This window comes from Onychostoma macrolepis, chromosome 10 (genome assembly GCF_012432095.1).
Source record: "Onychostoma macrolepis isolate SWU-2019 chromosome 10, ASM1243209v1, whole genome shotgun sequence".
NCBI lineage: Eukaryota > Metazoa > Chordata > Actinopteri > Cypriniformes > Cyprinidae > Onychostoma > Onychostoma macrolepis.
Window position 1 is genome coordinate 1,260,042 of NC_081164.1, and position 72,089 is coordinate 1,332,130.

Here is a 72,089-nt window from a genome sequence, read left to right on the forward strand (position 1 = left end):
GCTACTTTATTACAAGATTACCCTACTGGTCCAGGGATGTAGTTTAAAATAATAATAATTGAAAAGTTAATTGAAAAATAATATAATAATGTTGTGTAGTCTATAATACTGTATAGACACTGTATAGTATTTATTAGTGATGAAATAATTAGTTTATAATTGTATTGGAGGCTTACACACATGCTGTACAGTGAATCTGAGTCGTGCATTAATTTGAGTGATGGCAGATATTGTGGGAGGGGCTTGATGGAGCAGGAGATGCAGATAACTGGATCTCTAAGAAACTTTAATTGATGCTGTCACGTAACAAATCTGCTTAAAAGGTAAAAATTAAATGAATTGCTAATTACAACATTGAAATAAAATGTAAAGTCTGCACAAATTCTAGAAATCGTGAATCTAAATAATTGGAAATCATGCAAAAATAAATAAAATAAAATAAAAACCGTGCACATTTCATTTATCTATTATAACATTGATGTAGTTTTGTTCGCTCGGCTGTTTCCTTATAAAGCTCCAGAAATTTGTCAGTTTTTTCGTGAGGTGTCTTTTCTAATGATATGATGTCATCACGTTGCTGTCTTGCCGCAGCCAATCACTGCACTGCTGATCGCGGTTGCGAGGAACACGAGAACACGCAGTAATCCTAGACCACTTAATCCAGATATTTTAATCTAATACGCAAATTCGTTTGAAGAACCAAATTAGCCAGAGATCAGTTATCAGGATTAGAAGCGAGGTACGAAGAACGGATCCCATCACCAAAAATAGAAGCAAGATTAGCAAAAAAGCACAAAGGTGAGCATGTAGGTGAGTTTTGAAACCGAGTTTTATGGAGATGAGACAAAGATGAACCTTTATCTAAGTCAGGGGTGTCTAACTCAGTTCCTGGAGGGCCGCAGCCCGGCAGAGTTTAGTTCCAACCCTTCTCCAACACACACACCATGCAGCTCTCAATAGAGCCTGAAGGACTTGATTAGCTGGATCAGGTGTTTAATTAGGGTTGGAGCTAAACTCGGCAGGGCTCCGGCCCTCCAGGAGCTGAGTCTGACTCCCCTGATCGAAGTGATGGGAAAGGAAAAGTGTGCAGAAAAAGGGAACTGCAATGATCCCAAGCATACAGCCTCATCTGTAAAGCATGGTGGAGGCGCTGTCACAGCTGCCTCTGGAACAGGCCTCTCAACTTTACTGATGATTTAATGTATGATTACAGCAGCAGAATGAATTTGGAAGAGTACAAAACCAATATTCAAGAAAATGCCACCAGATTCATTGAACTGGCCCTGATGCAATATGAAGCACTTCCCAGTCAAGGAGTTTATCAGGGCAAAGAAATGGAAAGTCTTAGATTGCCCGAGTCAATCTCCAGATTTAAATCCGATCGAACATGAACTTCAGCAGCTGAAGAGGAGAGTAAAGACAGAAACTCCTCAAAACAAGCAACAATTGGAATTGGCTGCATTAAAGGCTGGGAAAAGTATTTCAAAGGATGAGAGCAAGAGTCTGGTGATGTCTAGGGGTCACAGCTCTGGTTGCAAGCAAGGGATCTGCAACTAAATAATAGCTTTTAATCTTTTACGTCTTCCTTAAATTCAACCATCCCAATACTTATGCTCTCATCAAATAGTGGGATGAACACTAAAAGTGCTGTCCTTTTTATTTGGTAAAACATGTTTAAACAGCTAATAATAAAATGTGACATTCTGTAGTTTTGTCTCATATTCATATTTGCAGATGTCTTGACTAATGACTACACAGCAAACAAAGCAATTTTGTCATTACTGTCCCAATACTTATGAAGGGCAGTGTATATATTCAGACCAACACAAAATACTGTAACAGTTGTTGAAGCTACTTTTTCCAAGTCACGAAAAAAAAAGCTTTAAAATGCATTTTCAACTTTTTATTCCATCCAGTCACATTATATGCATCTATAGAACATCCAATTTACATTTTAAGAAATCACTTCTCAACTCTCCTTAAAAATGTGATGACAAAAACATCCTACATCAGTCATAATGTTTATAGGAGTCAATCTTAAATTTTCAGAATATCATAGCTAAAATTTTGCCTTATTTTGAAAAGCAAATGTACTTTTATCTACTATCTGTGAATATTTCTGCATAAGCAAGTAACATTTCAAGCTAGTGTTTTTATAGCTGTGCTTTTTGGCACACAAACATAAAGTACCCTCATGGCATTTCATTGAAAAAAGGACATTTTCTTTGCTACCATTTCTTGATGTGATGCAGAATATTTACATGTACATGAATGCTTATTCTCCAATAAAGGTTTTCTAGAGTGTTACCAACGGCACTGCATTTTAAGCATCACATTACATTATCTAGACCTACACACAAAGTATTAGAGTAAACAGGGCCAAGATGAAGCATTCCGATACACGAGACGGATAAAAAAAAAAAAAAAAAGAGCGCATTCAAAAATTGCCTTTAACGACAGGTGTAATTAGATGTGAAAATGGGTCAGAAAAATTAAGCTGTCTTGCATTATTAGTGTATTAAATTCAGTATGTACATTAACTGGAATAATCAAAGAACATGATATTTATGAATTTGACATTCTTAAAAGTTTAAGACATGGCAATATGTTACAATGTTGTATTTGAAAGAAAGAAGAAAAAAAATAAAATCTATATACAGCAAGACATCCATCGTTGCAAAGAATTTAAGATACATTTCCCCCCCCAATGTGTAAATATGTGCAGATAATCAGTTGACTTCAATGTACAATTTAAAAGAGGGACCAAAAAAACAAAAACAAACATTTTTAGTGACAGCAGTATGTACAAACTGGACAGGAACAAACGCAGAGCACCCTCTAGAATCAGCGTATGCCACATTCTTTGTTAAACACACTATGCTGATGTTAAGTTTGTGTTTTTGATCATAATCAAAAATCTTTTTTTTCATCAAGATAAAGCCATCCAGCATATCAAACACGCACAAAAATGTAAAAGAAATAAAAATAATAATAATTAAAAGAAATGCTCATTTAAAGCGGGGCTTTCTTAATGAGCAAATACACTTTGGAAGACTAGGATATGTTAATGCTATTTTACAAATGAATAAAATTGTCTAATTAAGTTCACAAACTGGCAGAGTGGGTAAATGTACAGTGATGTATAATGTAAGTTTATCAAACATCAAAATCAACTATAATGGAAGAAATGAAAAGGCTTTGTGACTTGCAGTAAGCAAGGCAAGTCGAATATATGTGGAACTGCACCTTTTTTCATAAAGTCAAAGAGTTTTGGAATGTATGCAGGTCTGGAACATGAGAGTGAGTGAATGAGGAGTTGATGTTTTGGGGTAAACAGCATACAGATGTTACTAACTCTGGGTTTGCTACTGATTTCAGTCACGGTTCGCATCTATGCTGAGTTTGGGGAAGAGCAATCAATTCTTCAAAAGAAAAGAAAAGCAGTCAAAGCTAGCACAGTATGTGTCACAATGCAAAGCCAGAGGAAGAACAACAAATAAAAAAGAAAAAAAGCACATTGCATAGTATATAAGCTCATTTTAGTGTTTTTTGATAGCATGCGTAATGTTTAGTGTCATTAGAGAGTGTAGTCCACATAACATCGAGTACACTGAAAATCCAATCCAGGTAAATCACCCGGTAGTGCTAAACCACTTCTACAGTACATCTGCTAATGTAAACAAACACAGAAAAAGCAACTGAAAATGTAATGCGTAACGATGGAATATCTGGCAATGTGTCCTCTGGTTCCTGCTGCACGCTAACCGCAGGAGGACAGTCGCAGTGGCGGGAACGACCCTCTAATAGTAGGCCCATAAAACACACAAACACACACACAGAACAAAACATATTTGTGGAAGTGTTTTCCTTTTTAGGGAGTCTGAGATCCAGATCTCTTGAAGCTACCCAGCAGACTCTGAACACCCTTCTTCACGCTGGATCCGACCCTGCGGGCGACCGAGTCAGCAGGCGGGCCGGGCAGACAAGAGCTGCCACTGCTGGGAGGCCGAGCGTCCAAACACTTCTGATACCTCAGCTGTGAATGATGGAATACATCGACAAATTTCAGCTTGAACTTTTCTTGTCAGACTATACTCTGTAATCTAATCTCCCCAAACACCCCGGTCAGTCGAACAGTCCCCAAACACTAGCAAAACAGAAATGTTCTACGTTTGGGAGTTTACTGCAAATTAATTCTTCACTAGCCATGAACTCCCCAATCTCTTCCACATGTGCAGTGTTGCACACTTTTTTATGTTTATTATTGGTGTTCTTTGCTTTTAGTATATAGTACAGTAGAGAGCAAAGAGGAAGCAAACAACCAACAGTGTTTGGCATTACTTTAACCCATGGGCGTCAGAAGCTAAATAAATGTGGGTGGGTCTCACAGGTGGTAAAGCACATAGTGTTTTTGACGCGAGCGACCCGAGTCATTCTTCTCCCTTTTCACATCTCATATTACATCGGAAAGGCATTTGTGTTCAATAAAAAGAAAAATGGAGGAAATAATCGAAAAGTTGAAATAAAGTACCGGGTAGAGTTAGGTGTATCTGAGCAGTAGATACACTAAGATGTCGCGGGACTGCAGCAGGCGCGAGTAACTAGTGAAAACACAGAATAGAGTTATACAGACTCTGAAAGAGCCAAGCGGACTGGATTTGAGGAAGCAGTAGTGTGGAATTCAAGGCTGTAGCTAAAGAGTTTAATCTATCAGGGCATTCGTCATGTGGAATGGATTTGACTGACGGCGCTCTGAAAAGTGCACAGACATAATCGCTGAATTAGAGACGGTAAAAGTGGGTGGGTCCTGTCCACACACATACAGTGGTTCTGACGCCCATGCTTTAACCTTTAAAAAAAAAAAAGTGCATACACAATTGGGAATTGAGAGCTGTAGCAGAGGAGCCAGCAATTAATGACTTAAAAATCACAGTGTTCATGCTCTTCACTCTTTGCACTGGCTGCTGATTTGTTATAGAATTGATTTCAAAATTTGGCTTTTTGTTTTTTAAGCTCTGTCATTAAGGTCATCTCAACAAATACTGCTGATTGTTCCGAGATTTAGGGCCTCGTTTATAAAGAGTGCGTCGCTCAGATTTGATCGTAGAGTGTGTGTGCGCTTAAATCCACGCCGGCGCTCATACTTGTAAAAACTGTCTTTGACGTAGTAAAGTGCTTGGCGTCACGTCAGGGTCTGAGCAGACGTACACACTTTTTCTTGTCAGAGTACTGCAGGATTTTGGAAATGTAAGCTGTTCTAAATTAAAGGATTTGGATGATGACTGGTGATCTTTTATGTTAATGACATTAATTAGGAGTCGTTTGCAAGGCAGAGAGCTGAAACTATTCAAGTTCAAGATAATTTACGATTCATAGATTTCACATCTGAGACATGTGCGTGCGTTTTCTGTGCATACAGTCATTCTATGAATCACACGTACACATACTTGAGAGATGATCGTAAGATCAAATTTAGGATGGTTTCTGTGCAACATTTTATAAATGAGGCCCCTAGACTCAAGTCGAGGGGTGACCAAGCTTTTTCTATCGTTGGTCCAAAATTGTGGAATAGTCTCCCTTTATTCTTGAGATGAATCTCCACAGAGTCTGAATTTAAATCGAAGTTCAAAACGTACCTTTTCTCTCAGGCTTACAACTGCTTTTGATTTTTAAAGTTGAATTTTCTGATACGTGTTCTTGATGTAATCTCCCTTTATGATTGCTTTGTGGTCTTTTTATTCTCTCTTTTTTTTTTAGGTTTTTATCCTTTGTCTTTTTGTATAGCACAATGGTCAACTACTGTTGTTATTATTTGTGCTATACGACTAAAATTTGATCATTTAGATCAAACGCATCCTTACTCACCATACAGGCGGCCTGTACGGCCTCACTTAGACTTGCTGCGTTTGGATCACACCAGAACATGTGGCAGATAAAGTCTCCAGGTCCCTCAGCCATTATGAATGCAAACGTGTGCACATCCTTCCCGACTCCCATAAACGACAGGAAACGCACACGACATTCAGAAAGAACTTCCTCTGCCTGAGACAAAGAGACAAGATATTAGTGTGGTTATCTAATCAAATTTTTATGATAAAGCATTACATATAATACTCAAGTACTGCATAATGTCAACAAATAGAAACCTGACCTCAGAAGTCAGAATAGTGAGTGTAGCGGATGCCACGTTCACAGTCACAGGTGTCCAATCCTCCTGGTCTTTGTTAAGAGCCGTCTCCAGTGCTACATTAATCACATCCATGCCTTCAAGAGACAGATACCGACACGACTCAACTTCAATTTCAGGCGGCTAACTTTGATTTAAACATGAAATACATACATGATATTTGACGTGCTTACAGGTTATGACATAGCTACACAAATATGGGGAAAATGAAGGTAAAACTTGTACTTTGTGCATAATAGTATAATGGTAAGTAATAGCAGTTAATGTTAAGTAATAGCAGTTCCTACCAACTGGCTTTGCCACCAGCACACGACCCAAGTACCGCACCTGGAAGCGCTGGACCAGCTCATTCTTGGGAGCTGGGAACTCTGAAGGAAGAAAGATCTGATTCAGTCATAATGGTATAATTTCATTATTATCCATTACAGTACTCACTTGAGAAGGTGAGAGAGAAATATCTGATGCACACATTAAAAAACGTGTAGTCAAACCCAACACTGTCAACAGTTACATACTGTTCTGCAGACCGTCCACAAACAAAAGCTAAATTCATGTCATAAGTTACCCTGGAAAGGGATGTCCCTAAGTCTTGAGGGGTCAGTGTTCAGTCTGCTGGATGACTTCCTCTGGGCCATTATCTAGGGAAATACACAGACAGAACAATATAAAACAAAACACAAGGACATAACTGCATCGGCAGTTGGGTAGGATGCTCGCATTGTGTTCTCTATCTGGTTACCTGGTTGGTCCAAACTGATCTAAAAGGTGTTAACTACAAACAGAAATTCTGATACTTGTGTGCACAGAGAGTAAAAATGAATGACTAGAAAAACATCTAGTATTTGTTTGATCAATTATTTAGCATAAAAAGAGAGGGGATGCACCAATAATACATTTCGTTGGCCAGATGCTGGACTTGATGGTCTGTAGTGATCAATGTCGTCACACTGGCCTGGAGGTACAGTATGTGCACCAACCTTATGCAAAAGGAACTCGTTTTTAATGTTAATGCATTTAACTGAGGTTAACTAATGATATCTTATCGTAAAGTGTTACTTGGCCTTATAATTCTTTTGCACTTTAATCTGCAAAAGAATATACAAAATATGTATAAAGTAAAAATATATATATTACTTCATTGTGTGTAAATGTTCAGTTCTTTTTGTTATAAGAAAAAAGTTATTAAACCTGTTTTACTTTGACAACACTTTTTTTGCAACTAAATTTCAATACCGTGATAATACCGTGCACTGTGATAAAAGCATTAACAATTAATCGCAACATGAAAATTTGTTACTGTCATATGCCTATACCCAGATGGATGATGTCTCTGCCAAGCAACAGGAAAATCTCTGCAGAATGGTCAAGACGAGGGATCTTGTCAGCTATAGCTTTAAAGGGGTCATGAACTCAGAAATCAAAATTCCCTTGATCTTTTGACATATAAGAGGTCATTGTTCTATAAAAACATCCTGTAAGTTTCAGAACTCAAAACTTCCTCATTAGTCTAAAAATAGCTTATATTGAAGCCAGTCTGGCAAAATGACAGCTTGTGGAATGTACAACTATGATGTAATAGTGTGGATAAGCACCGCCTCCACAGAAGATCAAGGCCTGCTTCTACATCACTGCCTGTTTAGCCCCGCCCACAGATTCTACATTGATGCCTGTCGAGCCACTGCCTGTTTAACGCAGGTCGACGCAGAAACCAAAGATGTTTCGAAGACAACAAGCCGAGCGCTCACACAGAGGCACGTAGGAGCGTTTGAAAGCCACGTCTATCAGCACGGGTCCATCTATGTGCAGATATATTAGGGATCCGCTGATAGACGCTGTTTTCAAACGCTCCCATGTGCTTCTGTGTGAGCGCTCTGTGAAGAGCGTGAGGCGATGATCATTGAAGCCGATCACAGTTATATCTGTTGAGCACGTGAATACTATGGCCAATCAGTGGTGTTTAAGAATCCGCTCCGCAGCGGGAAATGGAAGTTTTTAAAATTGCAGTACCGAAGTCAGTACTTTTGACAACACTAGTACCCATGTTTATTTTACATCTCATTTTTGTATATGTTGGTTTGTCAGCTACATCACATACTATTATTTGCCTCATTTTGAATACGTTTTCTGATTAGCCTCCAGTTATCAACCCTCCTTTCTCTCAAAAATGAAAATTCTGTCATTTACTCTCAAGTTACCCTCAACTTGTTCTAAACCTGTGTAAGTTTTGGTAACATTTTTTTTTGATAGTCCACTTTAGACATTCTACTAAGAGTAATGACTGCTAGTAGACATGTAGTTACAAAGTTACTTATAGTTAGTAGATTGTCTAAAGTGGACTATCAAAATAAAGTGTAACCTTCTGAAGTTTCTTCTGTTGAGCACAAAACAAGATATTTTGAAGAATGTTGGTAACCAAACAGTTGACAGTAGCCAATGACATACATAGAGTTGAAAAAATACAAGGAAATTCAATGGCTACGATCAACTGTTTGGCATCCAAATCTCAAAATATTTTACAATTTTGAAAAAAAAACTCATACAGGTTTGGATTAAGTGGAGGGTGAGTAAATGATGACAGAACTTTCATTTTTGAAGTTTCCCTTTAAATACATCGCTGTTTCAATAAATGTTAAATATTTTGGACACTACAGCAGAGAGCACAATGTCTTTGATATTTAACCAAGAATATGAGTATTTTTAGCCAGCAGCTATGATGTCCTCACCTTTGAGCAGATGTCATGCAGGCTTGTGGCAATGTGCTTTGCAGGGGTGTCACACCGAAATACATGACACTTGAGCACGTGAGTCAACTTGTCTCGTGCCACATATGCAAAGTCCCTGTTGTAAGAGACAAGAGACAAACATAAACATATGCATGTTGTCATATTACTTCAATTTATCCACACACCCATAAATTTATGCATGCACAGTAACAAACGTCTTGTATGTGTGTGAAACCTTGGTTTCCTGCATAGGAAACGAGATGCAACATTATGGCTGATGCTATGGGAACATGGCTCTGGTGTGACGATTGAGCCCATAAAGAGTCACGCCATGTTATTGGCAGATAGTGCTAACTCCGCTCACTGAGGCATTGCTTCTCTGACGCCTCTTAAGAATGTGGACTCTATTTCATTGACTGATTTCATATGAAGGAAACCAAGCAGATATGGAGCCAGCTACACATAATTTTGTTCTTGATTCAGGGAACCAAGGTTACATATGTAACCAAGACATTCCCTTTCAAAGGTATACTTTGACACTGCATCAGTAGCCGACACTATACCATCACACCGCCACACAGATATCTTCCAACGATACTCCTCAGGCCAAAGCAGGGCTGCACGATTAATTGAAATTAAACTGGAATCGTGATTTGGCAAAGGCTGCATTTCTTTTTTTTTTCAAGCGCAGCTTGTCGGTTCTGTGATCAGTAGTAAATACTGCTCCACCCAAAGTCCAGAGGGCGCTCTTGTGCTGAAACTCCAAATATGCCCCACAGAAGAAAGATAATGCAAGTCGTCCCAGGAAATCCCCATCACTGTAGCTGAATAAACAGAAGATTCAACTGCTTTCATTGATTCAACGTGACGAAAAAATCATATACTGCCGTTGGTGTGTGTTTTGTTAGAGTTCTTAAAGCCTTCTCGGGTATTTTCATTATAATAAAGTATATTTATAATGCTATGCTAATCGACAGTCTTTATCACTGCGTAGAATACTATATAAAACTTGGAAGAGCAAGATATTTTTTCAATGGCAGTGAACAGTGGTTAGGATTATTATAAAATACGCCTACCTCCTATACCACCTGCTGGAACGCCACTCTCCATTTGTGAGTATGGATATTATTCTTACACAAATGCATCAATTCAGGACGTCTTTATTAACCGTGTGGAGCACTTTGTATAATGGATTTATGAACTTTATGAAGCACTTTTTATGATCCTGGAAGAACGACAGTGGCCCGTGGAGTGAATGTGCACAACAGTCGTAAGAACACGCTCAAACATCTTGAACTGAGTGTCTCTGGCTGGACGGATATCATTGCATCCAAAAATTAACGCTTTGAGAGCTTCTGAACTTGGGCACAAATGCCAACATATCCACTCTGTGGAGCGAGGACCTTTCAGTGCAAGCCACTTAATACAAGAAAACTCCCAAAATCCACACTCAGAAATATAATGCTGCATCCATCGACAGATGGAATCGTCTTCCTGAAGAGAAATCAGCTCAGGCTCTTCATTATGAGGTGTCAGAGAAGCAATGTCTCAGTGGGTGGTGCTAGTATTATCTGCCAATAAATAGGCATGATTCTATATAGGCTTCGGACTATCGTCAAATCCAAGGGATTGTTAGCGTCTGCTGCTGATGCAGTGTCGAAGTAAACCTATGAAAGGGAACATCTTGTGTTTGCACTAATTCTTGTTTGTAGAATTTTGGGAGTAAGACAAATACCTCTAAGTGAATTTGACATTAACCATATTTTTCACTGTAAATATATTGTTATATAAAAATAGTGAAATACTTCTATAAGTTAATATATTTAAATAATTATTAGTTTGTGTCAACTAGGGTTGGACAATTAATACACATACAATAGAAATTACAATATGGCTTAGCCAACCAAATGACAAAAGAAAGTGATTTAATTAAATATATAGTCTGATGCGCTCTGCACTGCTGATTTTACATCTAGCCATGTAAGTATATCACAGCACTACCAGTGTCTTTAACATGTGTATGGTAATTTTGTCAGAAAAAAAACAAATCTGTATTTTAGTAGTACAGTAACTTGTAAATGACCTGGAAGTGACTGCTGGTTAACATTTAGACTTAATGGACCACGATTCAGTCACTATATCATACTAACAGTATGTTATGCACAGAGTAGAAAAGAAGCAGAGAGATGTAAAAGGCTGACAATACGCAGAATGCAAATACAATACAATGATGTCATGAATATGCTAATGAATGCGCAATGTCATCTAGTGACGCTTTGAAACTTTTTTTCACAGATCTTTTCCAGACAACAGTAGTTCACAGTCACCACAATTGTCAAGTTCCAATAAATATTATCCAAGTTATATTATCCAAATCTTATTTTTTCATTTCTTCAGCTTAGACATGCAGAACAGAAAATAATATTTGAGAGCTGCACTAGAGGGGAAGATTTTCAGTGAATAACTTCTGTGGTATGTATGAACAGTTGTTGAATGTAAAAGAGTGACATAAACATTCCTCCAAAATTGTCCTTTTGTGTTAGACAGAGGAAAGTCTAATCGACACGTTGATGTGAAAATTATGAAATTTCATTTTTGGGTGCATTACGCTTGGTATTGTAACAAGTACACAAAATCTAACAAACAATACAATACAGTAACACACTACCTCTCCCTGGGATCCAGGATGTAGCAGGACAGGCAGAACAAAAACACAACATAATAATTCAGCAAAATCTAAATTATGTAAACATAAGCAGCTTCAGACAGTGTTGCAGTTGCTACAAAAGTGATGAAACAACAATTTATTTCCTGTAACATTGTGCATCTGTCAGTCTGTGGTCATATACATGCTATTAATCTCCGATTCCAAAGCAAAAATGAGTCAAAAGATTCAGATTCAGTCTTTCTTTAACCTTTAAAGATCACTTATGCTGGCAACTCACTGAGCTGCTCACAGACTTACCTGCCATCATCACGTCCAACTCCCCACACACGAATGCTGATGATCGGCTGAGAGTGCAGCAGCGTTCGACCGTGAGGCTCGATCAGGTTCAGAGTCTCATTCTCCAGCACCAGAAGCATTTCCTTCCCCTACACAGCAACACACACATACTAAGCCTCTCCTTGAAATCCAAAACTTAATGTCAAAATCAGTCAAAACATGTAACGTCATAAATTGCCATCTTGTTTGATTGAATAAACTGATCTTTTGGTTTGTCTCTATCAAATTTGAAGTAAAATTAGACAATGAAAGATGAAACACTTCATTTGTAAAGGATTTAATTCACGGCATTATCCACAAACAGACATTACACATGGCTATGTAATGCAAACTGTAAATCATTTGAATTTCCAGCAGAGATAACTAATAACAGTAATCCCCCTAATCCAAGGTACTTACTTAGAGATTTTTTAAATCATATTTAAGACCCTTTATAAGAGCTGCACAAATAAAATGATGCAGGTCCATACAGCATTCTTGATTTATTGCTCTTGTATGTTAGATAGTTTATTGTGTAACCTACATGCCAAGAATACCCAGAAAAGTAGATTTTAATCATAATGCAGGACTTTACAGAGCTAAAATACGTGAGAAAGTGCAACAGTACAGGATTTTTACTTTTGAAGTCGGCATGAAATTGAAATTGTCGTGATGCACACAGAAAAATCATTTATAATAAACATATTATGATAAAACTATTCCATAAAAAAAATTAAAAACTCAATTTTGATTTCATGGTGACTTTACACAAAATGTTGGCTCTGTTCAGTTTCCGGGGTGGGGGTTGTTTGGGGGCTTCGCACTGCCCTCACGATGGTTGTGTGTGCAATGCTCACATTTATTTAATTAAAGCACAAGATTTTGAAATTTCTTATTACATTAAGGCCATATTGTAATTCTTGTTTCTCTTTCATAGGTTAACTCAACACTGCGTAGCAATGATGCAATGGGAACGCCCCTTGGGTGTGCGATTGTTCTGAAGCCCACACAGAATCACGCTCATTCATTGGCTGATGGTGTGGGAACTGCCTCGGCGATGCAACATCACTTACTCTAATACTAGCGGTTCATCTGGCCCATGCTTTCTGGAAAATTTGACCAAATTGCTTATTTGTACTTCTGTGACTGCATTCAGTGGAACTTTGTTCTCCTCACGGTGAAGTACAACGGATCTCTTTGCTGCCAGCCGCCGTCCTCTCACTTTATTGCGAATGATGATCCGCAGAGTAAGTGTGTGAAATGTCTTGATATTTCTCACACGTGCGAGGCTACGTGTTTCTGGTTGCAAGATTTGTGAGAATTTTTAGACTGTCCACGTGAGGCTTGCTGTGTTTGATAGAAAGTCATCCGCTATGCCCTGTCGAGTTGCTTCAAAGGCCGCTGAGGCCTTTCCCGAATCCACGACCTGGGGATCGTATGTTGAGCTTGAGGCTATGGAGAGCGAGCAGACGGGCCTCCTGCTTTCTCTTCCTCTCTCGCCCGAACAATCTCGCCATGCGGATTTGCCGGTGGAATTGGTCAATGATTATTTGTGTCCTAGCCAGGAGGCACACATAGCAGTTTTCTTTTGGGATAGATGACATTTTGTATGTTGCGGCGGCGGACTCAGAGGACTTTGGGCCTGCTTCGGTTGAAGCTCTACTGCCTAGCAGCCAGGTGGCACGGCCTTTCCTTATGGAAATTAACTACGGTTTACGACAAATAAAACCAAAAAACCATGGCTACTATAGTTAAACAGTGGTAACCACAAATTAACTATGGTTTAACTGTGATAAAACTGTGGTTATACAAATCGTAATCAATACACCAAAAAAAATAAAAATGGTTACTACACTATAATAAAACCATGGTTAAATTTCGTAAGGGGTTCAGAGCTCAAGGATGTATTGAGAAGCTTAACATTGAGTGACTGGATGAGCCTTGTGAGTGCCAGTCCTCTATGCTTTCTGAGCCTTAATTCTCATCCTGCTTGGAGAAAGGACACCTTTTTTCAGGGATCGCGCCTAGGGACCAGTCCGCACTCGGGAAAGAGCCCGTTAGGAGGAGTGACGAGCTGGTGCATCCCCCACCTCACATGGTTTGGGGAGCTCATGGTCATCCCTTGACCCGTCAGCACCTGTGTAAGCAGATTGCGCTGAAGCATTCAGATAAACCCAGTCTTCAGAAGTGACTTTGCTCCTTCTCAAAGGAGCAATAGAGGGGATACCTCCTTCGGACATCAATCGTGGCTTTTTCAGTAATTCTTTTCTTGTCCTAAAGAAAGACGGAGGTCTGCATCCCATCCTGGATCTGTGCCACTTGAATTTTTACCTTTACAAAGTTCATCACTGTAGACCTGAAGGATTCTTATTTTCATATTCAGGTGAATTCATATTCAGTGACACAGAAGGTTCCTCAGGTTTGCCTCTGGGGGAGTGGCGTACCAATATCAGGTTATCCCTTTTGGTCTGGCTTTGGCTCCACAGACTTTCACAAAGTGCATGGATGCTGCTGTGGCCCTGCTGAGGCTGGATGATTAGCTCATCCTGGCCCAACCCCCGGGAATTGGTATGTCGTCACAGGGACATTCTTCCTCACCACCTTTGGTCTCTTGGCCTCAGGCTTAACACCCTGCTGTCCCAGCTCCAGGGCAGGATCTGGCACCCTTGGCCTGAGATGTGAAGGCTGTGGGTGTGGTCGATTAAGGGTGATCAGTAGTAACCTTCCAATAGGGGGCTTTATTTTTTCAAGTGGAATGTTTTTGGGTGTTGGTGTTTGGCTCATGTAGTAGATTCAGTCAACTGCCTGATTGGTTCAGTGCTAGAAGTTTGCGGCTGGAGCGGTTTTCACCACTTTGAGGGTTTATGTCAGAGCTATCGCTGCTCGTCGGGATTCGGACGGAGCCACCTTAGGTAGGCATCATCTGGTCCCTTTGTTTATGCATGGAGCTTTGAGGCCTGCATACCCTTGTCAGTGTTCCCTCCTGGGACTTGTCTATTGTCCTGGAGGGCTCATCAGAGTTGCCTTTTGAGCTTTTGGAGTCAGAATTAATATAATAAGCGAGTACATCATGAATACATTTTCCAAACCATGTTTTTGGCTTATCCTGAATCTCTACGGTACACTTGTAATAAGTTTTTATATTCTGACTATTTCAGACTGGTACTGGTGAAACCGCTGCAGAGTAGCCCAGTACCTGCGTGATTCATCATAGACATAAACAGAGAGAAGTAGCTCCGGCTACAATGTTCTTCCACAAGACGCACGCAGTTCTGTTTATTAACCGCTAGACCGCCAAAAAGTTACAGACTGCAGCTTTATTGTCCTCGAGGGCTTATCAGAGTTGCCTTTTGAGTGAGGTTTCGACCAGATTCTAACCCTTAAGGCACGCTTGTTGGCACTGGCTTCTCCTAAGTGTGTAGGGGATTTGCAGGCTCTCTCTGTGAGCGAGTCATGCATGGAGTTTGCTCCTGGCCTTGTTAAAGGGGTAATCGGATGCCCAAGTTGATATGATCCTTTAGGGTCTAAATGAAAAGTCTATAACACACCTTAGTTAAAATTTCTCAATGGTAGTGTAAAGCAACACCCTTTTTACCTTGTCAAAATCAGCTCTGTTTTCAGTAAGCAATTTTACTGCATGTTCCTTTAAATGCTGATGAGCTCTGCTGACCCCGCCCCTCTCTTCCGTGGGGTGACGAGCCGTTCTCATGAGACGGTTTACTTTAGCTGCAGAACTTGCTGACTAGCACATTATTAGGAAAGGCGATTTGCAAAGATTCATAAAAGAACCTTATACTCACTTTTTCTGTAGGTGAAGCTGGATCACGAATGATTCACGCATTTAGGTAGATTGGGGGGTGCATTCCCTTCAAAAACAAAGATAATCCACTGCGTCTTCAGTGGCTCAGATGTCAGGAGTAAATGACGACTGCTATGTTCATTATTACATCCAACAACAGAACACCACAATCGCTTAGGAGTCATTCTTGTCTACATCTGCTCTGGCGGTGAAAAACTGATGACAGCTCACTCAGGGCGGGTCTAAGGTAAAACGCTAGTGTCAATCAACAATCGTGGGAGGGGCCTGGGTGTGTGTGAGACGTCACCAGGAGTGTTGCTTCCTCTCAAGCTCAAGTGGCAGGATGGTCCTTCTCTCACACATTTATCAGTTTTACAACCTGGATTTAGATGCGGCTCCTGGTTCCTGGGTTTTTTCAGCTTGAATTAGCCATTTGGTTTTAGCCTGGCCAAATTTCTTTCGGGCCAGATGTGGCAGTGCTTAGCTTGTAGCTTATATCGTTCTCATTGCATCACTATGCAGCATTGACTGAACCTATGAAAGAGAACATTTCGCGTTACTTGAGTAACTCATGTTTTCTGAATAGGGAAAAAGATGCTGCATTCACTGCCAAGCTCCTCGCGCTGCAGACTGAACTTCTATGGTTTGAAAACTGAGGAGTGGACGGCACGTTCACTAGTATTAGAGTGAGTGTTGTAGCGTCACCAAGGCGGCGCCCGTGCCATCAGCCAATGTACTGGCGTGATTCTATACGGGCTTCAGAACACTGGCACACCCAAGGGGCATTCCCCTTGCATCATCGCTAGGGATGCACGATATTATCGGTCCGATATCTGAATCGGCCAATAATGGCTTTAAATGTACATATTGGCATTGGCCCGATATGAAAAATTATGCCGATATGTCTTGCCAATAAGAGGAATAACATTAACTCATGTGCTCAGGGTGTGCTAGCGATTAGATCACATCAGCAGTGTGGCTCATTCTTGAAGCAAAGTTTTACCTGAATGGTGATTAGATTGACTGTTTTGGATCGCATTTAATCTGAGAATACATGTACAGAACGACGCGTTCGGTGTGATAGAGTCAACAGTAATAGCACGTGCCTCCTGGGTCCTAATGCCCATTCTGTAAGGCGTTTTAATTCCGTAGGGGGCGCTATTGGCCTACTTCTAATAAAATGAAAGTAAAATACACAAATAACATTTAGACTGTGTTTCTGATTAAATAAAGCAGTAATCGATGTCATAAAATCATGACTATGTTTTGATTTAAAGGTCAGAAGCTATAGCTTACATGAATATAAAAAAATAAAATAAAAAAATCACAAACATGACCCTTGCAAATTAAATAATTTTACATATACTGATTTATTCATTAATATGTTATATTTTTTAAACAAATGATGAGCTCTAAAAGATTTTCAGAATTTTTATAACTCTTGCTTTAGACCATCTACAAATGTTAAGGTTACTACTGCATCTTTCTGGGGAAAAAAAATAAAAAAATGCAGCGATTGATATATAGTTTATTTATAGTTATTTTCAAAGCTTCAATGTACTGTCATTATAAAAGATCTTCATTATTGTTTATTTAATTCTAACAAATAAGTTCTTGTTATAAACTAACCAAAATTAAAAATACTTTGCTTATAATTTCCACACAGGAGAGACTCGGGTGGTGTTTCCAAACATAAAGGAAATATATAGGTACTGGCATTGGCTATTGGCCAAAATGAGTTGAAAATATCACCATATCGGATATCGGCAAAAATCCAATATTGTGCATCCCTAATCATCGCTACAAAGCGTCTCGTTCCCTGCGTAACATGGATTAAGCAAGTAACCTGAGACTTTTTCCATCCCCAAATTTAAACGTGAACGATAACTGTTCTTACACCCCAGCTCTTAATGCATCATTCCGCCTTCTTGAGCATTAGTGAATGTTTTGCAGCTTTTGCAATAGTTGTGTATGAGCCCTCAATTGTCCTCGGTGTGAAAAGATCATCATAGTCTGTTATTGTTGGCAAGGGGACAAATATGCAGAAAATGCTGGAAAACCAAAGAACGTGCAGGAGGATTTTTCTCTTTTGCTAAAGATAGTTATTTCATTTATCTTACGTTTTAGAAAATTAAGCAATGTTAATTATGTTCTTAAATTGTTTCTTTTTTTTTTTGGTGAAAAAAAAACAAAAACAAAAAAACACTGATAAAAATTGTGTTGAAGTACATTCATTCATTCAAATTCTAACGATTTCCACACATATGCACAAACCTCGCCCCAGATGCCAGCCGTGTCATCAAGATTGTGTTTCTGGTAGGACAGCTGTCGGATACAGTTATTAACGGCAACACTACTCCTGCCAGGAGCCATTTCCTCTTCTGATATCTCCACCCAGCCCAGAGAACGCACTGCAAAGCACTGCATAACACACAAACATTGAGAAAACGAGCATCTTGATGCAGTGTATGTGGTCAGTCACCTGTGTGCTTACCTTCGCCCCCTCATTACTGCTGAAATAAGTCTGTTCCTCTTCCTCCTCAGACTGAGAAAAACTGCACACAACAGGAAGATGACACAGAGAGAAGGATCAATGCTCCTTTTTCTCAAACAATAAAGCCTGGCACTAACAAGGCCAAGATCATGGCCTCGATTACTAAGAACTTAAGTTGAATGCAACATAAGTGACTTTAAATAAAAAGTGTGTGCCCAATTCATAAATGCAATAAAATGTACATGCACATATGACATAATACTGTGTAACGCTCAGCTTCAGGAGTCTGTGTTGTTTAACTGATCTTATACCTGAGATTGATGGAGGCATAACGTAGAGTCGCTCCCTCAAACTCCTTCAGACTTTCATCAGAAGCCGCGTCCTCCTTCTAAACAATAAATATGCATTATATGGACTTACAAAAACAGAATGAGATTGTCTGTGACTCCATTATGAACCTACCTGCCAGTGCTCTTCCTCAATGAATGTGTTTGGATGAGAAACACCACTCCATGTAATCTAAATACAAATGTGTTCATGTTTAAAGACACGAGACTAATGTTGGGCAACTTGAGAGCTATAATGTTATATTGATGGAATAATTTTCGATAAGTTGAAATGTTTATTATGATGTATAGTAGGTGTGTGCACCTGTGGCTCATCAGCAGGTGTGACCGCAGGTGACGTGCTGGCTGGTCTCTCCTCTAGGGGCCCAGGTGGCTCCCACTGCGTGGTACCTGTGGGAATGTGCCAGTAGTAGGTGCCTGATGTGTCCTGCACTCGCATCCATCCAGCGGGCAGGTCTGTGTCTGTTTCAAATGCACTGCCATCCCAGTAGGACTCTACAACCAAAAATGAAATGAGATATTCTTTATCAACATATCAAAATCACTGTAAGTCACAGGCAGCATAGCATGTGCACATCAGAAAACGTCATCCTTTATTTTACAGCAGGGATCCTCAAATTCCTACAGTGTTTAGCTCCAACCTTGATCAAACTATCCTGTGATTTTCTAACGATCATGAAGACATTGATTAGTATGCTCAGGTGTTTGATTAGGGTTAGAGCTAAACTCTGCAGGAAAGTAGGTCTCGTGGCGTTTCGTCTTCGATTAGGAATGCGATATTGCCTAGCTTGTCAGTGAACTACGGCTCTGTGTATTAACTGCCGCTCCATCTGAAAGCAGGTGATGGCGATTTACTGCTAATCACGAACCCGACGAGATGCGCATGATAATCGAATTCGATTGATTGCACAGCCCTATCAGAATATAATCAGCATCGTTTACGTTCAGTAGACAGCACCCGCATGTCACATGGAATGTTTTATTGTTGTCCCTACTACGTTTCTGGACCTGGGAACATTGCAGTTGTACTGCTGTCTATGCAGGGTCAGAGAGCTCCCGGATTTTATCAAAAATATTTTAATTTGTGTTCCGAAGATGAACGAAGATCTTACGGGTTTGGAATGACATGAGGGTGAGTAATTAATGACAGAATTTTCATTTTTGGGTGAACTATTCCTTTAAAGGAGACCTATTATGCCCTTTTTACAATATGTAATATAAGTCTCAGGTGTTTCAATGTGTCTGTGAAGTTTCAGCTCAAAGTACCCCACAGACCATTTATTATATCATTTTCAAAATGCCTATTTTGAGTGGAAGCAGAAACAGGCTGTTTTCATGCATGTCTCTTTAAATGCAATTGGGCTGCTGCTCCCCGCCCCCTTTTCCAGAATAGGGATGTGCCTTTACAGTTCGTTCCTCAGATACTCCGATAAAAAAAAAAAACGTTTGGTTTTGATTATCATGTCTATCACACTGAAATCATGCATTTTAAACCATATTAGTTTAAACTTCTGATTGATGGTTTTCTGAACGCACACATAAGAAGCATGCGCACAGAAAGAGTCTGTCACACGGCATGCGAGTACTAAGCTAAGTTCTCTTTCATGTCTTATTTCGCTAAAATTGTCAAATACACACAAGTTTATGTTAAAAACACAAAGTTACAAAAACAGTCGGCTATGTCTGTGAAGGGAAACAGCTGGGAAATAAAATGCATGTTTATATTAGATCTGTGTGGCAGCGTAATATACAATAAATAAATCCACTGCTTCCATCTCCTCTGAGGCTGGGACTCTACATAGGCCACGTACACACTACAGCTAAATTTGGTCGTCAGTTCACCTTTTACTCCTTAATCGCGTTCTGTACACACATAATTCACTAAAATACGGGAGTGACAACCGCATTCCACAACCGCATTAACTCCTGAAAAATACAGGTAGTGACAACCGCATTTACAGAAATTCTACGCAAGGTTATTTTCGTAAACTAAAACTAAGACTAAAACTATTGATGAAAAAACAATTTCGTAAACTGAAATAAAATAAAAATTATTATTATAAGTTAGTTATTGAAAAACGAACTCTAATAAAACAATTAACAAAAAATAAATAATTGTTTTTGTAATCATTACTTTGGCAGAAAAATATATAAGCTGTGTGACAGTTTAGGGAAAAGTGAGCAAGACATGACGCTTACAATATCATGATTATGGTTAAATAAGAAAAAAGACATACAGTGAGGAAAATAAGTATTTGAACACCCTGCTATTTTGCAAGTTCTCCCACTTAGAAATCATGGAGGGGTCTGAAATTGTCATCGTAGGTGCATGTCCACTGTGAGAGACATAATCTAAAAAAAAATCCAGAAATCACAATGTATGATTTTTAACTATTTATTTGTATGATACAGCTGCAAATAAGTATTTGAACACCTGTCTATCAGCTAGAATTCTGACCCTCAAAGACCTGTTAGTCTGCCTTTAAAATGTCCACCTCCACTCCATTTATTATCCTAAATTAGATGCACCTGTTTGAGGTCGTTAGCTGCATAAAGACACCTGTCCACCCCATACAATCAGTAAGAATCCAACTACTAACATGGCCAAGACCAAAGAGCTGTCCAAAGACACTAGAGACAAAATTGTACACCTCCACAAGGCTGGAAAGGGCTACGGGAAATTGCCAAGCAGCTTGGTGAAAAAGGTCCACTGTTGGAGCAATCATTAGAAAATGGAAGAAGCTAAACATGACTGTCAATCTCCTCGGACTGGGGCTCCATGCAAGATCTCACCTCGTGGGGTCTCAATGATCCTAAGAAAGGTGAGAAATCAGCCCAGAACTACACGGGAGGAGCTGGTCAATGACCTGAAAAGAGCTGGGACCACCGCTTCCAAGGTTACTGTTGGTAATACACTAAGACGTCATGGTTTGAAATCATGCATGGCACGGAAGGTTCCCCTGCTTAAACCAGCACATGTCCAGGCCCGACTTAAGTTTGCCAATGACCATTTGGATGATCCAGAGGAGTCATGGGAGAAAGTCATGTGGTCAGATGAGACCAAAATAGAACTTTTGGTCATAATTCCACTAAACGTGTTTGGAGGAAGAAGAATGATGAGTACCATCCCAAGAACACCATCCCTACTGTGAAGCATGGGGTGGTAGCATCATGCTTTGGGGGTGTTTTTCTGCACATGGGACAGGGCGACTGCACTGTATTAAGGAGAGGATGACCGGGGCCATGTATTGCGAGATTTTGGGGAACAACCTCCTTCCCTCAGTTAGAGCATTGAAGATGGGTCGAGGCTGGGTCTTCCAACATGACAATGACCAAGCACACAGCCAGGATAACCAAGGAGTGGCTCTGTAAGAAGCATATCAAGGTTCTGGCGTGGCTAGCCAGTCTCCAGACCTAAACCCAATAGAGAATCTTTGAGGGAGCTCAAACTCCGTGTTTCTCAGCGACAGGCCAGAAACCTGACTGATCTAGAGAAGATCTGTGTGGAGGAGTGGGCCAAAATCCCTCCTGCAGTGTGTGCAAACCTGGTGAAAACTACAGGAAACGCTTTGACCTCTGTAATTGCAAACAAAGGCTACTGTACCAAATATTAACATTGATTTTCTCAGGTGTTCAAATACTTATTTGCAGCTGTATCATACAAATAAATAGTTAAAAATCATACATTGTGATTTCTGGATTTTTTTTAGATTATGTCTCTCACAGTGGACATGCACCTACGATGACAATTTCAGACCCCTCCATGATTTCTAAGTGGGAGAACTTGCAAAATAGCAGGGTGTTCAAATACTTATTTTCCTCACTGTATAACCAAATTAGGCTACATTTATTTTAAATATCTCAACACCATTAGATATGACATTAAGCGCAACTTGTGTAGATTTATTTAGTAAAAAGCCTTGACTGCTTCCTTTGGTGTATATTTGTATAATTTTACCGTCTAATCAATCTCAGCATGCGGTAATTTTGTGTCGCTAGACGTTAAATTATGACTATGTCTTTCTTTGGCTTTCGCTCTGGAATTGATCTGTTGATTCTGCTAAACTTCGTCTGTATGTGAGAAGCAAGAAAATAACTTTCTAACTTTCTTTCTAAGTGAAAGAAGTCTTAACTTAGCACATTTTGACACGGGGCAGTGTTGCCAGATCTTCACAGAAAGAAAAACAACAAACAAGGACTAGCACAAAAACACCCAAATGCTTTATTTTATAACACTAAAAATAAATCTTATATCTCATATCTGCAACAGACCACTTTATTAACTCCATAAAGTGATCTTTATGAGCTAAGACCAAACAACATGCCTAAAAGCGTTTGTAAATATGAGGACATGGCAACACTGCAAGACAGCGCTCTCCAAAGCAGCCTCCAAAGCATAGACAGCTGCATATATGAAAAAAAATAAACACCTAACCCTAAAAAAATTCTAACAAAATGTTTCTCAGCTGTTTTGTGTAGTATTAGGTGTCCTTAATTGCATACTAAAAGTTTACCAAAGTTTGACCACTAGAAATGTGTAATTTTCAAGATGGTGTCCAAGATGGGCAGGAAGCCCTTAAAATATCCTAACTCCTTCATTATTTGACCTAGCCAAGTAATCTTGGTGTCTAACCCCATGTTTTCTGGGTCTATGAATCCATTGGACTTGTCTAAATTGCACTGACATGATTACATACATATGGAATACATGATTTTGTGAGATTACTGTAAGGTTTTATCATTGTTTGGGGTGAACCAGAGATGTAAACGATTTAGCCTATGCCATGTAACTCCTACTCAGTACGTGTTTTTTGGACACATACCCTTTTATTGCTAAAACACAGACTTGACATTCAATGTAAAAGTTATTGCACCCAAAAGTAACTTAAATTGGAGTTGTATAACTTTGATCATAAACAACTCTGAATTAGCCCGAACAGAGGCCTGTGTGTGAACCCTCTAAAATGGTCACTTGTTTCAATTTGAATAAGGTAATACATATGCAATGCATCCTCTATAGATGTTTTTGAGTATAAAGGTGGCATTATACTAAACCCAACAAAACTAAATTCACAATTTTCAGCCATTCAGAAGATGGAAGAGAATACTGACATTTGATATTGATTGCCTCATTGAAATCTTGTTGGCAGCACAGTGTATACCATTTTGCTCAAACAAAATTCATCCTTGACAACTTAAACCACCCACCCCACCACCCAGATTTCTAACACATGAAAAAGGCTAACAATGAGAGTATGTTGTTGAATTAGCTTGAGGAAAACGTACACTCCAAATGCAGTTTTGACCATGAGTCATGTTGTTGTAAACCAAGAAACTTGCCCCATTTGCTGTAAAAACTTAAGAGATGGCTCTGATGTGGTTGAGGTTCATCAGAAGGGAGCTGATGGAATCAACAATGCAAGTGTACAAAGAGGCAACGGCGTACACATTTCCGCTGGTGAAATAGTACACTCAAAATGTCGACAGATGTACATAAATAAAAAAGACATTAAAATCCAACAAGAGAATAAAGCTGAGCCACTAAAAAGAAGTGCCAGAGTAGCAACTGGTCCTTTCAACAGCCAAACCGATTGTCTTTTCTGTGGGACTACGATAAGACATGGAAGTAAAGACACAAGTAGTGTTAAGACTGATACGCTCGCAGAGTCCATTCTTGAGTGTTGTGACAATCGTGCAGATCAATGGACTTTCACTGTAAAAGGCAGGATTGAGTATTATGGCCGTGATCTACATGCTGCAGACTGTGTTTACCACCACTTATGCAGTAGTAGCTTTCGTAACGGATATAACATACCGATACAGTTCCAGAAAGACCCAGAGGCAAAGCACAGAAAGTCTGGCCGGCCCAAAAATGAAGATCAGGAGCAGACATTCATGAAAGTTTGCTCTTACCTCGAGGAGTAATGATGAGGAACAGTTGACAATTACACATCTTTGAGACAAAATGAAGGAATCTCTGACAAACCCAGATTCTGAACCATATGGAAATCAATACCTCGAGAAAATTGAGAGAACAGTACCAGGACAATGTACATTTCACTGAAGGGGAAGGCCTCCATGACATAGTGACAATGAGAGAGAAGACATCACAAATACTACGATCTTATTTCAGCGAACGAGAAAATGAGGAATCCCAGAAACAAGCGATCATTCAAACAGCTGCGCGATTGATCAAAAGTCATATCAAGACCAATTCCGTTATGGATCAGTATCCGACCACAAAGTCACTTGAGCTTGACTCTGCCCTTTCATTTGTTCCTGAGACTCTCCGTACACTTTTGAATGGTCTTTTTGTGGGTAAGGAGACAAGCCGAGAGGGTGCAGGAATTGGACAGGCAATTGTCCAGGCAGCACGACCACGTGCTGTGGTAGCTCCATTACAACTTGGCCTTGCAGTGCAGGCACATCATATGTATCGGTCACAATTCCTGGTGGATACCCTTCATGCAATGGGATTTGCTTCATCGTACAAGGAAGTTTTGCGTTTTGAAAAGAATGCAGCAGATTCAGTTGCCCCAGATATGTTAGCGGATGACATATATGTGCATGGCACTTATTTTTGCTGGGGACAATGTTGACCACAACATCCTTACTATTGATGGTAAGGGGACCTTCCACGGAATGGGAATCATAGCAGCAATCACTCCAGGGCAAAAAAAGGACCATATCATTCCAAGGAGACACATTACCAACCTAGATTTTGCAGTGCAAAGTAAAATCCCAGTCATTGAATATCGCTTTGCGAAACATGTGCGCCAATCCATCGTGTTCAACGACCTCCCAGCACTGATCAGCTGTGACAGAACAGTTGATGTCCTGTGGGAGCTCTCACTGAACTTCAAACAACAAACCCCAATGTGGCAGGGAATGATGCATATCATTCATCAAGGACTAGAACATCCAGGCCAATCGTCAGTTGTGTTCCTGCCAATGATTGACCTGTACTCTGGAGACAAAACGTGTATTTTGTCCACCTTGGATTTTGTTTGTGACTTGGCTATCAAACACAATGCTCCACCCATTATTACGTTTAATCAGCCACTGTACTGGAAAGCAGCAGAGATGATCATTGATGCATCACAGAGTGATCCCCTGAAAAGCATAGTTTTAATGCTTGGAGGTTTTCATACTTTTATGAACCTACTTGGTGCAATAGGCACACTGATGGAAGGCACAGGACTCAGGAACATTATGAAAGTCAGTGCAAAGAGCTTTTCGTAAACATTTGCTGGTGGACAGATGTCTCAATCACCTGGTTGTGTCAGAGCTGCAGGAGGATGACTCACAGTTTGAGTCATTGGTGAACCAAGCTGGAGAGATGTACTCATCCATGGTAAATGAAAGAAACAACTTTAGAGAGTGCTGCAGCATCAGATATGCTGAACCAAATCAAGGAAAAGGAGGACACGCAGAGGGCAGACCTTAGCAAAAGGTCAAAAACCAGCCGGCTGTGGGTAAACTATCAGAAGATGCTGCAGACAGCCCGAGCTTGATCAAAGCAGATCGTACAGGATCTTGGAAGATGCACTTGCGCACAATGTTGGACTGTCTGCCAATATTTGCCGCTGCTGGGCACTACAACTACCTGAAATCAGAATATTTATACCTCCAAGAAATGTGCCAACTCAAGACCAGACACCCTGATGTACATGACAAGTTTTCCAGGGGTTTCCATGTGATCCGCCGCAGCAACCAGTACTGGGCAGGCCTTAGCTCTGACCTTGTCATCGAGCAGGCATTGATGCGAAAAGCAGTGGAGGCTTGACCCATGGAAGTGGAATGACTGAAGAAATGCGAGCATTGTGGACCATGTCTACACCCATCACATCTGAATACAACACCACCATGCAGGAATTCAATGACCTCACCTACATGACCAGTGAGCAGCACAGAGAATTCTCAGAAGCAAGGATGAAAAGAGATAACTCTGATCTAGAAAAGATAAAGGAAAAGCTTAGCATTTGCACACCATTCTCTCCAGACCCATCTCTGAGAAACATTGTAACTGGTGTTGTTGCCAAAGAGGAGGTGAATGTTCATGAGTTTGAGACTGTTGGCAATGAGATCATTGAAAAGATGATTGGAAAACCCGTTTTTGGAATATCCTTCAAACGGAAAGACCGGGCAAAAATCCTTGCAGATGACTCCACCATCAAAGTTGGCCAAGACCGAACCATTGATCCTGCTTTGCTGTTCCAACGGTTCCTGAACATGTCAAAAACTGAACAGTTTTCACTGGAAGATGTAATGAGCTATGAGCTTTGCTCATTTCCTGCAGCCCTGTTTGAAGGCAAGGAAATCTTCCGTAAAGCCAACAAGCCCCAACTAGCGCAGGCAGTCACTGAGTTCTCAAGCAAGAAATCTAACAAAACTGTCCTGGATTCCATCCCACCAACTGAGCATTATGTCCTTGACGGTGGCTGCCTGGTTCACCACTTGGCATGGAAAAAGGGTGACAGTTACGTGGTGTCATATGCAGTCATATGCAGACTTTACCATACACCATTATGGTAAAGCAACAGTCGTTTTTGATGGTTATAGCAAAGGTCCTTCCATCAAAGACAATACGCATCAGAGACGTGGTGAAAACACTCACCCCATCGTTAACTTCAATGCAGAGACTGAGTGTGTGGGAAGAAAGGATGATTTCCTTTCCAGATCTTGCAACAAACAAGGACTTATCAATCTTATGACCGAGGAGCTGGAGAAGAAGGGCTGCACTGTTATCAATGCATCAGGTGATGCAGACGTGGACATTGTCAAAGCTGCAGTCAAGGCCTCAGAACATCAGCCCACAACCTTGATAGGGGAGGATACAGACTTACTCATTCTTCTCCTCTACTATGCTGGGACGAACAATAGAGGCCTCTATTTTCGTTCAGACAAGTCCAAAGCTACTAAAGTGTACAACATCAGTGAGATGAAACAATTCCTGGGTAGTGACTTGCGTTCCCAGTTGCTGTTTATTCACGTCTTCACAGGATGTGATACAACTTCACACATTTTTAGTGTTGGCAAACAGACAGCATTCCAGAAACTTGTGAATGGTGAATCAACCATCCAGTCCTGTGCAAATATGTTTCTGCTCCCACATCAAGCAAGGAATGTCATAGAGGACCATGGGACCAAGGCAATGGCAGTGTTGTTTGGTGGAAAGTGTACTGATTCACTTGCATCTTTGCGCTACAACCTTTTTAGCAAGAAAATCATTACCGCCAAATCATTTGTTACCCCAGAACGTCTGCCTCCAACTGAGTCCTCAACCAAATACCACTGCCAAAGAGTTTACTTCCAGATCATGGTGTGGATTGGAAAGGAAGGTGACATGAACACAGTGGTTTGGGGATGGAAACTGGTGGACAACCGGTTCCTGACAGTTATGACCCGTAAGACTGCTGCCCCAGATAGCCTCCTGCAGATGATCCACTGTAATTGCACAACTGCCTGCCGAACACAACGGTGCAGTTGCAGGGCATATTGACTACCATGCATGCCTGCTTGTGGACAGAGGCGGACAAAGTACACACCTTCCTTACTTGAGTGAAAGTACAGATACCACTGGTCAAATACTACTCCACTACAAGTGAAAGTTGTAAAGACAGATTTTTACTTAAGTAAAAGTACAGAAGTATATGTTTTTAAAAGTACTTAAGTATCAAAAGTAAAAAGTAAATGCATTGTTTTATTGTATTTTGCTTTTATTGTATACTTACAATACTTTATGCCACTAATGCAACCTACTGAATACACTGATTAGCTTGTATTATCTTTGGAATTAAGAGCTTTTATGTTACCAAACCTAGAAATGGAACAACTGAATGAAGATAATCATTTTATCTAACACTCCTACAGCTACATTGAACTCATTTTAATACTTGTTTAAAAGTTACAAAGTTCTTTTTCAAAGAGATTTTTTATCCTTTCAGATTCTGATTCTGCTTATTGATTTCAATTCTTATTGATTCCTAGTTTAGATTCAAAAGTTTTCATTTAGCCTACTTTTTGATCATTTGTTTAAAAAAAAAAAAAAAAAAAAAAAATTTATATATATATATGTGTGTGTGTGTGTGTGTGTGTGTGTGTGTGTGTGTGTGTGTGTGTGTAGTGTTTTGACAATAAAATAATTTTCAGATTTATATACTTCCCTGACCAGTTTTTAGCAGCAATTTACCAGTAGGCCTAAGTTTATAGCATATATAGAGTAAAGTGAGGGCAGCAATTTTTGACAGATATATTAGCCTACCATTTGTATTGCCATAAATCAAACTATAGTTAATATAATGAAACTATGGTAAATTGGTGGTGACTGAAGTTTTACTACAAATAGCATATGGTTACTATAGTGAGATAATAGTAAATTTGTGGATACTGTGATTTTACTGCAAATACCATAGTTACGGTTACTATAGTAAAAACATGGTTAATTTTCCAAAGGGCTTTAATGAGTTAACACATGCCTTTGTAGAGCGCTTTTAGCTGTGCAGTAGTTTACATTAGTTTAGTGGTGAAGATCCCGAGGTTGCCAGATTTGCTAAAAGAAATCAGCCAAAAGCTAGGTGGAAAACTGCAGGCTTAGAAATACTGTAACACTTGGCAGATCGCAGGCTGGATTTTCGCAGAAAAAAAAGGTTCAGTGAATCTGAAAATGCACACACTGTAAAAACTGCTACATACAACGACTTTTTACTCAACTACATTTATATCAAGGTCCCCAAGTAGAAAGTACGATAATTGTCTTTCAAATGTAGTGAAGTTAAAGTCGCAAGTTTCCAGAAAAAATAATACTCAAGTAAAGTACAGATACTCAAAAAGTGTACTTCGTTACTGTCCACCTCTGCTTGTGGACCATGTCAAGTTGGGAACTGTGAGAATCACTATAATCAACCTCTATGGGAGGAAGAGTGTGACGACTAATGGTAAATCTAGTGAAGGTCACAGTGCAAAAAAGTATAAAAAATAAAGCAGAATAAGAGGAAACAACTGAAGAAAATAGAAAAAGATATGTATAAATAAGAAAAGTATTAAAAAATATATAAAAAACAAAAGGAAAAACAAAATGCATTATAAAAATATTTAAAAAATAAAGCGCAAAAAAATAAAAGGGGTTAACGGTACTGAGCCTTCACGTGGCAGCCCTGTTTTGACTAATTTTAAAGTACCACACAGTTCTAATGAATTTATTCTTTATTGGAATCAAAAGAATGGTTATGAACCACAGAAACCACCAACACTAGGCAAAACGATATGAGAAAGGAGAAATATGCAATTTCTTAAGGGAAACTGTACTTATTTTTCGCATAAATATGCTTGTAACCAATTGCTTTAATATATAATTGTACTTGTAATCACTTATCTATCATGCAAATATGCTAATTAGAATATTACATGGCCAAAACATGCATCAGGCACCAGTATTCCTGGTCTAGGAGGAATACAAAGGAGTAATGGTCATTTTAAGGACCTGACGCCTGTCATTTTGAAAATGGGGCCTTTCTTGGAGTCAAACTTTGGTAAACTTTTAGTATGTTTTTAAGTACATCTGATACTACTGTAAACCACTGAGAAACCTTTTGTTATAAACCTTTTGGGGTCAAGCCATATTTGCAGCTGATTAATAAACAAAACACAGCACATCTATCAGTGGTAGTTCAGTTAAAATCGAAGGAGAAAAAGAGTCTTTAACCAAAAAATGGCAGATACCAAACGGCTGAATTCATATTCATTCCTGCAAGAAGCCAAAATGTTGGTTTGGTTACAAATGCAGGAGTGACTGCTGTTCTGTACACACATGGAACAATAATTTATGGGACTCACTCCCGCATTTAAATGCGGTTATCACTCCTGAAACTTGCAGTGTGTACGTGGCCATGGTGTTCTGTGCACATCAGTACAGCCAAAGACAAAACAGCTAGCATGCTTTGCTAATTTTCGCCATGGCGTTAGAAATGGTACACCGTTGCTGCTTGCGAAAATAAGATCCCCTTTCTACATCATGGGGGAGTAAAATCTGAGCGGCTCATTTTTTCACAAGCTTGCAGAGAAAACCTCTACAGTGCAAAGATGGAGTTTGTTGATACAGATTTCTTTTGAATGGTAATTCTAACTGAATTAATTAAAACAATGTAAGAATTTGATGTGAAAGATAACACATACATTTAATAAGTTTAGGGATATAAAGGCCCATTTTTAAATATAGTGGGAAATGACATTTATTTGTTATAAACAGCAACTCTGTCAAATATACAATAAGCTGTCAAATATGGTTCTTAGAAAAACACAATCGCCAAAAATCAGTATCGGCAGGTCACAATTACAAAAACATTGAAAACCGGAATCGGCCAAGAAAATTGCAATCAGTGCATCTCCTTTGAAAACTTATTTCTTTTGAATTAAGTTATTTTTTCTGAGACTACTGACAGATTTGTTTTTGATTTTGATGAATTTCACAGAAAACAAGACTTCTTATGCCATTTGATTAAATGTATCTTGATTTAAGAACCTTTAGACATTTGCACTGGAAAACATGACAAAAATGCTGTGAAAGAACATTGCTTTTTTACAGTTATCAAAAGGTTTTCTTGAGGTTGGGAGCAGAGCTATTTGAACCTTAAGCTTTTTTTTAAATTATTATTAAAAAGTAATGGAGATCTGTTGCATCATGCCAAGATGGACATGCAGTGTAAACTGGGTCTTGAAATTTTTTTTGTGATCACCTGCCATGTTGCGTGACCTTACCTGGCTCTCCATCTGGGGTGCTGCTTGCAGTGCTTCCCTGTGACAGCGACATGCAGCTGGAGTCCTCGTCGCTGGGAATGCCGTTCTTACTGAACAGCAAACAAGCATTTCTGCTGCCACCTTCACCTCCTTTCTTCTGAATCTCAGCAGAATCGGTGTTCTCGCCTCCACTGGGATTTACATCTTCCTCTTTCTCTCTTTCTACTTCCTCGTCTCTCGTCTGCTCTTGGTTTTCTTGATTCTTCTCCATCAGAGTGTTAGAAGAGTAAATCAGAAGAGGTTCATCAGCTGCCCAACTGTGCTGGTCAGAGCAGAGCGCTTTCAGGGTCTTGTTCTTCTCTTCATGGCGCCGCTGTGAGTTCTGGTTTGGGTTTCTGTCAGTGGATTCATTCTTGTTTTCAACCAGGTTGAGATTCTGGTCTTGTTGCTGCTGCTCTGCTAACTTGCATATTTGATTCTGATCTTCCTTCATCCACTTGGCATTGCTCTCGGAGCCTGGAAGACCGTGCTCATTCTCCTGATTTCTGCTCCATTCATCTTCCTGGTGCCGGAGGGATACATCATCATCATCATCTAGTCCTCCCATAATGCCTTTGAGAAGCTGGAGAGAGTTTGTGCTGCCGTAATTAAGTTGACTCTTTAGAGAGAAAGGATTTGACCCATGAGTCTCTGTCAGGCCCAACTTTCTTTCATGCGATAAGCAGAGATGGTCAAGGGTCAGTGAGGGTGGGATGTACGTGTTTTCATTGAGCAGGTCTGATGGGCTCTTCACAGACATGGCACAGAGCTGGAACATACACGCACATTTAGAAGTCACACTTACACTTGTAACAGCATTAAAAATATGACATTTCACACACAAACACATAAACTCACTGTCATAAACATGATAATCCTGGCCATTAAAATTGGGGTTAATAATTTTACATTTCAATGTTACTACTCGCATCTAAGGATCGCTTCCTGTACATTTGTGAATGGCTTTCTGTGCATTTGTGGATCCTGAAACATTTCTAGCATCAAGACGTGCTGACAAATCCGCAAATAGTTAGACTCCACCCACCATGTACTCAAGCCAATCAGATAACAGCCACATTTCGCTGACTAATCGTAGCACGTCCTCGCTATAGCCAATCACGTTTTCAAAATCCATGAATGCATGCAGATTTTGGAGAGTATCACGATGCATGCACGTGATTTTCCTGCATGTAAACAACACATGCATGTGGTGAAGCGGACGTTGAACACACACGCACTGCGACTTGTTTACAGAGGAGAGCACGCGCATACGTCGTGATACTCTCCAAAATGGCACCCTAGGGTGACATGGAGCATAAGAATTGTTGAATAAAGTTATTATTTTAGTTTTCTTTGCACACAAAAAGTAGTCTTGTAGCTTCATAAAATTACAGTTGAACTACTGATGTCACATACTATTTTAATGATTTTACTATGTTTCTGTGCCTTGATCGTGGTAGTACCCTTGCTGTCAGAAAACTCTCGGATTTCATTAAAAATATCTTAATTTGTGTAGGGCTGCCACTAACGACTATTTTTATTTCGATTAATCTATCGACTATTTTATCGATTAATCTAAACGATTAATCTCCCACACAAAAAAAAAATCAACCAATTTACTTAAGAATATTTTATTAAACTATATTTTATTAAACCAAATGAAATCCAAATTTCTATGAAATCTTTTTTTAAAGCAAAAGTAAAGTGCAACATAGAGTGCAAGAACCAAGTGTCCATCTCATAGTCCAAATCACTGAAATCAAAGTTCAGTATTACATTGTAAGATTGACAACATATCCACATATCCACGTGTTCTAATCTACTAATAATAAAATGATTACTAATTTACCAGAAATATTATTTACCAGAATTCATTTAGGAGAAAAATTTAAATGTGCAGTATTTCTGAAAAAAAAAAAAAAAAAACAAAATCAATTAATTGGAGATGCTTTTGATTATTAAAAATTAATGGAACCATTAAAATGGAATTCGGAAAATAGTGGAAAACAGAATTTGGTAACGATAAAACTGTAAAACTCAATTAATTAGACAGGATTTTTGATTAATAAAATTTAATTTAACCATTAAAACATAGTATAGAAAAACTTTAAGTTAATTTTCGTCACAAACAGCGCCATTGCTGTTACCTCGCTTGTAAGAAGTCATGTAGTTTTTAAGTTGTTAAACTATGTCATTGATAAAATCGTTAGAGTAGCGCTAACAACATTAGCGCATACGTTACCGTGAGTGCAAACTGTATGTGCGTCTGTGAGGGCGAGAGAGCAGGATAGATAGAGCATGTGCTTTCCATACATGAAACGTTATTTTGTGGCAAAAACATGAAAATGATGTCGTTTTTTTTATCCTATCGTTTACTATATTTATTTGTTTGTCCAGCGTCGCTGAGGGTTTTGGTTCTTTTGCTGTTTTAGGCTGTAAGGACCTTTGAAAAAACTCAAAAAATTTGGCGAAGCGATATGGAACTGTAATGCGGTCAAGAGCTGCCTGGAACTACGTTTGCTGTGCGTTTCCCTGAAAATAATTGCACAGCTTAGAATGTTCGTCAGCCAATCAGATTCAAGCATTCAACGGCCCCGTAGTATAAATTCTTTTAACGCACCACTGACGTGTGAGACGCTACAAGACACACAATCGCACCGGTCATACACATCTATATAGTGCCAACTACACACGCAGTAGTGTGTTTTTAAGGGGAAAAGTATTAACAGGACTAAAAATCTGAAATAACCGACATGGGGAAATTCAGAATTTTGGTTTCGATTTCTTTTCGATTAATCATCTAGCCCTATTGTGAATAAAATAGTTTATCCAAAATTAAAACGTCTTATAGATAAGAAACTAAATAATGACTTACAAAACTCAATATTTCAACTAATTGCAAAAGTGGAAATCAAGTTTACTGATTAAGCAGTGAAAAAAAATCAATTATTAGTTGATTAATCATTCTAATAATTGTTAGGTCAACTGATTATCAAAATAATCATTTGTTGTAGCCCTATTGTAATGTATTAGGGCTGTGACAATAAATCATGCATTGCGAATCGAGAAATGATTGTGTATTGATTCTGAAATTGTCCCAGCAGCAGATGGCACTACATGCTTTAGAAACAGCAGTACTCTGCTTGCTTCCAATTCCTTACACATGCACCACCTGAACCTAAAATAATCATTCATAAAGTTCAAAAAGGTTGAAGCGAATTGCAAGAGTGTTCAAAGTAGGCTGTGTTTACATTAATCTCGCATCTTAGAAGCATAAAAGCCCAGGTTCAAGTACATTTAACACCGAATGCACAAGCACTCTTCTTTGTGAGCATTTGTGCGGTTAAAAACTAGTCTAGAGCACCATCTGCTGTTAAAAACTAAGCTCAGAATTGATTCCAGTGAGAATCGCGATGCATTCAAAAAAATCTCAGAATCAATCCACGAATCGTGATGCATCATTTTATCGTCCCAGCCCTATAATGTATATTGAAATATCGGAAATGTATTTAAAAATCATAGCAACGTTATTGAAAAAAATTATATTGTGATATTGATATTGAATTGTCCAGCCCTACATGCATTGATCTACAAATGCACAGGATGCGATTCTCAAATGAATGCCATGCAAAGTTGTGTTTGTGACACAAAATATATTTGTGAATATGTTTTTTATTTGCAAATCTCATTTTATTTATTTGTGAAATTAGCCTAATTCATGTTTGATTTAGATTTATTTGTGGATCTCATTCTAATTATTTGTCAATGTTTAATTTTTTTTAATCTCTTTAAATTTATTTGTGGATCACAATATTTATTTGGAATTATGCAACGATTCTATCTTCATATTACAAAGCCATTTGATAGCTTTATGTGAGAAACAGATGGATATTTAAGTCATCAATTTTATGTACAGCTGGACGATAAATAATATTATGGAAGGCTGACGGGGCCAAAAGTCTTCAAACAGAACACGTGAAATTTAACACGTGTCACCAGCACAATTTATCTGCGTTAACGCGGCAAATTTAAATGCGTTTCTTTTGTATGTGTAGACACGCACATTTTGGCAGTGTTAAGCCTGTGTTATACTTTCCGCATGCATGAGTCCGCTAGGGTCCCGCTATGGTATGCGTGACGTAAAAATCGGCATCGGAGGGTGAGCACGGACGATCCGTGCGGACATCTGCGTGCCTCCCATTTTTTCCCATTTCAAAGCTAGATTTGTCTCTTTTTTCATGGGTTAAAAATTAGAATATACTTTAATATTTTAATATAATTGTTTTATCCTTTTATGGGCATTTTACCTTTAATAAAGTCATTTTTTTCTAAAAGTGTGTATCTTTTGAGTCAAATTGTTACATTTAATCAGTCAATTAGAATAATAAGACATTTAGGCTGTTACCAAACAAATGAAAACAGTATCAATAAAATTAGTCTTTGTAGAAGTTGCATCTGAAGTGGCATTTAGATGTATTTACACACTGTTTAATGCAGCTCAGAGGGACATGGAGTGCTTTAACCTACACTTACAAATGCATAAAACATAGAACATTGAATACAGATATTTGAAATTACAGTATTTTAAAAATGAAAAGATACTTTAAATGTGAAATTAAAACCACCAGTAGATGGCAGCAAGTCACTATTAACAATTGAGTCATTGCGACTAAACCGAATCATTTAAATGGTTGATTCATTCAGGAACGAAACACCGCATGTTGCTCAGAGACGCAAAGCAGTGTTGTAGCTGTGTTTGGAATGATTTTTGTTGGTGAAATGGAGCAAAAACAGGCAATATGGTGTCTAAAACATAAGTCTATTAATATTAACTTATTGTTTATTGAACTGTTGTATGAAATCAGTATTGCATTGTAATCATGCTTATTTTTGAAGAAAAAAAAAAAAAGAACGTCACTTCGTGTGATTTTAAGTAACTATATGAAATGAAATAAATATGTACATTTTCTGCCCCCATATCTTGAATTTTGCGATCTTTCTTAAGGCATTTTAATAGACTTTAATAGGCAGTGAAAAAACACGTGCCCACTAGACTTCATCACAATGTAAGCATGCACTCCGCGTAGGGATGCAACGATTATAGATTTTGTTGGTACGATTATAGTCTGAGGAATAATCACGGTTTCACGATTATTACGATTATTATGCATTTATTCATTTCACAACATAAAATCACATAAACACTCTTTAGATATTAAAGTGTTATTTATTGCTGCCTTTTGAAACAGAAATAACACAGTAACCAATAATACAGCACAAAATAATAATACTAAAGAAAAAAAAAAAGTCCATCTCTCCTATTGGAATTAAAAAAGGTGACCTCTGCTCTGTAAATATCCATGTAAGTATTTCCATTTTGAAAATAACAAATGTATTTGATGTTTTCATTTCATTCTTTCTACATTTCTTTTGGACCTGAGGTACAGAACTTGGAAAGATGGTGAAAAATAAATTGACTTATGAATAATACTATAAATCACAATATTAATGAAGTATTATTAATATATGACTAATATTAACTTTATTTATCCCACAGAGGACACTGTTACTAATGAGGGAATAAACTAAACTATTATTGTAATCAACTGTCATCAATACTTATTCATTTTAATAATCTTTATTCATCTGATTTTACATAAGGCCTGAGAAAATCATGTCTATTGTTTTGGTTTGTGAGATCGAGATCGAGCTGCCCACAAACATTTAGGAGGACAGAAACGTGTTGTCAACGCTGCCCAGCGACTTTCATTAATAAAATAGCTTAGATACTGGATCGCTACATTATATTAATCAGCAAAGAGGGGTAAAATGACTGTTTAAATAACTAAACTCAAACCTTCATTGTTTGTAGTGACGCAGATGCAGGTAGGCTAAAGCCTCGTTTATACTCGCGCCTGGCTCCGCTCGCGAGCCTCCGCTGACTGCGCTGGCGCTTCACACACGCGCCGCGCTCTCTCTCACTGCACTATTTCATCTCTGAAGCGGCAGAATGTTCGAGCTAATCTAACGTCGCGTCAGGTGGTCCTGCCTTCACGTCGTGCATTAAAATCGTTTATTGCACAGCCAGAACAGGTTGGCTAGCTGTGCATTATCCCTTATGTATTCACTCTTTAACAGCGATTTTACGGCAATATTGATGTACCCAAATTTAAAATGGTCCCACACTATCGAATTCAGTCATTTCTCTGGTGGAAATAAAGGATCGCTGTTTGGTTCCTCTGTCATAGTTAATCTAATAGCCTCCATGTCTCTGATAAGCACGGCATTTTAAGCTGGTGCACCGCTAGTGTAACTTTGTTTTCGTTTTGCTCATGTTTCAACAGTTCCATTCCATACAACAGAAACACTCGGTGTAGCGGAGCCTTTACGATTAATTAACCGTGACATTTTAAGGCGCGGTTAATCGTAAAACCGGTAAATCGCTGCATCCCTAACTCCGCGTAGGTGTTTGGTTTGGTTTTTGCAAAATACTCGATAATGTCAAATTGCACATTGTTAAAACAACAATTACGATATTATCGCAGACAATATATATCGCACACCCCTAGTGTGTGTAAAATAATATAAAATATATATAATATACATATCCATATATAGTATATCAGTCTGGCAAGTAAACAAAAAAATGTACTAGCCAATGGCGATTCAATTGCCAAGATGTCCGTAGAGGGTTGATAATAATAATCATAGATGTAATTTGCAGGTGGTAAGGCCCCCACCAAAGTCAATTCTGTCCCCACCGCTTTTCAAAGTCGCTGAAAAAATACAGGTGCTGGTCATATAATTAGAATATCATCAAAAGTTGATTTATTTCACTAATTCCATTCAAAGAGTGTACTTTCAGATATTTAAAAAGCTGTGCCATTTTACAAACATATATATCTAGATATTTTTTTGGATAGTTTCGATAACGATGATCAGACGATATTTTGCCGAGTGTTATTGTGCTGATATCTGACTACCGTGGACAGCTGCAGTTTTTGATATTCTTCATATTCTGTGTGGTCAGTTCACATCAGTGAACAGAAATTAATCTTTTCATATAAGTTTAAATTGATTTTTTCCTTTTATGGGCATTTTTACCTTTAATAAAGTCATTTTTTTTCTAAAAGTGTGTATCTTTTGAGTCAAATTGTTACATTTAATCAGTCAATTAGAATAATAAGACATTTAGGCTGTTACCAAACAAATGAAAACAGTATCAATAAAATTAGTCTTTGTAGAAGTTGCATCTGAAGTGGCATTTAGATGTATTTACACACTGTTTAATGCAGCTCAGAGGGACATGGAGTGCTTTAACCTACACTTACAAATGCATAAAACATAGAACATTGAATACAGATATTTGAAATTACAGTATTTTAAAAATGAAAAGATACTTTAAATGTGAAATTAAAACCACCAGTAGATGGCAGCAAGTCACTATTAACAAGTGAGTCATTGCGACTAAACCGAATCATTTAAATGGTTGATTCATTCAGGAACGAAACACCGCATGTTGCTCAGAGACGCAAAGCAGTGTTGTAGCTGTGTTTGGAATGATTTTTGTTGGTGAAATGGAGCAAAAACAGGCAATATGGTGTCTAAAACATAAGTCTATTAATATTAACTTATTGTTTATTGAACTGTTGTATGAAATCAGTATCGCATTGTAATCATGCTTATTTTTGAAGAAAAAAAAAAAAAAAAAAGAACGTCACTTCGTGTGATTTTAAGTAACTATATGAAATGAAATAAATATGTACATTTTCTGCCCCCATATCTTGAATTTTGCGATCTTTCTTAAGGCATTTTAATAGACTTTAATAGGCAGTGAAAAAACACGTGCCCACTAGACTTCATCACAATGTAAGCATGCACTCAGCGTAGGGATGCAACGATTATAGATTTTGTTGAATGCGATTATAGTCTGAGGAATAATCACGGTTTCACGATTATTACGATTATTATGCATTTATTCATTTCACAACATAAAATCACATAAACACTCTTTAGATATTAAAGTGTTATTTATTGCTGCCTTTTGAAACAGAAATAACACAGTAACCAATAATACAGCACAAAATAATAATACTAAAGAAAAAAAAAAAGTCCATCTCTCCTATTGGAATTAAAAAAGGTGACCTCTGCTCTGTAAATATCCATGTAAGTATTTCCATTTTGAAAATAACAAATGTATTTGATGTTTTCATTTCATTCTTTCTACATTTCTTTTGGACCTGAGGTACAGAACTTGGAAAGATGGTGAAAAATAAATTGACTTATGAATAATACTATAAATCACAATATTAATGAAGTATTATTAATATATGACTAATATTAACTTTATTTATCCCACAGAGGACACTGTTACTAATGAGGGGAATAAACTAAACTATTATTGTAATCAACTGTCATCAATACTTATTCATTTTAATAATCTTTATTCATCTGATTTTACATAAGGCCTGAGAAAATCATGTCTATTGTTTTGGTTTGTGAGATCGAGATCGAGCTGCCCACAAACATTTAGGAGGACAGAAACGTGTTGTCAACGCTGCCCAGCGACTTTCATTAATAAAATAGCTTAGATACTGGATCGCTACATTATATTAATCAGCAAAGAGGGGGTAAAATGACTATTTAAATAACTAAACTCAAATCTTCATTGTTTGTAGTGACGCAGATGCAGGTAGGCTAAAGCCTCGTTTATACTCGCGCCTGGCTCCGCTTCGCGAGCCTCCGCTGACTGCGCGCGCTTCACACACGTGCTCGCGCTCTCTCTCACTGCACTATTTCATCTCTGAAGCGGCAGAATGTTCGAGCTAACGAACGTCGCGTCAGGTGGTCCTTGCCTTCACGTCGTGCATTAAAATCGTTTATTGCACAGCCAGAACAGGTTGGCTAGCTGTGCATTATCCCTTATGTATTCACTCTTTAACAGCGATTTTCAGTTTGTGTTTCATGGGAAAACCAAACCTCACGTAAAAATAACTAATATTCATTTTTATTAATAATTTACAGGGCTCGCAAAATCGCTAGCCGCAATATTTCAGCGCTCCTAAAGCGCCACCTCGTGGCAGAGAATGAATTTGCATTCCCAATAAGCCTTTCTTGCTGTTTATGGTCAGATCAATGCAAATATCAACTTTTTACGCAGCAAACACAGAGTTGTAAATGAGAAAAGTTAACATGCCTTCAAAAAATTTAAACAATTAAGACAGTAATATTTATACATTTTAAATTAACAATTTATATGCTTGATTTATCCCTTTTCATAAAAATGGTCTATAGCCTGAAATGCTGAAATATTTGTTTTTGTGAAAACCTGTATCTGAACTGTAAATCATGTAATTTTATGGCTCAATACTGTATGTTACCATAGACATTGTCCAACCTCGCTCATTCTGTGTTCATTTTCCTCGTGCAGCTCTTAAAATGGGTCATAAATTGCATAAAATTCTGCAGACACCCTGTAAATAGTGAAATAAGATTCCTTCCTTCATATTCGTTGATATTTGTGTATTGAAAATATTTTTGATTTGACATTTAAACTCCTATCTGTTTTTCTATATTTAAAAAAAAAAAAAAAAAAGTATTTTTTTAATTTGGGCTAGTTAAATTAATTTTCGGGCTACCGAAATCTGAAGAGTACCTGCCCAAAGGGCTACCAGGGATTTTGAAATTTTGCGAGCCCCGATTTATAATAAAACTTTAGGCCTACTTAAGTTTTCACAGTAAAAATTAGTCTACTGCAATGTCTTAAGGCCCAATTATAGGCTATACTTTGGAATTATGAAGTGAAGGGGCATACATGTGTACAAGGTGTTTCAGGGCCGCTCACACATTCAAAACTAATATTAAAGCATTAGAAAATTATATTAAAACATTAAAGCATACTCTAAGCTAGATTTGCCTCAAATGACCAGAAAGTACACAGACCTGGGGGTAAGAGTATCCTATAAAAATAAAAAACAAACAACAAACCTCTTCACATCTCATTACATTTATTAGGGCTACTTAATGACACCATAAACTAAAGAAAGCATTAATATGAGGGTAATATAAATTGTAATGCCTTAAAAATATTACACGTTCAAAATTGCCACCTTAAAATGGCCAGAATGTGCGCGCTGAGAAACACGTTCAAATATGTGGTCTTAATGCGGTCAAACTGCGCGTCTTTACACGTACCAAATAAACGTACCAAAAATCGCCACCTCAACACGGCCGAAATGTGCGTGTCTATATGTGCAAAAGAAACGGATGTTGATGCGGTTAAATTTCACGCGTTCTGTTTATTTTATTTTAGCGTCAACAAAAGTTACATTATACAAAGCATTCTGAAGCTCAAGCTCAAATCAGAAATATAACAGCTAAGGATCACTGATCCTGGATCAGTAAAAGTGACGCCACAGCCACTAAAGCTCGTAACGCCATTGGCGAGATGGTCCTCACTGCAGAACACAAGATCCAGGGGGTGGAGTTGGATCTAGATCCAACTCCTCCCACCTTACATAGACCTAAACCTACCCGTCTCCACCCCCTGATCCATAAACCCACCCATCCCCACCCCTAAACCTACCCATCTCCACCCCCTGGATGTGGATCCAACTCCGCCCTCTGGATCTTTTGTTCTGCAGTGAGGGGCTACTGCCATTGGCTCCTTAAACTGTCAGTCAAACCTCATTAATCCTCCCGCCTCTCTTGTGAATGAAGTGCGGCACGCAGTTTAGAGCTTCTCAGCTTGTTTGCTGTCTGAAGGTAAATAAAGAACTGTTGATTGAATAAGTACAGCGTTTTCTTTACTCAAGAAACACTATATTTATAAAGGCTAATGTTTTTTGTATTTGAGGAGCGGAGAAGAGTGTCTTAGTCTAGTATTTGTTGTCGAGTCATAGCCAAATAGCTTGTGTGAAGTGCTGAATCTTTTATAGTATGATACTTTGGCCAAATAACAGAATAAAACTGAACGCCCAGAGACAGAAAACTGTACGTTATGACCTGCAAGTTCATGAAAATGTAAAAGCGATGCCCGTACTGCCTCTGATGTGGTGGTAATGACGGGGAAAAAAACATTCGCTGGTCAAAAGCTTGAACTTGATTTTGGTGAAATGTTAATATGACACATGTACAGTCGTCCATTGGTAGTTCACAGTGCATTAACTAATGTTAACAAACACAACTTTTGATTTTACAGTTTTTCTCAGTCACTTTGGTGCATTTCTCGAATCATCTGTAATATCTGCAAAGCATGTGCATTTCTCAAAACAGTTTGTACAAACAGCACCACACAATGGATTACCTGCATAAGCCTGTAACTTACTCAAAATCTTTAGTTCTTCTCTCAAAAGTAAGTATTTATGTCAATGAACATATCAGTGCCATCAGAATGAAAAGTCCTTGTGTCATTGTTCACAAACAATATCGTCAAAATACTTAGTCATGTTGTCAATATAACACTGCACTCTGTTAGTGTTACCTGCTGTAAACTATGACAACAGTTTAGATGACAGTTACTGTATTGAAATGCAGAAGGCTGCACTTCTTATGTATGCCATATATCCATTTCAAAGTACAAATTTGCACATTACTGTGTGGGATATTGATTGAAAGAGACTGGATAGGATTCACAGTTCCACTTTTACTAGTGGTCTGACAAAAAAACCATTAAAACGTCATTGTGATCTAGAGAAGAAAAAGAAATATGGGCACAAAGGCGAAAATACAAAATTAGAAAGGCAAACACAGACAGAGCTGTGCTGTTGCATGCAGCACTGTATGAGGGATTTCAGAGAACTGGTTTATCATTGGTTGATCTACATTCTCTTCCTTAGTGAAAGTTAAGATTCACCTGCACAATACATAGCAAATTTACAAAAAGACTAATAGAAATGTGTATAAAATATGCTTGACAGTTTATGACAACTAGATCAATTTTGCATTTAATGACTTGTATGATGAACTAATGACTAGATGTTTTGAGGGGTAAGACTATTGCACAGAGAACTATATAATACATTTTGAGCAACATGACATTAGTAACTGATAATGAAGGAAACCGCAGACAAATGTACATAATCGGTTGCATGAGTGTACCAAAGCAATTGCAACTTGTTCAAAACTAAGAATGAGAAACTGCTTTTATGATGTGCACAAGTGACTAGATGATGGAGGTTGAACAAGTAGTTTTGAGAACTTCATTTCTGATCTCAGAAATGCACCAAAGCCTGAGAAAAACTGTAATAATGCATTAGTAAATGTTGAAATTAACATTAATAAATGCTGCAGAAGTATTGTTCATTCTTAGTTCATGTTAACTACACTAGTTAACTAATGTTAACTAATGAACCTTATTGTGAAGTGTTACCATTTATATAAATGTATCTGTATACAATAAAGCCACAATACCAACTACCAATAGGAGGTTTCCGGTCAATAGCAAAAATGTATTATGCCTATGTCACAATATGAGGTAAATCCGGCCCTGTACATGATACTGATTTTTGTTACCAAATTGGTTTGGAACAGTAGTTGATTAAACAATTAAACTGAACTATTATGCCTGTCTATCAGCTTGACTGACAGTTTTATTGATCACTGAGAGAGCATTGATTAGTAAGATGTTGGTAGTTTTTATTTATTTTTTTAATTTTAAATAGCTTAGAAATAGCGTAGTAAACTACTTTTGCCATGTTGCTGTAGCTTAGCTTGCTACATTTCCCAGAGCTGTAGCTTTAGTGTAGTGAAGCTTCATTTAATGAGGAGTAACTGTTAGCTTAGCTCACTACATTTTCCAAGTAGCTTGCCCAACACTGTCCATATAATATCATATCGACATTGCCAAAAAAATGAATGGCGATAACGATGGGCAGTTCTGTCCAGCTCTGGACAGCTTTACTCGATATGAATTAATCTAACAGCCTATCACAAAGCAAAAACAAATGCGACAACAGCCAGTCAGTGTATGTCACTAATAAATCTGCATGTTTCTGCGTGAATGAGTGGCGACGTTTCATTTATTACACAAACTCAAACATGTGTGACACACCTGCTGTGTTTTCATCGTCTGCGTCTCACTACATGAGGACATGAACACAAAGTTCATCTCCAGAGCTGCTCTGAGGATCACTTCACAAGCTTTTCTTTTGAGAGAAACTACTGAAACTAAAAAAAATTAAAGATCTTGATAAATGGTCAAAATAAGTCTGGTTGAACGATGAAATTATGACTGAAATATATTACTACTACTACTAAAACGTCATTCCTAAAGTAATAATAATATTACTATAAAAAAAACCAACCAAGATCTTTTTGACCCATGTTTAAGTTTACACAGTTCTGTTCTGAAAGTTAAATGTTTTCTAATAAATTAATTTATTCAATGTAAAACCTTTATTGATTAATTTAATTGACACCGTTTTGATGATAAATTTGTATTTGATCAGAAAAAAAAAACAGATTCCAGGAAAATAAATAAATAAATAAAACAAAATTGAAAACATTAAAAGGTATCTTATCTGAGCATTTCATTCCTCATTAATGGCAAATGAATATCATGACTGATAGTGTATGATATGGAAACAAAAAGGTCCACATACACGATAAAGCCAATAAAGTTCCCTTATCTGAACTGATTTATGATATAGGACTATTCCATCAAACGGTAATTTAATAAATCAAACAGACTTTATTCATTTTTCACGAATACTACTACTGCTACAGCTAGCTAATAATAATGAAAGAGAGATTTAGGTTTAACAAATGTATTTGATTTAAACAGTGGTTTAACACAATTTTATTTGTTACTTTATTAACGTCTGACTAATTAAAAGCATTTTTAAAGCTGTCATTTAATGCATTTTAAATAAAGCTGATTTGTGATGTATTTGATCAAATAGCGATTTAATAAATAAAAGAGGCCTTATTCGTTACTCCTGTATTATTATTATTATATCATTATCACTTATATCATAACACTGGGGTTAACAGATTAAAGCAGGACTTTATAAATAGTAGATGTCTGTCTCTCCCTGTTGATCTGTTTATCTGTCGTTCACTCAATCACATTCACACATTCATCGCCATAAACATTCATCTATGCCATAAACGCCGCGATACACAACGCGCTCATTGTGCGTAATAAAACATTCACTCACCATTAATAAAATCCTCTCATCAATGTCGATCTGCGTCGATATTTTGGAAATCCTCAGACACCCTCTACATTACAACATCACCGTTACACAGCTAACGCTGCTATAGCTAGCCCACGCAACGCCCTACGTCATAATGACGTAGGTAGAGCGATGCTGCCTTATTGGTCGCGAATGTCCAAAACTCCTCCTTTGTTTCGGATTCGGCTGCTTTTAGCATTTAGCCCAGCGTGTCCGAGTCTCGGTCCTGGCGCCCTACACTCGTGGTTTGGTTGTGTTAGATCTGTATTTTATCGGATGTAATGCCAATATCACCAAATTATGTTTATATAAACGTATTAAACACCAAAGCAGTCATTTATCCCACAGTTTACGCTTTAAAAATTACAATTTATATTAATTAAATGATTAACTTAGAAATGCACTTTGATGTATTAAATACAATGTATGGCAATTTCAGAATCAGATAGAGCTTTATTGCCAAGTGTGTTTACACACACAAGGAATTAGTCTTGTTGACAGAAGCTCTAGTGCAGATAGTAGCCTACATACAGACACTTACTACTTGGGTAAAGTTGGTTTGATATTCGCACATTCACAACATTTCCGCGTTCAATAACTTTCTAATTATATGTGCAAAAAATATTTCTTTTGCAAATTCTAATCAGCGACATCATTGTCAACCTACTACCTTTTTTTCACAATCGAACAAAATGGCCAAGTATTGTTTTAATGGCATATTTACTTGCGAATGTCCGCCGAATGTCCAATGTAGAGCGGTAAGCAAGATAGGGACCGTCTAAAAAGTTATATATTTTTAATTGTGTGCAAAGAGACAAATACTTGTATCACAAATATCACTCACAGTATGCCTTCTAATGCTCATTTAGCAACAATAAAATAAAATAAAAAAACTGCAATATAATTATGCCGTTTGAAGAGACGTTTAGGAAATGACAAATAATGAACTTGTACATGAAGTGTAATTTTGTAACAATACATACAACTGGGAAATCATGTGTAATTTCCTGAACATAGTTAATGTCTAATTAAAATTTATAATGCTTTTTATTTATTTCTTTGCCTCAAAATGAGCAAGAACTGTGTTGGTGTTAACAATGACATATATGATTTATTTCTATAGGTTTTGAAAGCATGGGTCGACTGCTCCAAAGCAAGTTGGAACATCTTGTCTGGATTTTTTCTTTCTTTCTGGTTTTAAGTGTGCTAAACATTTAACATTGTAACAGTGTTCTCCAAGTGTTGAGTTGAGATTAAAAGAATTGCTAAAATAACTTTTATGTTTTCCTGTTGTATGAAATCTTTATTTAACATTACACTCTGACAATATCACAATTCATGTGCATTGATTGATGTTTACAGTCCTGCAGAAATATCACTGTCCATGGCACTGAATCCATCAGATTCTTGACAAGAACTCAGAAAGCATGACAGCAAACAGGTTCCTTATTTTTGGTATTTTGGGTCAACACTTCATAAAGTAATGGCTAAACTTTCTTTAAGATGTTTTATAAATAAATTGTGCCTCACTCACATATTCTACAATTGTTTTCTTTACATGTGTAATTTCTACCAACATTGTATTCAAAGTTTTTCTTCATTGACACACCTTCCAGTTGAATAATTTTTGAAAAGAGGCTCACACTGTTCCAAAACAAGTTGTTAAATATTTATCAGACCTTGTACCACATAGCAGAACTCTTTAAAGGACAAGTATTTGCTCTAAATGTACATTTCTAACATCTCTCTGTTCGATGGGTTTCTTCTTATAGAGATGACTGCCAGTTTAATAACTTTTTAAAAGAGGCTCACACCATTACAAAACAAGTTGCAAAATATTCATTTGACCCTAAAGAACATACTACAAGTCTTTAATGTAGTAATATTTTCTGTAGATGTAAAATTTTTAACATCACTGTATTCTATGGATTTCTTACCTTCCATCCAAAAATATTACATTATCTAAATTTATTTATTACTGTAATGCCTGAAAATAGTAACTTCTTTAATTAATGGATTTATTTATAGAGGAATTATTTGCTTTAAAAGATCTCTGAAACTATTATGAGCAAAGAGTAATACAGAAATGTTGCAATTGTACCATTTAGAGCAAATACTTGTAAAGACTTCTGATATGTTGAAAAGGGTCAGCTAAATATTTAGAAACTTGTTTTGTAACGTTGTGTGCCCCCTTGGAAAGCTATTGAACTGGAAGTTGTGTCAAAGGAGAACCCCATAGAAAACAGTGATGGTAGAAATTAAAAATGGTCTGTTATGTCTTTCTCTAAACTTACTGAATATACTACTGCTAAGCTTTAAACCTCAAATGAACTTGGCTATGTTTGTATGACATGGCGCTGTCCACATATGTGGTGCTGAAGGTCCATCCACAATCCTACCTGCAAATTAAAGTTTCAATAACTTTTCGCTACCCAAGTTAACACCAAACCACTTTGATGTTATTATGCACACTCCAAAGAACACACTACACCATGGGGATTGGCATATTTATTGCATTTAGTTGACTGTGAAATGCAGCTATATATACAGCTCAAATCTTATATGGTGGAACAAACAGCTCCAAAGCTTGTTCAAAGTACACTGTTGCTGCAGTCTGGGAAAGTTTTCCTGGCTAGAAAAAAAAAAATATTATTTTTAGCATTCTTGCATCCTATTTAGGAAATAAACATTTTAGGCCTTGTCAGCATTTTGTAGATAATAAATAAAAAGTGAACTATCAAAATATCAAATGTCACATTTATTCCTCCCTCACAAATGCAAGTGTGTTTTTAAAAACTACATTCACATAAAGGGCCAGCAGAAGACAACGAGCACCACAACAATATGAAACATAAACAGAATACTAAAAAAAAAAAGTATTTCCATGACATATCAAATAGGCAATACACATTTCTCAGAATCAGAAAGAGCTTTATTGCCAAGTATTCTTGCTCATACAAGGAATTTGATTTAGTGTCACAGGCTTCCAGCAGAGACGACACACAGACAATAAAAAATAGGATGAGAATAAAAATACACACATACACTGTCCTCCAAAAGTTTGGAAACACCCCTGGCAAAGTGTGGTTTTGGATGACATCAGAATAAATCCTTATAATTTTTTGTTGGTGCAAATACTGTACATTAAAGTAACTTGACATTATCATTGAAGACCAGCAATAATAATTTTCATTTTGATTACATAATAATGGCAATATATACATGTCAAAGTCAGACATGCCCCTTTACCAGCTGTGATGCCTGGTTACTGGTTTAAACTTGGCCCATGTTTTCAGCTGCTAATGGTGGATATTTTGATGAATCAAAAATTTAAGTATTTTCTATGTATTAACTGTTTATGTAATAAAATATGTTTTCATAGTTTGCGTTGTCCCTTATCAGTGCAAAACAATTTTCTTACAATTGAAACACACTTTCAGCATCAGCTCCTCTAACTAAATAGCTTACAAACACACATCACAAATCCATGCTTGTTCTTCTGGTAGCAGATTAATGTTGAGGCACTGAACATGAAACTACCTCTGGCATAATTCACATTGAATCTGGAAGGGAAATAGGACATGTTGTTAGATGTATTAAGAAAGTGTTGGAATTATTAAATGTAGTTGTGAAAACAGTCAACAGGCAGAAATGGCGTAGTGAATACCCAGATGCATTGCTCCTCTGTTTGGGCTCTTTCTTTTTCTCCACACACAGAGCAGTACTCCTCTCTTCACACTGCAATCATTTGAATGTAGATAGGATTATAATTCATCTCTCTGTGTCTGACATGGAAATATACTGTTCTTTCAAAGTACTTTATACCTGATGCCAGCAAAATTTCATTGGCCACATTTTTCCTGTAGTGGCACATCATCTCCTTATATTAATGCTGTCAGGAATTTTTGGGAACTCTTCCACCACCGGTTTCGCCATCTAGAAGGACAGCAATGAAAATTAATAGACACAGTGTCATATGGGAAAAGGTGAAGACAGTGTTTATGTAAACCACTTTCCCCCTCCATTTACCAGCATCACAAAGACACCACAGCTGGAACCATCCTCCTGAAATGAATTGATTGTGAAATGATTGTGCCAGGTTTCCAAAAAAAAGAAAAATTCTCTGTTTTTTTGAAAAATGCAGTGTGTGTGTTTATTGTGGTTTTAAGCAACACCAACTATGGTAATTTATCATCATTAATGTTGTGGAGCTAAACAAGCCAAATTACTTTTTAAAACAAACTGTCCTACCAAAGTTTTTTGCAGGCTTTTTTGGCTTCTTTCATTTAATTTGTACCACTTTGAGGGTCAAGTATTAAAAATGGTGTCAGTGTAAGCATGTAGTCACTAAAATGGAGAAAAGGAAACAAATAAATTATAACTACTAAGTCAATTAAATGTCGTTGAAAAGATCAAACATTTCTATATGGGCATGTCCATGTTTACATGTACTAGCTTAATATTTGTATTTGCAGTCTTTTTACTTACCGCAAACCTCTAGTGTATGTTGTTGATATTTACGAAAGTGATGAGCCCATCATATTGCTCAAAGTTGACCTGTTTATCAGAAATATGCATAATCATGTCTGTGTACTGTACATGTAAAAATTAAGAATCATAAGGAGCTGCTCTCACTTTTCGCAATCTTTGCCATGCCATCTGCTCCCTTGTGTTATTTAAAATGACACCTGTGGTGTAATGGCTTAGCTGGTGGAGATTTGCACCCTTCATATTAAGTACAGCTCTTAAATAGCACTCAATAGTCTACAAATAATACAGCATTTTGAATCAAACGTCAATTTTAATCAAAATACTTGAATATATTGAGGACAGCATTTACAAATACAAATATAATTGTACAATTATGCATTCAGATTTTTGTTTTGATATGTGTTCCTCTCCAAATAACCATTCATGTGGCCTCAGTGTTTGGAATTCCTTGGGATGTAACAGGTACTCCTGATTCTGGCTAGGAGACTTATCAGCTCTGTAGGTGGCTTCTTCCATTGCATGTCGACCTATAATGACATGCAGTTCATACAGTAAATAATAGTGTACCTTAATATATGCAATAAATAAATAGTTTTCATTTTTGTATAATGACTTCATTACCTCTTCCTCTACATTGAGTACCTTTGCAGGAAGCTGACATGCATCAAAACTTGAACATTTCTTGCTCTGTGTCACATACTTGTGGATCCTTTTTTGGGGGGAACATGTATATTTTTTTTTTTTTTTGTGGAACAGAAAATCATTTGGAATTGGTGGATGGGAAATGTTTGTTCTTCTTCATCCAAGTTTCTTGAGACTGATCAAGGTTTATAGGTGGCTCAGTTGTCATTTGCACTGTGTGTTCGTTCGTTCACTGCTGTGTGTGTGCAGTTTGGATGGGTGAATTGCAGAACACAAATTCCGAGTATGGGTAACCATACTTGACCACATGTCAAGTCACTTTCACTTAAAATTTTTGGGACAAGAGGGGTGGGGCAGAGAGCCGTGGGAGCCACCAAGCCTCACGTTCATGGTTCTCAGTCCCACCCCATGCATTACAATGATAATTATATATTTAATAATTAATTTAATAACCTTTAATTTAATTCAATAATTTCTCATTAATTCTCAGGACACTGCTCCACTGATCATGTGCTGGTTACCCCACTGCACACCTCAGATCACTTCCTGCTCACTCTTAACCTCAACATGGTTCCTGACACAACACATACCCCTCCACATGTCATCTTTTGATAAAAATTAGGCTCACATTCACCCTCCAGGCTCTCTGTTTTACTTTCATCTTCGCTTCCTCGCTCTAAACAGTTAGCATCTCTTACTCTGACTGTCAAACTGTCAAACACATCTTACCAGCAGACATACACTTGTTCACATCCTTCTCTCCACTCTCTGAGTCAGAAGTCTCTAAACTCATCCTTCCTAAATCATCCTACTACTTGTCCACTTGATTCTATTTCATCTCATCATATTTCATCTCATTCACACTGGTGTTTTTCCCTCAGCATTTAGACAGGCTCGTATAACCCCACTACTTAAGAAACCCACTCTTAACCCAACTCTTTTAAAGAACTCTTTTCCCTTCTTCCTTTCATTGCAAAAACTCTTGAATGAGTTGTGTTCAACCAAGTCTCTGCCTTTCTCACACAGAACAACCTCCTCGACAGCAACCAGTCTGGTTTCAGAAGTGGACATTAAACCGAGACTGCCTTGCTCTCAGTTGTTGAAGCCCTAAGACTGGCAAGAGCGGTTTCCAAATCTCCATTACTTAACTAGCTGGATCTGTCCACTGCTTTTGATATGGTCAACCACCAGATCCTCCTGTCAACCCTATTGGCAAAGGGCATCTCAGGAACCGCACTCCAGTGGTTTGACAATTACCTCTCAGACAGGTCCTTCAAGGTATCTTGGAGGGGTGAGGTGTCCAAGTCGCTGCTGGGGTGCCTCAGGGCTCAGTTCTTGGACCACTTATCTTCTCTGTCTACATGGAATCACGGTCTACATGTTGTCATTCAGAAACATGGCTTTTCATATCACTGCTATGCTGATGACACTCAACTCTACCTCTCATTCCATCCTGCTGATCTGATGATAGCTGCTTGCATCTCAGCTTGTCTAACAGACATTTCTTGCTGGATGAAGGACCGTCACCTTCAACTCAACCTTGCCAAGACAGAACAGCTTGTGGTTCCATCAAACCAATCACTTCATCACAATTTCACCATCCAGTTAGACACATCAACCATCACTCCTTCAGAAACAGCCAGAAACCTTGGAGTTGTGATTGATGATCAGCTCACTTTCTCAGACCACATTGCTAAAACTGCCCGGTCCTGCAGATTTGCTTTATTCAACATTAGCAAGATCAGGCTCTTTCCTTTGGCACATGCAACTCCTTGCTCAAGCTCTTTTCTGTCCAGGCTGGACTATTGCAATGCTCTCTTGGCAGGTCTTCCAGACAGTTCTATTAAACCTGTACAATTAATCCAGAACGTGGCAGCAAGATTAATTTTTAATGAGCCGAAAATAATGCGTGTCACACCTCTGTTCATCAATTTGCACTGGCTACCAATAGCTGCTCGCATAAAATTCAAGACATTGATGTTTGCCTACAAAACCACCACTGGCTCGGCACCCCTTTACCTAAATTCACTACTTCAGACTTACGTACCCTCTAGAAGCTTGCGAAGTGAACGACACATTATTATGCCATCCCAAAGAGGCACTAAATCACTTTCACGGACTTTTACATTAACTGTTCCCTCCTGGTGGAATGACCTGCCCAACTCAATTTGAGCAGCTGAGTCCTTAGCCATCTTCAAGAAGCAGCTAAAAACACATCTCTATCTATATTTGACCCTCTAACTCTAACACACTCTATTCCAAATCTATCTATCTATCTATCTATCTATCTATCTATCTATATATATATATATATATATATATACTGTATGTATATAAAAAACACACACCTTGTTACGTGTATTAATTTACAGCGATTATCGTCCATTTGATTGCATAGACACTATTTAAACTAAACCGAGCTAGACAATGACATCTCTGAATTCAGTAATGAAATGCCTTTAACTGAAAATTTAGTATTTAATCTTATCATTATACATTACTGACACTCTATCCTCCAATTTGATACTGTTAAGTGCTTTGACACAATCTGTATTGTTAAAAGCGCTATATAAATAAAGGTGACTTGACTTGACGTATACTGCATTAGGCTAACCACGACTTGTCATAGCACTTGCATTTTATTGCTCTTTTGTTGGTTTTGATTGTCTGCTAAACGAATAAACATAAATATGTGGTTTGTTTACATAAACATTGTGTTCACTATGATTTTTATTTTTTATTGTTAATTATCAACAGCATATACTAACGTGATAATCAAAAATATTCTCGTTATACATTTACATGTAAACAGCCAAACAACATGGAATACACACAATCTTAAAGTTTTGCTGTCCATCCTGAACCTAACCACAGGCTCTACTCTTCACAACAACGGTAACACTACAAAACCAACATAACAGAAACTTCTGTAAATCCTGAAACTGGGAAAGTGGATTTCTAGCTTTGCATAGGGCTAGATCAGGAGTGTAAATCTGTAAATTAAGTACTGCTTAATGTGTTTTTTAGTAAAGGGAAAGACTTTTTAAAGTTTGTTGTTCAGCCATTTTTGACATTTAAAAGAGTTTTTGTTTATGCCGATTTTTGAGGTTACCATTATTGTGAAGTGTAGGCCTTGTGGTTAGGCTATGGCTACATGAGCTAAAACTGTTGTTCTCAATGAGCTGACAACCTTTTTTGGTTTGTTGTAGCTCATTTGCTGCAAAAGTTTAATGTGAGAACAAGTATTATGTTGGCTGTTTGTTTTTATGACTATAGTTAAAATACATCAATTTAAAGCCAATCACATGACTTATATGGTCAGTATTTCTACTCTTCACAATTATATAACACTTATGTGCTTATAATAGCTACTGATAGTGTAAGCACAAACTCCACTCTTCACCACAATGGTAAAAATATATATATATTTCATGTTATTTTAAATGTTTAAAATAAGTCAATATTAAATTCCAACAGGTCTCTCCATTTTCATAAAAACATTGTGTCATGTTCCCAGCCAAGAGTTGCTCGGTTGGTGTTGAGTGTGCTGTTGACTGGGTTCATGCTTTAGGGTCTTTGTTATTTTTCCTCTTTTTAGGTTGGTTACTGGCCTAGCCTTTTTCTCTGAAAGTTTGTGTTGTATATCTCCATTTTGTTGGACTAACATGTTTACATCTTGGCCCAGTGCAGCAGGATTATTTTGGATTGTGATACAGGGTCATTACGTGTCAACTCAACCAGAGGTCCCCAGTTCAAATTTTTGATTTTGCTAATATTTTTTTCTGAAGAAAGACAGACATGTATAGTGATGAAAGCCAAAATATTAAATGTCATGGATGAATATTTACTAAGTAATCCACTATTTTGTAGAGGGGGTCAAAATGGCAATTTTCAGCATCATAATTAAATTTTTACACAGAGATTGGTAGGCCTGTTAGTAAAATCTGTTCACTTTAGCAATCTTTTTTGCATTATGTGCCAATGGTGACCATTCAAATCTGGGGAAACAGCACTTTTCAAGTTTTTTTCTCCAAAGTTTGCATGCCTTTAACTCAAGAAGTATAAAGATATCTTGATGCCCTTATACATATTGGGTCTTAACAAACATTCCGTTTGACATCTCCATTTTTAAGGCCCTATATAGTTCGGTTCCTGAGATATTGGAATTTTAATATGGCTTCAGATGTAAATTGTTAAAATGTACATATTTTCAGTGGTCAAAAACCAAATGTGAGTCAGTTTGCAAAAATATGATTTTCTTTTGGAATCTTCATTTTCAAGGCCCTACATTGTTCAGTCCCAGAGATATGGGGACCTCAATGATGCTCCATTTTCAGATTGTTGAATATTACATTTCAGCACTTGAAAACCAAATGTTGGTCATGGTCACTTTGTATACAGCTGATACTTAATGTATTTTAAAGCAAAATGTCTGAAGAATAAGTAATGTTGAAACTAGGAATGCATCTTGTTTCCCTCTATCAAAATAATCTATCACATACCTGTTTGAGTGTCACAAATATCCAAATATCCCTGTATGGTTTAATCCTACACCTTGGTGCAGCTCCATGTCCAAATTGTTGTGTCCTACCCATTTTCACACCAAATGTGGTTTTGTGTTTATCTAGTCATCACTGCTGACAATGCAAATAATAACAGTAACCTAGTGTTTAGGAATGTGCAGTGTGACATGATCAGGATTAATTGTTGACTCTAGATAAAGAATGAACAGTGTGAAATGTACAATAAGATTACCCAGGATCCCCTTTAGCACTATAACTATGCTCAAATTATATAACAATAAAAAAGAAAAAGAAATTCTAATAATTAATCCAGGTTAGGCAAATCTTGGTTTATTGATGTGAATGCAATGTGTGGTAAAAGCAACCACTTTTCCCTATGAGGTGTGGGATTTGATTCAAACATGTTACAACATTGTGTGTCTGAACTCTTGTTAGCTTCAGAAGCTGTTAAAATGAACAAAATCCCTTCTTCCAAATATCCCTGAAACTGATTCAAATATAGAATCTTATGAATAGACTACTGAGAGAAAGATAATGTCCCTCAACTTCAGTGCATTTTTATCACTCCAACAGGTATGTTCTGTGCATATTGTTTTGATAGAGGAAAACAAGATGCATTCCTAGTATGCCTAGTAACATTACTTATTCTTCAGACATTCTGCTTTAAATACAATAAGTATCAGCTGTATACAAAGTGACCAACATTTGCTTTTCAGCCACTAAAATAGGGAATATTCAACAATCTGAAAATGGAGCCTCATTGAGGTCCCCATATCTCTGGGACTGAACAATGTAGGGCCTTGAAAATGAAGATTCCAAAAGAAAAGTTTATTAAGAACTAGAATCTAAAATCATATTGCGATATCTTTAATACTTCTTGAGTTATAGGCATGCAAACTTTACAAAAAGAATATTCATGGCACTCGGACAAGTATGTTCAATGCAGTTGCTTTGACAGAAGTAAACAAGATACATCTCTAGTTTCAACATTATTTGTTCTTCAGACATTCCTCTTTAAAAGAAAAGTATCATCGTATTTTTGCAAATTGACCCACATTTGTTTTTTTTAACCACTGGAAATATGTACATTTTAACAATTTACTCTTGGAGCCATATTTAAATTCCAATATCTCTGGAACCGAACCATATAGGGCCTTAAAAATGAAGATGACAAAAGGAACATTTGTTAAGACCCAATATCTAAAAGGGCATTAAGATATCTTTCTACTTTGAGTTACAGGCGTGCAAACTTTGGAGAAAAAATGTAATTATTCACATAATTCAACAAAAATTGCTAAAGTCAACATATTTTACTAACAGACCTACCAATCTCTGTGTAAAAATTACATTATGATGCTGCCATTTTTCTGAAGCCATTTTTACCCCTGTAATTTGGCTCTGAATCTCAGCTGAAAATTGCCATTTTGAAATTTGGTTGATTTGACACGGAATGACCCAATAGTATTTGGCTGGGCAAAAGGGGAATGTGCACACTGCTTTCATTTGTAAATATGGAAGATTTTTTTTCTGCTCCAGGGAGCCTTGACATGTTGATATTTAAATGAGAGAGTACAACATAGATTTTCTTTTTTTTATTTTAAAGCGGTCAGACACATGGTCTGTCCAAGGTTGTCTTGATTTTGAGGACCCTTCTTGCGGCCTAATCTTATCTCACATTTTTTTCGACATAGGGTTATTTATTTATTTCACCTCTAAACATCATCTCCAAACATTTAGTCCAGGCTCTCCCTCCTGTACTTTCATGGCCTCAGGTGTATGCTTGAGACACTCTGAGTCAATGTCCGGCTCCTGGTATATAGGTTTTGAGTCAGAGTCTGTCTCTCTTTCTGAAATATCTGTGTTGTTAGATTGAGTATCCACACCTTGACAATTAAGATCTAGCCCTAGATGCCAGATCCCAGATCCCATCAGAAAATAACAGTTTGTCCGGTAACAGAACAACTAGTCGGCAGAGCTGTCGATACCCAAACCCTGTTTACAGCAAGTCTTGTCTGGTACCCAAAAATACCCAAAATGACTGTTAACAGTCTTCTGTCAGTCAAGAATTTGACCGAGGAATGCCAGAGAAGAGCGGAAGCAGGAGACGAAGTGATGATGGTAAAAAGTAGCAGAGTTTATTGAACAATCTTAGTTGCGTTTGTCTCAATGCTCAGACTTTGTCTGATGAGCACAAATTCAACAAGTAGTATTATACCAAACTGATTCACAACAACATCCCATTAACCTTGAGTTTCCATAAACATTCCCTGCTATCTCTTATTCATACAGACAAAACAGTTCATTAAACCCCACAATCCTAAAATTGAACAATAATGGAACTGCATAAGCAAGAAAAATAAAAATAAATATGAAATATAGAAGCATAATAAAATTAATAAGTAAATAAATGAATAAATGTTAAAAGACAATGATTTAAATGATAAATTATAAAAAATAATCAAATGATAAATTATATAAATGTCTAATGACTAATGATTATATGAATAAATGATTATAAATGAATAAATGAATGAATAAATGAACAGTTTGCATTTGAGGATCCTCAGAATCTTTAGTGCCATACTGGGTTTCCACATCTGTCACTTCTGTAGCTGTTGTAGATCAGTTTAATCAATTACTAAAATTTCAAACACATTTAGATTCACCCTTCTGTTATGTCATACAGTGCCTTGCGAAAGTATTCAATCAGTATAGACTATCAGTAGCTATTATAAGCACATAAGTGTTATATAATTGTGAAGAGTAGAAATGCTGACCATATAAGTCATGTGATTGGCTTTAAATTGATGTATTTTAACTATAGTCATAAAAACAAACAGCCAACATAACACTTGTTCTCACATTTTATGTTGCAACCTTATGTTAAACTGCTTTAAATTACTTTTTTTCCACATCAATCTACACTCCATACACCATAATGGCAAAGCAAAAACAGAACTGTCACAACTTTGTATATTTATAAAAAGTAAAACACTGAAATAAGTACATTGCTCAGTACTTAGCTGAAGCACCTTTAGAGCCTCAAGTCTTTTTTGTTTGATGCGACAAGCTTTGATCATCATCATCTGGCAATTATCTGCCATTCCTCTCACCTGTTTTCATGTGTCTTCACTGAGGAGAGGATTGAGTCTGGCCACACTGCCATAAAGCCCAGATCAGTGATATTTGTCCTTCTGTAGGTTTCTCCTATCTGCGTATATGATCATGGAGCTCGACTAGAGTGACTATCAGGTTGTTGATCACCACTCTAACCAAAGCCCTTCTCCATCAGTTGCTCAGTTTGGCCAGGAGGCCAGTTCTAGGAAGAGTCCTGGTTGTTCCAAATGTCTTCCATTATGGATAATGGAGGCTACACACTTTTGTGAAACTTCAATGCAGCAGAATTTTTTTCTGAACTCTTCCCCAGATGTGTGGTTTGATGCAATCCTGTCTCTGAGCTATACAGGCATTTTTTATTTTTTACTTCAGGGCTTGGTCTTTGCTCTAATATGCATTCTCAGCTGTTAGACCTTTTATTAAGACATGTATGCCTTTCCAAATCATTCCCATTCAGTTGAATTTGCCACAGGTTAACTTCACTCAAAGTGTGGTAACATTTACAAGCAAAATTAATACTCCTAAGCTAATTTCAACTGTCCCAGATAAGGGTATGAATACACATGCAATGGAATCATTTAAGTTTTTTATCTTTAATAAATTTGCAAAGATGTTAAAACCGGTTATTTACTTTGTCATAATGTTGTATATATATGTGTATACATATATATATACATATATATGGCTGTGGCCAAGTGCAATGGATTCTATTTACACTAAGTGAAAATAGCAGTATATGTTAATGATATGCTATTTACACTATGTTAAAGTAGCAGGATTTTCTGCTATTTATACTACTTATTGCAAATAGTGGCAATTGTCTGCACTTCAGTATTGTAGTACATTATAAAACAGTACGCAATAACGTATTTAGTGTAAATTATAATTCTAATTTAAATTATTAAATGGATGCAACCTCATTGGGATAATAAAGCCCTCCCTACACCTACCCTAACCAATACTTTATTTTCAACTTTTTGATTATTTCCTTCATTTTTATTGAAGCTAAATGCCTTTCCGATGCGATATGAGATTTGAAATGGGAGAAAAAAAGTTTGGCAAAACGCAGTCTGGAACTCAGGTCGATCACGTCAAAAAGCATGCATTTTATGACATACGCCACTGGAGACGTACTTTTGCATACATCTTTTATAGTATTGACTATCCCAATCACACCTTGGTGGGCAGATTTAGTGTAAATAGCTTCTGCCAATAAGACGGGATATTTGCACTTAGTGTGAATAGACACTCCGTTTTGTTATACAATATATATAAAACAAAACTCCCTGTTAAAGAACTTTGCAATAAATGTATTTTCATTAGTGTATTTGTGCATCCCGAGCTGAATAGGTTTTATAATCAATAGAGAACAAAACTATAGATTTGATGTAAATATGTACTTTTAATGAACACTTTACTAGAAAAAAATGCTGTATGAATGCAACAGTAGTTTCCTCTGCTGGACAACACCTGCCACCTTGTGGGGTATTTTGACTTGAGTACTGTGCTGTTACAACAGTTATGTGTCTGACAAAGCAAATTAATAAATATCCCTTTGTAACACACAAGATCAAGACGATAAACATTCCTGACACACCACTACAGTTAGAATAACTGAAAATGATAATTAGAAAATACTTTAATATTTATAATTGTTTAAAATGTTTTTAAAGTATGTGTTTATGTGCATGGACAGTAAATCGTAGCAGGCTGTAGTGATCCAAACATGTTATTTGTAGACGGTCCCTCAGATGAGCGATGACGTCACGACACTCCATAGAGGTAAGCGTGTTCATCAGCGTCTTTAAAACGTAGAGTTCTACAGAAAAATGTGTTCTGCTTTGTGCTCATAGTAACTTAGTCGGTAATGATAACTGACCGAAATTAGCCTTTTTTGATGCAGATTAACAAAGTTATTGAACGCGGAAGTCCGAATGTGCGAATATGAAACCAACTTTACCCAAGTGTCATCTCCTATCCTAGGCACTCTCCCAAATGTCAAAATAAATCCTTGTTGTCTTCATCTAAGTCCACATTTTCATGGTAAAATGTCACTTTGACTGTTGGGTAGAAGTCTGTTGCAGAAGTGTACATCTGGAATGGCGCTCCAGTCGGACATTTGACTTGTCAAATTCCCATCCGATTGATCTCGTTGTCCTCCATGAGATGTGTCATTTGGTGACCAAAGAACACAGCATGGAGTTGGGTTATGTGAAACTTACATGTATTTTGATGCAGAAATTGTATGAATGTGCAATATTCAATAAATATACTATCAATAAATATACTAGGTATTTTTTGTGTATTAATGAATGCCTAAGTTTTCACCTACTTTGACTGTTCAGTAAATTCTTGACAACTATCTAGCACTAATGTCTGGAACTGCATAGCACAGTATTTGACATTAGACAGTTTACAAGTTTAGAATAACGAATGACAATAAACAGATTTTGGGAGAACCTAAACAATTTTGCCAGAACTAACAGAAATGTTTTTGTTGAGTCTAGATAACTTTTCAGATTATTGCATTAGATGATTTAACTTTGTAAAATGCTATTTGGATATTACACTGAACAAAATTATAAACGCAACACTTTTGTTTTTGCCCCCATTTTTCATGAGCTGAACTCAAAGATCTAAGACTTTTTCTATGTACACAAAAGGCCTATTTCTCTCAAATATTGTTCACAAATCTGTCTAAATCTGTGTTAGTGAGCACTTCTCCTTTGCCGAGATACTCCATCCACCTCACAGGTGTGGCATATCAAGATGCTGGTTAGACAGCATGATTATTGCACAGGTGTGCCTTAGGCTGGCCACAATAAAAGGCCACTCTAAAATGTGCAGTTTTAACACACAGCACAATGCCACAGATGTCACAAGTTTTGAGGGAGTATGGCGTCGTGTGGGTGAGTGGTTTGCTGATGTCAATGTTGTGGATTGAGTGGCCCATGGTGGCGGTGGGGTTATGGTATGGGCAGGCGTATGTTATGGACAACGAACACAGGTGCATTTTATTGATGGCATTTTGAATGCACAGAGATACCGTGACGAGATCCTGAGGCCCATTGTTGTGCCATTCATCCACGACCATCACCTCATGTTGCAGCATGATAATGCACGGCCCCATGTTGCAAGGATCTGTACACAATTCCTGGAAGCTGAAAACATCTCAGTTCTTGCATGGCCAGCATACTCACCGAACATGTCACCCATTGAGCATGTTTGGGATGCTCTGGATCGGCGTATACGACAGCGTGTTCCAGTTCCTGCCAATATCCAGCAACTTCACACAGCCATTGAAGAGGAGTGGACCAACATTCCACAGACCACAATCAACAACCTGATCAACTCCATGCGAAGGAGATGTGTTGCACTGCGTGAGGCAAATGGTGGTCACACCAGATACTGACTGGTTTTCAGACCCCCCCCCGATACAGTAAAACTGCACATTTTAGAGTGGCCTTTTATTGTGGCCAGCCTAAGCACACCTGTGCAATAATCATGCTGTCTAATCAGCATCTTGATATGCCACACCTGTGAGGTGGATGGAGTATCTCGGCAAAGGAGAAGTGCTCACTAACACAGATTTAGACAGATCTGTGAACAATATTTGAGAGAAATAGGCCTTTGTGTACATAGAAAAAGTCTTAGATCTTTGAGTTCAACTCATGAAAAATGGTGGCAAAAACAAAAGTGTTGCGTTTATTTATACGATTCCCATCTGAAGTAATCTTAATGTGTTGAATTCTGTGATTAAATGACCATTGCATGTAGACCTCAGCGTGGCAATTGTCTCCTGAAGCACTGGTCACTTGAAACTACCCCAACAAAAAGCACTCACCAAATACAACAGACAAGTCAGTGCCATTGTGAGGGTACCGATAGTGACAGTAGTAGCAGTTGAAAACTGTGTCCATTTTGAAGACTTGGGGTGTATTCACACCAGGAAAGTCTGCTAGTTCACTTGCTTTGGTCTGGACTAAATACAATGTTTTTTTTTTTTGTTTTTTTTTTGATGCGGTTTGCTTTCACACTGCCCTTTTTGCAAGTGAACCAGAAATTGTAAACAAAACTACACGTGATAAGGTCATCCCTTCATTGGACAGAAATTCTCAAGCAAGTCTATAGATATAAAATACTTAAAGCATATCACAATGTTAGTTTAAACATTTAACCTAGATAAATGTGTGCTATTATATATCCAATCGTTTGTGCGGAGAGTTGAAGCTGAAGCGGGCTTCAGGACATCAGTGGAAACAAACTAAAAAACTTTGGTAACACTTTCTATGAAGCCCATATTTATAATACATTATAAGGGTATTTTTAAGGCATTATAATGAATGCATAATGCATTATAAAAAAACCTTATAATATGTGATATAATCTTATGAATATTCGTAAGAACAGTGTTAATGTATTATAATATTTACTTATTAGTGGTTATAGCTTTTAAGAGTATGATGATTTATAACACACAGTGAACACGTTGCATCCACTTAAGTTACAATGGATTATATTTCTCATAGTTATAATGTATTATAAGTCTCTTATCTTGCCACCTTTCTAATGCTACTTTACTTAAAGCCACCAATGACCACTTATAAGTGTATAGTAATAATAATAGTCATATTTTTTTCTCTCAAACAGTCATAAGATCAGATATCAGATCAGATTGCTTTGAACTATGTTTATTTTAATATCAGTTTGATTATTTTGATGGTACCCTTTAGACAGTTGTTGATAAGTAACATGCAACTACATGTTATCTAGCAGTCATTAGAGTATTAGTAGTATATCTGCTAAATATATGCTAACACTTTATTTTGATGGTTCCCCAACAGACAAACGGACTATAAGTAACTTTGCAAGTACATCAACATTATACCGATCCTAACCTTAACCTAAGCCTAATGAGAGTTAGTTGACATGTAGTTGCAAAGTTGCTTATAGTCAATGGACTAAGGGGACCATCAAAATAAAATATAACCTAACATATAAACATTGCACTTTTTTCCAGTTGAAATGATTAACTAGCTCACATCAAAATTAATATTAGCCTCACTCAACACTCAAATAACACTCCACACCTAACCACTTACAAGATGTACTGTAGTAAGATACTAAGCAGATCTTAAATAATGTCAAGATATATAGACCCTTTTAAGGCCGACTTCACAATCACAATTATTAAAACCAGCACAGATTCGGCTACATAAGGAGCTTAAAATATCATCTTGTTGTGATGTTGGCTGCCCGAATCGATGTAGTAGAGGCTCCAATTTGAAAATTTAACACATACCTGCTGCCACTGCCAGACAAAAAAACGACAACTGCTGTGGTTAAACGCGATAAAACGAGCGGACTGGACAGAAATGATCGTCAAAAATGCTCGTGTTTGCAGCGCACACTTCCTATCAGAAAAGGTTAAATAAAGTATTGTCTTTTGTTGTTATGAGCGTATCTAAAGATGTTTCATCGTGTATGAAATAATGTCTGTGTGCATGTGTGTAAAACAACAAACTGATGATTTATATGCTTAATCATGTGTAATTGTATATACATTGTTGCGATTAATTATGGCTGGAATAATAATGTAGCTGTAAAAATAGTTGCCTGCTGAAATTGAAATATATATACTGTACATCTAGATAGACACGGTGAGTTTGTCTTAACTATACACGTTAGATGTGATCCTGTCAGATCGTCCATCCTTTGAGTAAAAGCGTGTGCGGGTTGGCCAATCTGGTTTTGTCCATTAAAGTTAACCTTTTCAAATAACAATCGCCGTCCCAGACAGTGAGTGACCTTACATGTGAGGGTAAAATCGGAATTTATCCAGTTATTGTTAAAAAAACAAGCTAACAGACCGCATAGCTAGGGTTAGTGAAGCGGCCGGGGAAATCTTTCTGCCTCCACCGAAGCTCCGCCCACAGAAAAACGTCACAATGTTTACTAACAGAAAAAGGGTCTATAGTCCATTATCAATGTAAAAGTAGATTTAATATGGTGTTCATTGTGTTATAAATAATCATAATCTTAAAAGTTATAACCACAAATGCGTAAGCATTATTATAATAATGTATTATAATTGTTGTTATGATTATTTATAAGACGATATAACATATTATAAGGTTTTTTATAATGCATTATGCATTCATTATAATGCCTTAAGAATACCCTTATAATGTATTATAAATATGGGCTTCATAGAAAGTGTTACCCAAACTTTCTGCATTGGTTGAAAAGAAAGATGCTAGAGTTAGAGTAGACATCAGCTGCTTTGCAGTCTAGACTCTAGAAGTATTCTTTTTTTGACTTCATTGACTTCTACTACTTCAACACCTTCTTCTTCTTTGACTTTTTCCTCTAATTCTTCTACTTCACAAATATCCCCTATAGGTAACCACTACTACTAGTTCTTTCACTTCAACTTCTTCTCTTTCTTTTTTTTCCTTATTTTTCAACTTCATAGATTTTATTGGCTTCTACTACTGCTTCAACGCCTGCTTCTTCTTCGACTTTAACTTCTTCAATGTGTCCATTCCAGCTGGCTAATTTGTGCTTGCTTTCAGTCATTCATGTAAAAATCTGTTATTTAATTTTGTTTCTGTTTTGTTTTTTTGTAAAGCTGCAAGGCTCTTGTGCAAAATATTGTATGCCTCCGGAACCTGCGACGACGCTCAGCTCCATCGGCCCTCCGTCTGCGCCTTCGGATCCACCAGCTCTGTCTCCATCGGTCGGCCCCCAGATGTACACCATCTACATCTTGGCTCCTCGCTCCCTCGACTCCGCCGTGTGTCATCAGCACTGGGATGCTCTGGGTCTGTGCCATGTGCCAAACTCCATCTAATCCGCCTCTGACCATCCGTACACCATCTCCTCGTCCACCTCCAAAACCCCCTCCATCCCTCCCTATTCTGTTGCTTGAACTTTATCATCATCAGTTTTTGCACACACACATCTATTCACTTCTGCACTTTGTTTTTCTGTAATTTTTTCTGTATTTTTTTTCTTCAAAAAACTGCATTGTAATTTTTATTTATTTACTGATGTAAAATTCTGTACTTTTTAAACAGTTATATTATGTAGAGCGATCGTGTATTTTTAGAGCACTTGGAGGAAACCGCGCAATTCATATGGATTACTTTGGCCATGTTTTTTCTTTTTTTTGCGATTAACTTTTTGAAACGTGAACATCTTTGGTGAATCGTCTTTCATCGGAGGGACATAAAGATTCTATTAAAATATCTCAGCTTTTCTTTCGAAGATGAACGAAAGTCTTAGATGGTTTGAAGCATCTTAAGGGTGAGTGATGACAGAATTCAAATTGTTTTGGGGGAACTATGAAATTAATGTTTTTATTTTTACCAGCTTTTGCAAACGTGTATGGCGTCTGGCTTTTGGAACCTCACTGTGACTGACTTCAGGTAAGATTTGAAATTTAATTAACGTTATTTGTCTGTATCAGTCGTGTTTTTGACACATGCATTAACAGAACTTGGGTAAAGTTGGTTTTATATTCGCACATTCACACATTTCCGCGTTCAATAACTTTCTAATTACGTTAGATATGCAATAAAGTTATTTTTTGCAAATTCTAATCAGCGACATCGTCAACCTACTACATTTTTTCACAATCGATCAAAATGGCCAAGTGACTTATTGTTTTAATGTCATACTTGCGAATGTCCGCTGAATGTCCAATGTAGTGCGGTTAACAAAGTAATTGAATGCCGAATGTGCGAATATAAAACCAACTTTACCCAAGTAGTGGCAGAATTTTTTTTTTGGTATTTTTTGGTGTAAATTGTGTATTTATTTCTAAATTCGGCTCGCCCGGTTCACCTGATGTGCGTGCACCTTCAAACAGGTAATGTTAAGGGCAACAATCTTTTCCTTTTTAATGAGATCGTTATTTTAATTATTTCTGTGTTTCTGCGTTGCATGGCATGTGCTAAAATGGAAGCGTATGCGTTCAAATGAGTTGTTAGTAGAACAGTGGGCTGCTCAGTTAGCACAGCTAACCTGCCATTGACATTAGCCTAAGCTAACTTCCATATAGACCTGCTGCCGTTTGAAATAAATAAATAAAACCGTTTTAAATCATGTTGTGAAATGGGTCTTCAGCAAAAGCTGATGAAAGCACTACAAATCAGCCAACCCAGTATTGCGTGATAATTGTGACCATGCAAAAAGTCCACACACTTACCATATTTTTACCATAGTAACTGTTTCTCTACCATGTCATGTGTAGCCAATTTACCATGCTTCTCCCACCGTGACAGTATTTTACTGTGGTATTTGTAGGTATGGTAACCACAACACTTTTCGTGATTTTACCATAGTGTTTACTGTTTACTCTTTGCATTTAAAGAACAATAACACAGCTTCTACCATGTTTTTACTGCATATTTGTAGTCAAAGCACAGTAACACAACACTTAAAATGGTTTTACCACAGTAGCCGTAGTTTTACTGTGGTATTTGTAGTTAAAGCAGTAATTGTACTGAAGTAAATGTAATTGCAGTTACCTCAGATCACATACTCCAGCCGCTCTTTTAAGAAGTCATCTCTTGTAAAAGCCATAACTTGTTCCTATTTTTCCAAACTGTAATCCATAATTAATTTACACATAGTTTTTGCTCTCTCCCTCTTTCTGTGTTTTGTGACATTTCTAAATCTCATAATCTCATATTTTTGACCTATTCTTTCAGAAAGCTGCTAGAATTAACAGGGAACTCAGTGCTGATCTTGAAGAAGCTGCCAAGGAGGCTGAACAAGTCCTTTAATGATTCGACTCTTCATAGTAATGTTGAAGACATTTAGCTATAACTGATTTGCTTTAATGAACGCATCCTTATTTTATGTGTTAATAATAACTTTCCTTACAGTCCTTCCTCTCAAATATTTTGGTCACAGATTATATTTTGCACATTGTCTCAACATGTATATATTTCTCTTTGTTTCAGCTGAAAGGGAAGACCAAAGGAAGGCCTGTCCTGGGATGTGATTTTGGCCGTATTCTGCATTTACGGAGAAGACCCAGAGCTGCAAAGGCAAATAGTACGTCTGTGTTGGTCTGAGCACCTTGACTGAACTGTACTGCAGATACATTTTGCACAGTATTTCATTTTTCACAAACTTTGCTTATTACACTTATCCCACGGCCCCATCAGAAAGACCCCCAACAAAGGGTCATGTCGAAGTATTAATAATTCATACAATTTAACAAGTCAGCAAATTCATACAATATTGTACTAGCGTACTCGTACAAAATTCTACGACTTTTACTGCTACTTCTGTCATTGGCCATTGCCTCAACTTTCATGCAAATTGTGCCCATTGTAAGTAGTCAGAGAGTTTATATCATAAAGATTATATTAAGTCAATTGTATTCTTTATTAATCTTTACAAATTGGCGCAGTCTCTTCCCGTTCTAACAGTACATGATATCTGTCCACTCAGAGTCTGCCTTTCTTTCCATGTTGATTTTTATTGAACTCATCTGTCTAAAAAGCAAGAGTCTGGAAATGCTAGTTTAACTCGTCACGTGACAAATCAGATCTTCAGTTAATTGACCAAATCAGATCACTTAAAGCTGTTCACAGCAAGAGCTAGAAATATAATAACTATTTTAACCATTTATTTTTCACATCAACAGATGATAACGTTCTGTTTATTATAAGTGCGAGCTGCAGTTATGCTGTCTGCGATTTAAATGCTCAAGGTCTTTAAAGTCTGGTGGATTTTGATTGGCTGTCAATATTTTGATTGTTCATCATCTGGAAAAATTTGTTCTGAAAGAGATTCCAATGTTATTGTTTCTCTGTGTCGTTAAATGTTAAATAGCTGCGGTCTGGACTCATCCTTGGTGTGAAGAGGCCTTTAAACTGCTTGTAATACCGTCAGCATGTAATCATATTTAAAAGAATTCATATTAGCTTGCTATTGAAGAATACAGCTTTTTCTAATTCTGTTTTCTTCTCATTTTGTTAAGCTTACACACACAATTCTGCCTATTTCTCTGCATCTTATTACTTTACTCCCTCACTCACATTCTTTTATACTCTGTTGTAAGGTGTAAACTGAGAGTTTGCATGATGGCCTTTTCTCAGACTCTGAATCTGATGTGTACAGATGAACTCAGGAGCCCGCTAGAGCTGCCAGGGAACTTGAGCTTGAAGTTTACTATTATAACTGCTTAATTTATGATTAAACAACAGTAATAATTAAACATGGGGTCGATTAGATATTTTCTTGTTTTACAGCTGAAGACCAAAAATGCAAAGAAAATCAGTCACAGCAAGTCAACAGGCAAACCAGTCCTGATGAATGAGGCATGAACATGGTCTTCTTCTGCCCAAACAGAAAAGACAGAGCTGGAAAGTTGCACATTTCCACTGGTATGTCTGTATTCAAGCAATGCAGTTATATGTGGTACAGCATTTGATGTTGATTTCTCAAAAGACTCAAGTCACCAGTTGTCATTTTTCACATAAATATCTTACAAAAGTACATCTTTTTTTATAGATCCTAGAATGAGCAAATCAGCTGTGCACCATCTCTGGGATTTAGGCAGGAAATGACTGAATATGGTGAGTACTGTCACCTGCACCTGTATTCACCTACACTACTTCTCTGGAGTTATCGTTGACTAGTTTTCTCTCTTTGTTTGAAGGAGGATGAAGCCAGTTGATGAAGATATCAATTCAATGGCCACCAAGTGAAGCACTGCTGCCTGAACCCATCAGATATCTGCTGTGAAGACTGCATTCCTAAACAGCTCTACTGCGACAGCTCAGATGTTACGGCCCATAAAAGAAACAAGATAGTGGTGGAGGGATTCTTTTGGCCCATACCTCCAACAAGAATCAATGGTAAGTCCAGTGCAACAATTATAAATAAAAATACAATATATTTTTTATTGATTTACCACACCCTAAATACATGTTTTGTCCCTCCAGGACATAAAGACCAGGTGGTGTGTGAGAAAAACATGGAGGACTGTCAGAGACTCCAGCCACCCGAGCCATGGATTGCTCTCACCGTTACCATCAGGCAGATGTTATCGCAGAACCTTCACCAGCAGACTGCGAGACAAGTTCTTTCCACAGACAATCAGACTGAACTGAACTCGTACCATTAACACCACACACAGCACACCAACCTCTTATGCACTGCACTCTATCACTTACACTGACTGGACTCTGACTCACTATTATTCTGCATCCTGACAATCTGTTTGCACTAATTCATACTGTACTGCACTGCAAAGGTATATGTGTACTGTGATTTATTGTTTTCATTTCATGCTGTCTGTATAGTATAATATTTACTATATGGTGTTCTCTATCTGTATTGAGTCCTTTATATGCGTGTGTTGCATATATATTCACTATTTGTCATCCATAATGTCATGCTGCAGTTTGCACAAAAGACTTTCACCACCTGTACACTTGTGTTCACGGTATTGTGACAATAAAGTATTTGATTTGAATTGGTCACGTCTTTTGTACTGTAGGGTGCTGGTTAACAATTGCAAATTGTTTATGACATGGAAGAAGTTTATGATAGGGACATGGACAAGCAAGCAATAGGAAGAAAACCTGGAGAGCTCTGATGATAAGGAAGCTGAATGTGATTCTATGATGCTCAAGACATTTCACCATGCTTGCATTTGGGTGGCTTCATCTGATTAAAATAACATGGTTTAAACATAACCCATTTTTATTTCTCTTGAATATGATTTGTCTTTATATGCTACTTTAGCTGTCTTTATGATGGATTCTCCAGTAAAGTATTGCACATGGTGTTGGATAATAAAGTATGGGGAATATTCTGTACAGTGTGTGCAGAATTATTAGGCAAGTTGATATTCTGGTCATATTTTTTTTCCAAGAACATTTTACCAATTCCAAACCACATCAATCTTAATAACTACTATTGATTTTGTATTTAATAATTTATAAGTGATATATAATTGTCCATGAAGGCTGATAGTCAGAAACTTCTTATTTCAGGTGTGCAGAATTATTAGGCAGATTTTCCTTTACAGATAAAATGAGCCAAAAAAGAGATTGAACTCCAGAATAAAAGTTAAAAAAAATTATTAAATGCCCATGAGAAGGATGCAATACTAATGCAATAATAGAATTAGCAAAGTTAAGGCATGACCACTGGGCAGCGAAATGCTCATTGGGTCAGCAAGGTCAGAAAAAACAGGTGGAGAGGAAAAGACACATGTTAACTGCAAAAGAATTAAGAATTAAGGTGAAGAATTAGGTGAGAAACCATCAGGAACCATTTAGTCTCCAGCACCATCATTTTCCAGAACTGCAACCTTCCTGAGTCTCCAGAAGTGCAAGGTGTCAGGTTCTCAGAGACTTTGCTTGGGTAAAAAATTCTTTAAAATGGCCCTCACTTAATAAGAATAACTTGCTGAAGTGTTGTGAAATACATGAAGACTGATTTTGTATAGGCTTTATGGACAGATAAGTTGTGAGTGACTCTTGAAGGACCAGCATCACATCCTCTTGTGCCACTGTTTGAAGAATTTATCTTCCAGAATCTGGCAGTAAGTTTTGGGAGCTCATTTTAGTTCATCTCCTATCCTGAAAAGTCTGTCTTGCAGGATTGATTAAAAATGAGCTCCTAAAACTTACTGCCAGATTCTGGAAGATAAATTCTTCAAACAGTGGCACAAGAGGATGTGATGCTGGTCCTTCAAGAGTCACTCACAACTTATCTGTCCATAAAGCCTATACAAAATCAGTCTTCATGTATTTCACAACACTTCAGCAAGTTATTCTTATTAAGTGAGGGCCATTTTAAAGAATTTTTTACCCAAGCAAAGTCTCTGAGAACCTGACACCTTGCACTTCTGGAGACTCAGGAAGGTTGCAGTTCTGGAAAATGATGGTGCTGGAGACTAAATGGTTCCTGATGGTTTCTCACCTAATTCTTCACCTTAATTCTTAATTCTTTTGCAGTTAACGTGTCTTTTCCTCTCCACCTGTTTTTTCTGACCTTGCTGACCCAATGAGCATTTCGCTGCCCAGTGGTCATGCCTTAACTTTGCTAATTCTATTATTGCATTAGTATTGCATCCTTCTCATGGGCATTTAATAATTTTTTTTAAAGTTCAATCTCTTTTTTGGCTCATTTTATCTGTAAAGGAAAATCTGCCTAATAATTCTGCACACCTGAAATAAGAAGTTTCTGACTATCAGCCTTCATGGACAATTATATATCACTTATAAATTATTAAATACAAAATCAATAGTAGTTATTAAGATTGATGTGGTTTGGAATTGGTAAAATGTTCTTGGAAAAAAAATATGACCAGAATATCAACTTGCCTAATAATTCTGCACACACTGTATTAGGTGTTTGGTAAATGCATCATTTAATTTTGTAAACAATACACATAATTTCCATGAGTGTTTTAATTAAGACATGAACATTAAGTAATGAGTCATAAGACATGAGTCATATTAAAGACAGTCAGTTACATAAAGGCTGAAAGATGCCTTAGAAGAGACTGCGTGGACTATATTGCTACAGACACTTCATGCACAACTGAGGGTGATGCACCAGGGAAAGATCAACATGAATCCTGTACTGTACTATTAGCAAGATGAGCATGCACATTACTGATGTTTAGCACCTGAGGAGGACAAAGATGAGGAATATTTGACACAGAGATACAAATTAGGTATTTTATATTATGATGCTTTCCTTTGCATGAATTGTTTTGCACCATAAACCACACACTGTCTGTACCTTGTCTTTCTGAATGAAAAATTTGTTGTCCATGATGAGAATAGATC

At 37.4% G+C, this 72,089-nt stretch overlaps 1 protein-coding gene and 2 long non-coding RNA genes across 8 annotated transcripts; 1 reads left to right on the forward strand and 2 right to left on the reverse strand.

Annotated features, from left to right (window-relative positions):
* Positions 1–1,888: 1,888 nt before the first annotated feature.
* Positions 1,889–46,236, reverse strand: apbb1 (amyloid beta (A4) precursor protein-binding, family B, member 1 (Fe65)). Of its 2 annotated transcripts, none has more exons than XM_058789357.1 (14): positions 46,209–46,236; positions 31,290–32,076; positions 18,838–19,028; positions 18,649–18,705; positions 18,498–18,574; positions 18,187–18,247; positions 17,967–18,113; positions 11,876–12,003; positions 8,911–9,025; positions 6,753–6,825; positions 6,475–6,555; positions 6,152–6,264; positions 5,866–6,042; positions 1,889–4,036 (listed from the first exon to the last, which is right to left on the reverse strand). In XM_058789357.1, exons 2-14 carry the CDS (start codon positions 32,065–32,067, stop codon positions 3,872–3,874), a joined length of 2,163 nt encoding a protein of 720 aa, XP_058645340.1. In that variant the 5' UTR covers positions 32,068–32,076; positions 46,209–46,236; the 3' UTR covers positions 1,889–3,871. The 2 variants fall into 2 exon arrangements, with proteins under 2 accessions (XP_058645340.1, XP_058645339.1); XM_058789356.1 differs by lacking the exon at positions 46,209–46,236 and adding an exon at positions 45,467–45,623.
* A 2,636-nt stretch (positions 46,237–48,872) lies between these two features.
* LOC131547736 (uncharacterized) lies at positions 48,873–49,560 on the reverse strand. The gene is made up of 4 exons (XR_009272994.1): positions 49,514–49,560; positions 49,310–49,420; positions 49,152–49,222; positions 48,873–49,047 (listed from the first exon to the last, which is right to left on the reverse strand). It is a non-coding gene; the product is annotated as an uncharacterized LOC131547736 (long non-coding RNA).
* A 10,442-nt stretch (positions 49,561–60,002) lies between these two features.
* LOC131547691 (uncharacterized) lies at positions 60,003–70,068 on the forward strand. Of its 5 annotated transcripts, XR_009272976.1 has the most exons (9): positions 60,003–60,039; positions 64,889–65,565; positions 65,632–65,687; positions 66,975–67,066; positions 67,230–67,323; positions 68,529–68,663; positions 68,791–68,855; positions 68,939–69,137; positions 69,225–70,065. It is a non-coding gene; the product is annotated as an uncharacterized LOC131547691 (long non-coding RNA). The 5 variants fall into 5 exon arrangements; XR_009272977.1 differs by having other exon boundaries at positions 64,889–65,687; positions 68,339–68,663; positions 69,225–70,068; XR_009272978.1 differs by having other exon boundaries at positions 64,889–65,687; positions 68,398–68,663; positions 69,225–70,068.
* Positions 70,069–72,089: the final 2,021 nt, after the last annotated feature.

Bases quoted from the DNA above. Each gene is read 5' to 3' on its own strand.
- apbb1 (XM_058789356.1), bottom strand. The intron at 18,114-18,186 runs GTAAGCACACAG...TGTGTTATGCAG, and splicing joins GCAGTAATGAGGGGGCGAAG to TGCTTTGCAGTGCGTTCTCT. The intron at 6,556-6,752 runs GTAACTTATGAC...TTCTTCCTTCAG, and splicing joins TAGGGACATCCCTTTCCAGG to AGTTCCCAGCTCCCAAGAAT.